We start from the raw sequence: 72,089 nt of genomic DNA, 5'->3' as shown, positions 1-72,089 counted from the left end.
CTCCATTCGATGGTTAAGCCTTGAAAGCTGTGTAACCCGCATTCTGAGGCTATATGACCCTCTGGCCAGCTACTTAAAATCTGCAAGTATGCCCTCGCATATATCCATCTCATCATGCAGCTACCAACAAATGTCACAGCATTGTTAACTGTATACTTGTGATACGGACAGTCTTGTTTGCTTTCACTGATAGATGAGAAACAACTGCGGTTCAGGAGACTCAAGGAGGTATTCTCTGACCCCATGACAGAGGTGCATCTCCTGTTTTTCCAGGCCACCATGCCAGTGTTCACCACTTTCAACCTCCTCCTCCAGAGAGAGCAGTCATGTGTGTTCTTATTATATGATGAGGTATAAAGGGAGCGGTGGGATATGTTTCTGCTGTTGAGGATTATTATTTTCATATTGCAGTAGATATGATTTTCTGAATTTCTGTCTTGTAGATGATCAACTTCATCCGCAAGCTGTGTGCAAGGTTCATGGTGCCTGCAGCACTCCAACGCCACCAAGAGCCTCTTAACATCGCCTTTAAAGACAAGGCAAACCATTTACCAGGTCAGTGTTTGATCATTTGTCTAATAGAGAATAAAGGGATGTAGTGAAGTGGTACCTGTAATTCATCAATACTATGTCATATAAGTGTGATTAGACTACAGAGTAACCTCATGACCTGTTGATGAGCATATGATTCAGGCTATATTTCTGTTGACTTGACTTGTATCTCTAAAGGTAAATTGTCAGAAGACAAAAAGTGGCCGCACACACCGTTATAACCAAAGTGCAAATTTATTATAGGACGCAGAGTACAAAGTTACCAACAAATACCCTGAAGAAGCACAAATGACTTCTTCAGGGTATATTGTATCTCTAACAGGAAGAAAGTTGAATGTTGGGTTCACCACCAGGGGAAAGCTCAACAAGGTCTTCGATGAGGGAGACATCACACCACATCAAATGGAGAAATGCCATGAAGCTGCCGTGGCGTTTCTCATTGGAGCTGTGGAGTATGCCATAAAAAAATTACCCCTGCAAGAGCCACTTCTGAAGCACGCCAAGTTTTGTAGTAAGTCAAAATAAAACATTTGGGAGATGAAAAATGAATTGTTTAACTCTGTCAAACCACATCGGGTTGAATATTTCAACATGTATGCCGTCCTATACTGTTTACGCTTGACACTACAAGCTCCACATTGTAAAAGCGATTTCATTTTTTAAGTTATTCTCACGAGTCATTCACACACACACACACACACACACACACACACACGGCTGCGCGCACGTGCATGTGTGGCGCTCATGTATGTGATGACACTAAAGTCTCACTCCTAGATTTTCCTGAAAGTTGGCATCCCTGCCGACAGAGAATCATCTGTCATCGCATTGTACAAGCAAAAGAGACCTAAATGGGCTGCAGAACTTTCCTGTGTGCTGGAAAGTAGCAATTTTTATTTTCAAATATAATATATGGGTTCATACGGTTACTGCTTCTGCAGACATTGTGTTGGTAATATGACAATGTAGTCCTCATATGCCATTTGCTCAGTTTGGAAAAACCACATGATTATTATTTTTTCTACTACACAGACATGCAGACGGCACGTGGTGTAATCGTTTGGGGAAAAGCATTCATTCAACAACATGCATTCATTAAAAATATCTATTTCAGTACACAGTTGCTAAATTCTCAGTTTGGTTATTTATGCCACTGATCATTTGCTAGTTATATTAGATTACATTGAGAACTGTATCACGCTAAAAATTTCAGTTGCAATTTGTTCTTTTCAATGCACATCACATGTATTTCAACAGATGGCAGCATAAATAGTCAGTGCTTCCTTCAGGTGCAAATAAAACACAGCTTCAAATAAATATTGGTGCTTTGTTGTCCAAATCAAATTCTATGCCACTAAAACCTTGATAAGAAAGTAACACAGTAACATGCACTAAACCCCAATGACAAGCCTTTGACAACTTTTAATTGTTGATTTAATTATTTATTGCCTTGGATGTGATTTGCTGATAAATTTCCTTTCTGCGATTAGTAAAGCATTTCTATTCTATTCTAAGTATGTTTATATCGTGTTATAGGGATGCATATCAAGTGTTACCGAAAGGTCATTTTACTTTAATGTGATATAGTTTGATAATATAATCATAATTACATGATGGTATATTGACTCATTTAAGGGCATCACTTTGATTACGGCACCAAAACAATAAAGTTCCTGCAATAAAATAAAAAGTGGGTAAAATGCATTTTTCCCCATGCAGGTTAATATAACAAAGTAAGTCCAAATAAAAACATTTGGGAGATGAAAAATGAATTGTTTAACTCTGTCAAACCACATCTGGTTGAATATTTCAACATGTATGCCGTCCTATACTGCTAGACACTACAAGCTCCACATTGTAAAAGCAATTTAATTTTTTAAGTTATTCTCACGAGTCATTCACACACACACACACACACACACACACACACACACACACACACACACACACACACACACACACACACACACCGTATTGTTGTCTTATTTGCATTTTAAATGTATCTGGCCGACCCACAGCACACATAATTCCACACACACTTTAGGTGTGTGTAGAATTGTGTGTAGAAATCACACATCACTGTGAACTGTGTGAATCATGTGTGTAGAAAACTCACACTTGGTGCTCTCAAGCAGCATGTCCTAAGAGCCCATATGCATGCAGGCCAGAGTGTGGAGTCAGGCACACGTTGCTCAGCAGGAGTTCCTTGACCCACTCAACAATGGCAAGGACGAGGATGGCCAGCTGAAACCAGTTACAACTGAGTGTCACTGTAAAGCAGACTGTTCTTCACATAGATGTTCCTGCAGATCAGGGGAGCTACCCTGTACGGAGCTATGTCTGCGTAGGGCTGACTTCCAACATGATGAGGCTGTCAAGATACATTTGCTAATGACAGCAATGATGATAAAAGGATGATGTATAGACTGGTCTACAGTTTGTGTTCTTGCTATTGCTACAGGTACAGCTTGTTTTTTCCAATTGCGGAAAAAAAAATCTCTGAAAGTGGTCAGGTCTGTCAGTGGGTTTTATAAATATTGAACAAACAAAAAAGTTTGAAATAGCCTGTGACTACATAATAACATTATATCCATTGGAACAGGTTATTTTTTACATTTTCTGAGAAGTAACTGCTTTGTACATACAAAGTTTCCACCCAACAGCAACGATAAACAGTTTTTACTTGGTAATTTTCAAACGTAACCAATTCAGTTTAATGTTGGGTAGGCATAGCCAGTTTTCTACAATAGAATGGAATATATTTCATATTTTCTATTATATGGAGATGTGTACTGTACACTGGTCTACAGCTTGTGTAAATAAATGACACAATCGTGTGTCAATGAGAGAAATCATCTCTCGGTCTCTTCAGATATTCATAATACATTTCTAGATTGTGACCTAAATATGTGCTATTGATCAGCTGTACTGATTTCTAATTAGAAACCTGCATTTTAATTAGCACCATTGGATTTCCAGAACATTTTTGATTAACCACTGGAATCATGATACTATGTAATCTAGAAGTCAAAATAGTGGAAAAACAAATATTTGTAATAATTTGTAAATATTTTAAATTAGTACCATTGGATTTCCTGGCCCTAAAAAAATTTGATTTAGCCACTAGAATTATGATCCTACGTAATCTAAAAGTCAAGATATTGAAAAATCGAATATTCAAAGGTTGCCATTTTTCAAAATCTATGATGGCCACCATTTTGGCTTTTGCGCCAATTGAATCATGGATGTTCTGATTTGTCATACTCTGAAGTTTCCAAATATGCATAGTTTTCCTAATCCCCGAACATTTGAACAAACATATTGAACTGGACTATATGACCTGGAGGGAATAATTCAAGATAATCATTTTTTTATTTTTTATTCCATAATGTTGAATCGAAAATAACATCCATACACAACATAAAATAAAAATCCAATCATAAGAAACTATTCATGTTTGTTTATTCAGTCATGTTGATATTGTCAGATTTTGTGATTCCTCTGCTTTAGTATCCTTGTCATTGTCATCCTGGATTAGACTGAATGATAATAGATGTGCCTGTGTGTGACTAATTTAAACTAAAGGCTCCCCCCGTATGATTCCTCATGTGTCTTTTTAGATTACCCATTTCAGCAAAGCCTCTACCACAAACTGCACACTGTGTGAGACGTTGTGTTTTTAGATCACTTTTGCAAACAAAGCCTCTCCCACAAACTGTTTAAGTAAAGGGCTTTTCCCCTATATGAGTCCTCATGTGTGATTTTAGTCTAACCATTTGACTAACGCCTTTACCACAAACTGCACAAGAAAAAGGATTTTCACCTGTATGAGTCCTCATGTGTATTTTTAGAGTACCCTTGTGAGAAAGCCTTTACTGCAAACAGAACAAGAAAGGGGCTTTTCACCTGCATGCATGTGTAATCATATGTCTTTTTAGAGAATGTTTCCGATTAAAGCTTTTACCACAAGCTGCACAAGAAAAGGGCTTTTCGCCTGTATGAGTCCGCATGTGTGTTTTTAGATCACCCTTCTGAGCACAGCCTTTATCACAAACTGTACAAGAAAAGGGCTTTTCACCTGTATGAGTCTTCATGTGTGTTTTTAGAGTACTTTTCAAAGCAAAGCTTTTACCACAAACTGCACAAGAAAATGGCTTTTCGCCTGTATGAGTCCTCATGTGTGTTTTAAGATGACCCTTGTGAAAACAGCCATGACCACAAACTGTACAAGAAAAGGGCTTTTCGCCTGTATGAGCCCTCATGTGTGTTTTTAGATCATCCTTGTAAGCACAGCTTTTACCACAAACTGCACAAGAAAAGGGCCTTTCCCCTGTATGAGTCATCATGTGTGTTTTTAGATTTCCCTTTCGATTAAACATTTTGCCACACTCTGTACAACTAAAACTTTTCTTCCCTGTGTGACTCCTCATGGAGTGAGTTTGTTTAGATGATTTCAGGTCCTGTCCTCCCACATTTTCTTTCTTGTGTGATTTCAGTGTTTTTAAAGCTGACTGATCTCCCCTAGTCTCCTCCCACTCATCACTGTCTTCGGTGTCCGATTCAGAACAGTGAGAAGAGAGGAGCTGGTCATCACTGGTTGGATGTGATGTTCCACAGTCCTCTACATCAGGTTGTGTTTTCGTGTGTTCAGTTGAGGTGCTGGCTACAGGCGCTGTCTCCCTGTTTTCATCATCATCTTCACTTTTCACTGCTAGAAATGTCAACGTTGACCCACCAGCCTCTTCTGGTCTTTGAAGTAGCTCCTCCTGTTCCTCTTTAATCTGTGGAGGTTGTGGTTCCTCCTGGACGACACTGGGGCTCCTCTCATGTTTTGGAGATTTTGATTCCTCCTGGACCAGACTGGAGCTCCACTCCTCTTCAGGGGAAACCTCCACTTTACACAAAGGGACGTGGAGGAAGACTAGGAAAAAGATACAATGAGACTCTATAAAAGGTTTGAACTTTACATGATTTCATGCAGTGTTCCCTCTGCTTTATGAAAAGCTGGTGCACACACATCCACTTCAATGCCCAAGTACAGTACAAACAAAAGTTCAACAAAAGAAAATAAAGTCTGCACACAGACTGGTTTAAAAAAGAGAAAGCTCAGTTTAAATTGCTTTATTGTCCTTTGTTTCCTGTTCTATATCTTTGGTATTTGGAAGAACTTCAGCTGTAAATACATTCTCCATTTCCAAACCATGAGTCAATCCTTATTTATCAAAGACACTTGTTATTGGCAGTAACCATTCTAGGCTGCCTGAAGAAGACCACACGGTTGGAATGTTCTTTTGTCTGCTGCAGTGAATGAAGTTGGAGCATCATAAGTGAGTTGCGAGCCCCCTTCTTTTCTTCATGATCCTGCTTTTTTCACCGTGGCTCAGCATTAAAGACGGAGGATGTGCGTTATTATTGTCTTTGACTACTTTGATATACAACCACAAACTGTAAAAAAAACAATATGGGCGAAGGGAGTGTGGCGTCACCCATTGGTTTCTACAGACCCGTTTTGAAGCCTGTAGTTAAGTAAATTCATATCCACCATCTTAGAAACCGCTGGAGTGGGGGGCACGGTGGCGCAGTCGGTAGCACTGTCGCCTCACAGCCAGATGGTCCTGGGTTCGATTCCCGCAGGGGATGCTGTGGGCGCTGGGGGCGTGTTCTCTCTTACGTGTCATCAGTGCCCATCAGGGTGGGGTTGGTGAAAGGGCCTCTCTGTGTGGAGTTTGCATGTTCTCCCCGTGTTCCCTAGGGTAGGTACCCTCACAAAAACATGCAGTATTCCTGGTCACTATACTGCCTCCCCCTGGCCAGCCGGGGTGCCTGATGGAGGGGAAAGGAACTGGTTGGAATAACGTGTTCCTTCCACGCGCTACGTCCAACCAGGGAAACTCTCCCTTGTCAGGTGACAAGAAGGTCAGTTGGCTCTCATGCATTGAAGGAGGCATGAGCTAGGCCCTGGCCTCCTTAGGTTGGCAGAGGGAAGGTAGTGCCCAGGATTACATAGACAATTGGCACTGGGTGTAAAAAAATGGGGTTACAAAATCGTGGGATAAAAAAGAAACCACTGGAGTGGAATTAGCACCACCTGCCAATAAGAGAACTGCAGTGTTTTCACATTACTTCCGCATTGGCTTCATTCAGAACAACACAACCATGTGTCTGTATACAACACTGACGGTGAAACGTTGTCCAATGTCTACTTGATATCGTGTACCTCCGCTGCAGCACCTCGGTGCACAACACCAACACACAAGTATAAAATCAGATATTAGACCTCGCATAGCTGTGGCAGGAAGAATTATCAACATATTCCTCTTCCCCCACATCTTCCAAAACTTGGATTTGACGTTGCGCTGACTGTGCTCTGTTCTAGTGTGGCCGTTATTTGATACAATGGAAGATGCGAGACAAGCTGAATGAGAGGCGGTCCTTATTATTATTTTCAAAGTATTGACTTGTAAATGTTAGATCAGTGAGCCTTCTGCAGCAGGTTAGTTATTACTGAAGTAGAATTAACTGCAAAGCTTCAGTGAACCCATTCATAATTTTACAACCGAACCACCGTCCGATTCATGGTACATTTAGATCAATGCAGGGGATGTTGTGACATTGTTAATGCTTAACTCGATAACCGATTAATATCGGTTCATCTTTACACCCTCAGTACCAGCCCACTCTCACCAATAAAATAAATAAAGACAGAGTGCTTGAAACTTACTGATATCTTCAGGTTCCTGTTTAAGGTGATCTTCAGGTTCCTGTTTAATAGAAACAGTCCTGGCTGGAGAACTGATCTTCACCTCCAGACTGGACTCCACACACTGATCTGGAATGAAAGAAAACAATACATACTAAGGACTGTAATAATAAGACTTGATGTGACATAAATAAGGACTTTAATAAATAGGATGGATTCTCAATCGTTGCGACAGATTTCCATCATTTGGATTCCATATAAAAAGTGTGTGTGTGGGGGTGGGGGAGTAAAACTCAGTCATCAAAACGGTGACTACTGGCTGGTGCTTGTCTATTGATCTACAAGCAATGATCCGTAAACAGATCTACAACCTAACAACACCTCACCATGCAAATGCTGTGTCATACCAGCAGTGTGTAGTTTGATGTTGTGTGTGTAACAGACATACCTGCAGTGTGTAGTTTGGTGTTGTGTGTGTAACAGACATGTACCTGCAGTGTGTAGTTTGGTGTTGTATGTGTAACAGACATACCTGCAGTGTGTAGATCGATGTCCATATCAAAATCAATGTGCAGCAGTTTGTTTTGTTTCTCCAGCAGAGTTTCTAGTGTCTCTATCTCTCTCTGGAAGAGGTTGCTCATGAACTCTGCAGCTAAACTGAGGCGCTCCAACACAAACACTCTGACAAGCTTCACACAACAAACATCAGCACCACGCTGCTGTTTGTCCAAAACACACAATATATCCTCTCCCACCGACGTCATGTGTTCATTTATCTTCAGCCGTACAGACTCCATTGTTTTTACCTCCTTTATGAGACGTTTTTCACCTCCTTTATGAGACGGGTTTCACCTCCTTTATGAGACGTTTTTCACTGCGATCACAACACGCAGTAACTTCCGGGTCAACGTGTTTCACACATGCGCATTGAAGGATCCTGGCACTGTTGCCTTCTTAGTGCCTTTCGCTCCCTGGTGGAAGAGGTGTGTAAGTGAAGATAGAGCCTCCTTTAGCTGTGGAAAGACAGTCTGCCCTCCCTCACTGTGAGTTGTGTGTTTGATCTGAACTGACGGTCAAGCTTTTATTGTCTCACATGGGGCTGCTAAGGGGGCGGAGCTTGACACACACACACACACACACACGCACACACACTAAACTATACCATATTGTTGTCTTATTTGCATTTTAAATGTGTCTTGCCGGCCCACTTGGCACAGCACAGATAATCTACACACACTTCATGTGTGTCATTGTCTCCAAGTATCCCCCAAGCCAATTTACACATTCGAGTATCTAGACTTGGTTTCTCGTTGATCAATATGGCAGATTAAGAACTAGAGACACCATATCGATATACTGATATCTGTTTAGTGCATCATTTGTTTGGTTGTTGAAGAAACTCAACATTTAAAAGAACTGAAACAATGTCATTCATTAGTAAACACTCCCCCACTCTGTGTGCAGTGCAAAGGGCCTTGATCAGCAAAATCCTGAAAAAGTCAGGAGAGGTATCCCCCAATTTACACATTCTAGTATCTAGACGTGGTTGTCGTTGATCTACATCTGTGATTCTCAAACTCTAATTTCAAGGACCCCACATTAGATTTGCATTAGACCACATAACTCCATTTGACAAGATGTTTATCTCTGGAACCCAAATATAAGGACATTTTTGTTATTAGGAATGATTCAGTCCAATATTGTCGGTCCATAATACCTTCACTGTACTGTAGGTATGAGATCACAGTGAAATTATGATCACATTGAAAATAGTTATCTTGTTACATTTATTTTAATATATTGGAATGATGAAGATGAACTATCAATCATTTGGCTGGGGACCCCCTGGAACCGTGCCAAGGACCCCTAGGTCCCCAAACCCTACTTTGAGATCCACTGATCTGGCAGATAAAGAACTAGAGACACCATGTATTCTCTATAGTTAGTGACTCTATTTATAGTGGCTCATAGGAATTAGACTACGTGACAACCAGGAATAGTTTGGTGACCACCGGAGAGACGGGTGACAGCCGGAATGTAGACGGCATACCGGGAGCAGTATGGGTTAGCGCCCCAGCCTGTGTCTTCCGTGAGGAAGAAGCCCAAGAAACCCACGGTGAGGCCTTTAGGAGGGCCATTCAAGCAAACCGCAAGTGGAGCTAATACCATTAGACAGCCCAATCTAGTGGTATCGGCCCAAGGAACCATCATGCCAGAAGGAAATGTTTGGATCAGGATTGGGTCCTGGACCTGGTGAGACGAAGGAGGAGCCCGGCCAGGAGGCCACCCACAGAGCCTAGTCCCTCCACGTGCCAGAGCCTCCCCCGAGTTCCGGCAGAGTAGTTCTGGAGAAGCGGACTGATTGGCCCTGTCTTTCCCTATAGGACTGACCGTGGGTAGCTACCTGGGACGTAAGTTGGGGCTTGATCAACCCCGGCTGGGTCACCTGGGCGAGGGTGTATGTTGCGAGACCCGAAACACCCTATGACCCCAGGCATAGGGTGGATCGGGATGGCTCCAACACTGATGATACATCCCAGGTGCATCCATGTGATGTATTCTTTATAGTTTATATGATTGATATACTGATGTCTGTTTAGTGCATCTCATGTGTTTGGTAGTTGAATAAACTCAACATTTAAAAGTACTGAAATATCATTCATTAGTAAACACTCCCCCATTCTGTGTGCAGTTTAAAGGGCCTTGATCAGCCAAATCCTAAAAAAGACAGGAGAGGAGATTTTAAAAACGTATTTTAAGCATTATCATCTCAACACCATAAAGAGTCTCCAAATCCCTGTCTGCAGATTTTCACTCTAATTAAAAAAAATAGGGATCCTTTAGTTTAGGGTGTTTCAGGGGGACCCTAGCTAACCACATGAACCCTAGCAACCCTATTCTGGGCATATCATAATAGGCAAAAAATCACAGAAAATAGGCAATCTACAAGCTCACAGTTTATTGCAATTCAACACTTTGTGAGCCTTTTCAGCTAATTTGGTCAAAGATTTGGTTAGGGGGGAAGGGGGGGGGCAGTCAACAAAGTGGTTAATATATCATCAAAATTATGACTTTTTTTACTTTTAGAAAATAACTATTTGAAAATAGCATAGCATTTACGGAAAAAAAATCTGAACATGTGTTTATTATTTGGGAATAATCTTGAAGAATGTCAACAACACAGATCACAGATCATCACTTTATTTTATTCACCAACAAAGTAGAATAACCTTTTTTATCATCTGAACTGACGGTCAAGCTTTTATTGTCTCACATGAGGCTGCTAAGGGAGCGGAGCTTGACACACACACACGCACGCACGCGCGCGCGCGCGCGCGCGCACACACACACACACACACACACACACACACACACACACACACACACACACACACACACACACACACACACACACACACACACACACACACACACACACACACTATACCTTATTGTTGTCTTATTTGCATTTTAAATGTGCCTGGCCGGCCCACTTGGCACAGCACAGACCGCAGGTGTCTCATTGTCTCCAAGTATCGCCCAATTTACACATTCTAGTATCTAGTCTTGGTTGTCGTTGATCTACATCTGTGATTCTCAAACTCTCTAATTTCAAGGACCGCACATTAGATTTGCATTAGACCACATAACTCCATTTGACAAGATGTTTATCTCTGGAACCCAAATCTCAGGATATGTTTGTTATTAGGAATGATTCAGTCCAAAATTGTCGGTCCATAATACCTTTAATAATAATAATAATAAACTTTATTTGTATAGCACCTTTCATGACATGAAATGCAGCTCAAAGTGCTTTACAGAGCAAGAATACAATTACAGTTACAACCAATTTAACAAAAAAGCAAGAAAAAAAGAAAAGCAAAAGCATAAAACAACATTAAAATAAGCAATACAGTGAGGACTTAAAAAATCAACCAAGGAATCAGCTAAAAGCAAGAGTGAAGAAATAGGTCTTGAGCTTTGCTTTAAAGCTATCGACAGAGGCTGCCTGTCTTAGGTGTAATGGGAGTTTATTCCACGCTGTCGGTCCGTAGAAGCAGAATGCTGCTTCACCGTATTTTTTACAAGTCATTGTAGGCACCTCGAGCAGGTCAGCACTTGAAGACCTGAGGGGCCGGTTTGGAACAAATCTCTCTAAGCAGTCATAGAGGTAGGAAGGTGCCAGACCATTTAGAGCTTTATAAACTATTGAAATCATTTTCAAATCAATCCTAAAAACAACCGGGAGCCAGTGTAGTGAAGCTAGAACTGGAGTGATATGTTCTCTCATCCTAGTTTTAGTTAAAATTCTGGCTGTACTGTCTATGTACTGTAGATATGGATATCACAGTGACATTCTTTATAAGCCAGGTAATACTCCTGTATAAAACTGAACCAAACTAAATTGTTTCACATTATGAACCAGAATGTTTTTGTTTTGTTTTTCATCAAAATAGTTCTCTTGTTGTATTTACTTGAATATATTGGAATGATGAATATTAGCTATCAATCACTCTGCTGGGCACCACCTGGAACCCTGTCAAGGACCCCTGGAGGTCCCCAAAATCCTACATTGAGATCCAATGATCTACAATATGGCAAATTAAGAACTAACTAGAGACACCATGATTGATATACTGATATCTGTTTGGTGCATCCCATGTGTTTGGTAGTAGAAACTCAACATTTAAAAGTACTGAAACAATGTCATTCATTAGTAAACACTCCCCCACGCTGTGTGCAGTGCAAAGTGCCTTGATCAGCCAAATCCTGAAAATAGACTGGAGAGGATATTATATTATATTAATGCTTAAAAAATTGTCTCAATACCCTAAAGAGTCTCCAAATCCCTGTCTGCAGATTTTCAGCCTTTGGTTTAGGGTGTTTCAGGGGGACCCCAGCAAAATGAGCTAACCACATGAACCCTAGCAACCCTATTCTGGGCATGTCATATTAGTCAAACATGCACAGAAAATAGGCAATCTACAAGCTCACAATGCATTGCAATTCAACACTTGAGTGGCAGTAGTTGTGCCGGGAGAGGGATAGTCTGGTTACCTAACGTGCAATCACGTTTCAGCATTTCCTAATTCCCCCATTAGATGGGAAAGCTACTCTCTCATTTGACTGCTGTTTTCAAATCACGCCTCCTCATTTCCATTTAACCCTCCTGCAGTGTTCCGATCAAATCTGTCCAATTTCCAACTTTTCTGAATCATAACTTTTGTGTTTTTCATGTGGGTGACTTGAAACCTTATGATTTCTTCCCCACTAGAAAGGTGAACATATAAAAATAGTGATGACCATTGTCATCATACAGTAATAGCTGTGATTGTTCCTGTATCGTTCACAGTAGTTATGGGGTACAACCAGGCCTGGAATTTCGTCATTTTAGGGGTTGTAATTTTTTGGAGGGCACAAAGGCCAAATGCCAGGGCAGGAAGGCCATCCAAAAAAAATGTTTTAAGTCCAAAAATGATTTTTAAGTCCACGGAAATGATGAATTTAACTTGAAGGTTAAGGATGATTTTATTTTAAAATAGTATAAGAATAGTATAACTATCTGTGAAATACAACCCATTTATTTCACAAAAAGAATGTGTTGGCGAATGACCAATATTTAGTTATGTAGGTCTCAATATGTCACATGCAGCCCTGGACTTCACTGACTGAAGTAGGGGTCACATAGTTTTAGCAGACTACGGGGAGAAAAACCCTGCCGTTTAGTTTGTTTATGTGCTGCTTGCTCCTCCTCTCTCACTGCGCCAGCGCGCTCTGCCTTTTTTTTTACGTTTTTTTTTTACACAGACGTAAAGGGTGTTCAATAGCGTTGATTTACTGAAAATGGAGTTAGCTGGTTCGTCCTGGACACCGACGATATGCTATTCTATTTAGGCACAGGGCAGATGCTTTAATGCCTTAATGATTTAAGCAAAAATACGTAATCACATGGACCCTAGATTCTTCCATTCGCAGAAAATAGCCAATCTAGCGTCGATAAAACGGGCCCCTGCCGTTCAGTTTTTCTCACTTGTACTGGTTTCTCACTTGTATTGTAACATTACTGTGATAGAACAGACCACTAGGACATTGGTTCTCAAACATTTTCAGCTGAAACCCAAAAGATACAGATGGTGTCTCAGACGTACACACACATCCATTATGAACCAACCATTTTAAAACACTATTTAATAGTGAACATTGAACATATCTACAAGCTCACAACACATCGTTGTGAGTTTTTATTGAATTTATTTATTTACTATTATTTCTATAATTGCTAAACATTTCTACAGAACCTGTGGATATCCTGTCATTCTGGGCATAAACAAGAAGTTGAATATTTGAGTGATATAGCACACACAGAGGAAAAAAATAAATAATAATAATTCCCAAGGGGTAAAAGCAGATCTGAGTTTATAAAAACACCTATAAAGACAACAATTCTGTATAATATAAGCAGGTAATAAAACTAAGTGATGATGTACACTATCTCCCTGGCATCTACCATATTATGTACTATGATATTGTAACAATCTAAATAACACACACGTCAACACACAGTGAACAGCTACACAAACCTAGCAGCTTGTCAGCACTTTACTGCACCATTATTTACTGCAAATCAATGAACATAATAATTATAGCATGAATATGAATGAATATGACTTGTTAAATCCTGACGAATGTGGACAGACACAGTGATGCTCATATTGTACTAGTGAATGAGCTGGAGGGAATAATGCTATAACGACAAATACGAAAAATAAAACAAATTAAAACAAATGAAATACCATCATGGCGAATAGAACATCAGATTATGTGATTCCTCTGCTTTAGTATCCTTCTCATTGTCCTCCAGGATTAGACTGAATGGTCATTATGTCTTAAACTAAAGGCATTCCCCCTGTATGAGTTCTCATGTGTCTTTTTGCTGTAGCCTTTTCAACAAAGCCTTTACCACAAACTGTACAAGAAAATGGCTTTTCACCTGTATGAGTCCTCATGTGTGTTTTTAGACTACCCGTCTGAGTAAAGCCTTTACCACAAACTTTACAAGAAAAGGGCTTTTCACCTGTATGAGTCCTCATGTGTGTTTTTAGATGACCCGTCTGAGTAAAGCCTTTACCACAAACTTTACAAGAAAAGGGCTTTTCACCTTTATGTGTCATCATGTGTTGTTTTAGATTACCCTTTTGAAGACAGCTTTTACCACAAACTTTACAAGAAAAGGGCTTTTCGCCTGTATGAGTCATCATGTGTGTTTTTAGATTACCCTTGTGAAGACAGCCTTTACCACAAACTGTACAAGAAAGGGGCTTTTCGCCTGTATGAGACCTCATGTGTGTTTTTAGAGTACTTTTCAAAGCAAAGCCTTTACCACATACTGTACAAGAAAAGGGCTTTTCACCTGTATGAGTCATCATGTGTTGTTTTAGATTACCCGTGTGAGCACAGCTTTTACCACAAACTGTACAGGCAAAGGGCTTTTCCCCTTTGTGAATCAGATGTACCTTTTGATTAAACATTTTGGCAAACACTGTTTGTGTCTTGTGTGATTTCAGTGCGTTTAAAGCTGACTGATCTCCCCTCCTCTCCTCCCACTCATCACTGTCTTCAGTGTCTGATTCAGAACAGTGTGAAGAGAGGAGCTGGTCATCACTAGGTGGTTGTGATGTTCCACAGTCCTCTACATCAGCTTGTGTTTTCATGTGTTCAGTTGAGGTGCTGGCTACAGGCTCTGTCTCTCTGTTTTCATCATCATCTTCACTTTTCACTAATAGTAATGTCAATGTTGACCCACCAGCCTCTTCTGGTCTTTGAAGTAGCTGCTCCTGTTCCTCTTTAATCTGTGGAATTTGTGGTTCCTCCTGGACCAGACTGGGGCTCCTCTCATATTTTGGAGATTTTGATTCTTCCTGGACCACACTGGAGCTCCACTCCTCTTCAGGGGAAACCTCCTCTTTACACACATGGGCGAGCAGGAAGTCTAGGAAATAAGATACAATGAGACTCTATAGAACTTTACATGATATCATGCAGTTCAACAAATAAAAAATAAAGTCTGCAGACTGGCTAAACAATCTCTGCTCTTTTAATTTCTTTATTTTCCTTTGTTTCCTGTTTTATGTCTTTAGTAGTTGGAAGATCTTCAGCTGTAAATAAAGTCTTCTGCGCTCTGTGCTGAAAATAATGTGGCCGTTGTTTGTTTACATTGCAGCTCTCATGAGAGAAGTTCCCTGAATGAGAGGCGGTCCCTATAATTTTTTGGGCGGTGAAACCGCCCCTATAAGTGAGATTTGGAAAAATGTACAAATATCTTGCGCTGTGATCTGGGCCCAGGAAATTTGTACAATTATCCTGCGCTGTGATTGGCCAATCACAGTCTATTCAGGACTGTGATTGGCCAGTGTCACATGACACATGTGCATAGCCCTATATAAGAAACCATAACTTGAAAAAAAACATAAATTGGTTTTTTTCAAGTTATGGTTCCGTCCATCATAAAGAGTGTTTCAATAAATGTATTTATTTTTTGTACATGATTGGTTGACTCCATTCAGTATTGTGATTAGCTAGCAAGACACCGCCCACTAATTTTTAATTACTTGTAAATGTTAGATCAGTCTTCTGATTAGTTAATACTAAAGTAGAATTAACTGCACAGCTTCAGTGAACCCATTAATACTTTTACAACCGAACCATCATACTGAGGTAAACCCTCAGTCGGACCGGACCACTTTCACCAATAAAATAAATAAAGAGTGCTTAAAACTTACTGAGGTCCAGGTGGTCTTCAGGTTCCTGTTCAAGGTGGTCTTCAGGTTCCTGTTTAATAGAAACGGTCCTGGCTGGAGAACTGATCTTCACCTGCAGACTGGACTCCACACATTGGTCTGGAATGAAGGAATACAGCACAAAATAATTAGAGCAAAACATAATAATAAGGACTTTGATGTGACATAAATAAGGACTAGTCACTAGACTATATATAGACTCTGGACTATAGATATGTATTACATATGTATACATTAAAAGTAGGTGTGTGAGAATATGTGTGTGGAGGGGGGAGTTAAACTCAGTCATCAAAACGGAGCCTAATGGTTGGTCTATTGATCTACAAGCAATGATCCACAGAAACAGATCTACAACCTGACAAAACTTCCCCATGCAAACACTGTGTCATACCTGCAGTGTGTAGTTTGACGTTATGTGTGTAACAGACATACCTACAGTGTGTAGTTTGATGTTGTGTGTGTAACAGACATACAGTGTGTAGTTTGATGTTGTGTTTGTAACAGACATACCTGCAGTGTGTAGATCGATGTCCATATCAAAATCAATGTCCAGCAGTTTGTTTTGTTTCTCCAGTAGAGTTTCTAGTGTCTCTATCTCTCTCTGGAAGAGGTTGCACATTAACTCTGCAGCTGCACTGAGGCGCTCCAACACAAACACTCTGACAAGCTTCACACAACAAACATCAGCACCACACTGCTGTTTGTCCAAAACACACAATATCTCCTCTCCCACCGACGTCATGTGTTCATTTATCTTCAGCCGTACAGACTCCATTTGACACGTTTTTACCTCCTTAATGACACGTTTTTCACCTTCTTGTGCGTTTCGTCCCCTGGTGGAAGAGGTGTGTAAGTGAAGATAGAGCCTCCTGTAGCTGTGGAAAGACAGTCTGTCCCTCACTGTGAGTTGTGTGTTTGGGCCGGGGTGTGTCCAGAGAGTTTAACTGTGGTGTGTCCTGGAGTCTGAGCAGGAGGACAGTGTGGAGATTTGGAGTGAAAACATCACCTTTTTATCTTGGAGAGATGGATCCAGGCACTGTTGCCTTATTAGTGTATTTCGCCCCCTGGTGGAAGAGGTGTGTACGTGAAGATAGATCCTCCTGTAGCTGTGGAAAGACAGTCTGTCCTCCCTCACTGTGAGTTGTGTTTGATCTGAACTGAAGGTCAAGGTTTTATTGTCTCTGGTGAGGCTGCTAAGGGGGCGGAGCTTGACACACACACACACACACGCACACACACACACACACACACACACACACTCTACTATACCGTATTGTTGTCTTATTTGCATTTTAAATGTGTCTGGCCGGCCCACTTGGCACAGCACAGATAATCTACACACACTTTAGGTGTGTCATTGTCTCCAAGTATCCCCCAATTTACACATTCTAGTATCTATACTTGGGTGTTGTTGATCTACATGATTCTCAAACTCTTGGAGTTATGTGGTCTTGCATTAGACCACATATCTCCAATGGACCCTTCGCTAAACCCCACCCCAAAAGCGATTGTCCAATGCCAGCTTAGCAACCGTTGTTAGCCTGGCACAGGTCTGGCAAGCTTTCGTCACCTGCCATAGCTGCCTGTCAATGTTATTTCGCCCGCACACACACACACACACACACACAATAATTTGCAACATAATAGCAAGAACAGGAATCATACCACGATAACGCAATGGTGATGAACCAGCAACAGATTCCACGTACCCAAAACCGTTGGATGGTTATTTTCCCAAGCTGAAATCTGCGTTTAAACTGCAAGGCTGCATGGCTGAGTTGTTGAACACATACACAGTTTAACGTCGGGAAAGTTACACGACTCACTCGCCCAGGTGGTGTCACTAATCACCGTAATCGTAACAAAATTCAGAATCACAGCGCTGCCTGTTTCGGATTCCGCACGTTAAAGTATATTCATTCATTTGTTCGTCTATTTATTAACTGTTACTGTAGTCTTACCCTGCGGTACATGAAAACTCCTGTTACAATCATGGATCAACTTCAACCTGGTGTTTGCACTTTCTCCATTTACGGTCCGTACATCTATATAAACGTTCAGATTTCAAATATAAATTGCTTACCCTATGGCCACGGATGTTAAAATGATGCACGGGACTCTCAAAAGTACCCGTATATTCTGTATTGTTCAATAAAAAGCATTTTAATCTGATCGGTGGCCATTTTCTCATAGAGTTATAATGTATCAGAGTGCAATACACCTACCAACCGATAGGGTCGCTTAGTTGAAAGCATATGGAGAAAATGGCCACCGATCAGATTAAAATGCTTTTTATTGAACAATACGGATGATACGGGTACTTTTGAGAGCCCGTACATAAATGTAACATCCATGGCCATGGGATAAGCACTTTATGTTTGAAATATGAACGTTTCTGTAGATGTACGGGCTATAAATGGAGAAAGTGCAAACACCAGGTTGAAATTCATCCATGACGGTCGAGACAGACGACCGTCGTGTATCCATGGCTATTACGCCCTCTAACATTTCCCGTGTTTTTAGTTTATTGAAATAATGTCATGCACATTTGTCCAGTGCATAGCCTACTGCAGTCCTTGTTGACTAGATTTAGAAGAGATTTTGAAGCTATTGCTGCTGAAATGATCGATTATTTTAAAGGGGAAAAGCCGTCATTTAACATGCAAGTCAATGGGTGAGAAGCAGAGATTGCCAGGCGCTGCCAGGCCTGGGTGTGACTAACTTCGCACCACCAGTCACAGAGTGGAGTGGGTGGGGCTTAGCGAAGGGTCCATTGACAAGATGTTTATCTCTGGAACCCAAATCTAAGGATATTTATGTTTTTAGGAATGATTCAGTCCAATATTGTCAGTCCATAATACCTTTACTGTCTATGTACTGTAGGTATGGAGATCAAAATAGTTATCTCGTTATATTTCGTTGAATGTATTGGAATGGAATGATCAAGATGAACTATCAATCATTTAGCTGGGGACCCCCTGGAACCCTGTCAATGACTCCTGGAGGTCCCCAAACCTTACAATGAGATCCACTGATCTACAATATGGCAAATTAAGAACTAACTAGAGACACCATGATATACTTATATCTGTTTGGTGAATCGCATGTGTTTGGTGGTAGTTGGAGAAATTCAACATTTAAAAGAACTGAAACAATGTCATTCATTAGTAAACACTCCCCCACTCTGTGTGCAAAGGGCCTTGATCAGCCAAATCCTGATTATATAAATTATATCAAGCATTATCGTCTCAACACCCTAAAGAATCTCTGTCTGCAGATTTTCACTCTAATTAAAAAATAGATACATAAAAAACTGGGTTCCTTTAGTTCAGAGTGTTTCAGGGGGACCCCAGCAAAATTAGCAAACCCCATGAACCCTAGCAACCCTATTCTGGGCATGTCATAAAATGCAAACATTCACAGAAAATTGGCAAATTAAAAGCTCTCAATGCGTTGCAATTCAACACTTTGTGAGCTTTTACATCAGCTAAGTTGGTCAAGATGTTGTGAAAAGGGGGAAAGAGGGGGGGGGGGGGCAGTCAACAAAGTTGTTCATATAGCATCAAATCCAGACTATTTTAACCTGTTTTATACTTAAGATATCTGAAAATAGCGTGGTGCATTGTGAGCTTGTGGATCAGCTATTTACAAACAATGCGTTTGATTTGGGAATAATCTTGAAGAAGCGTCAAATGACGTTTTCCGCAGGTTCTCACCTCATGTCCGCACTACATGACTGCAGGTGACTACAGCTGTAGTTCAAATCCAAACCAACCCCCATGGCTCAAAGGACTGGCCCCTGAGGGTGTCTCCCTAACATTTCGTACACCCTTCTTTCCCCACTCGGCCACTCCCATTAGCTACCTCACATGCACAATCATGGCGTCTCCAAACATATGAAAGTCCGACCAATCTATGGAGGAAGATGACTATTTTTACGTTATCTCAGAGTCAGAAATACAGCAGGGTTACTTATTTGAACCCGAGTACACCGAAGAACAACCGCAGCGCAGGGACGAGGCGGGCAGCAGTAGCTGCTGTGGCGGACGAGGAGCAGCAACGCGTCGGGATGATTCTTGGTGGAACTCACACAGTAGCCTGTCCTATCCTATACATGAGGGACACAACGTGAGTGCTGGCATCAATCTTTTATTATTGGATTTGTGGAGCCGTGGCGTGCATACGGAAAGTTAGTTATCGTTTACTTTGACTGTAGCCCTGAAACATGACGGTCATGGCGGAACTTCAACCTGGTTTTGGCACTTTTTCCATTTACAGCCCGTTCATCTACATAAACGGTCAGATTTCAAATATAAAGTTCTTACCCCGTTGCCACGGATGTTACAATTGCAATCGGGTGGGTCTAAGTACCCGTATATCTTCCGTATTGTTCAATAGAAAAACATTAAATCCGAACGGTGGCCATTTTCTCATAGATGTATAATGTATCAGAGTGCAATACACTTCCCAACCGATAAGGTCGCGTAATTGAAAGCATGAGGAGAAAATGGCCACCGATTGGATTAAAATGCTTTTTATTAAACAATACGTAAGATACTGGTACTTAGACCCACCCGATTCAAATTGTAACATCCGTGGCATGAGGTCAGCACTTTATATTTGAAATCTGAACGTTTATGTAGATGTACGGTCTGTACATGTAGAAAGTGCAAACACCAGGTTGAAGCTCCGCCATGACTGACATATTTCAGAGCTACTGAGTACATGACGACGTCAGGTCCCGAAAATAGCAGATCAACAAGCTCACAACGCGTCGCGGACTCGACACTTTGTGAGCTTGTAGGTCTGCTATTTTCGGTGCGCATGCAACCGAATATAGGTTTGGTAGTTGAAGAAACTCAACATTTAAAAGTACTGAAATATCATTCATTAGTAAACACTCCCCCATTCTGTGTGCGGTTTAAAGGGCCTTGATCAGCCAAATCCTGAAAAAGACAGGAGAGGAGATTTTAAAAACGTATTTTAAGCATTATCGTCTCAACACCATAAAGAGTCTCCAAATCCCTATCTGCAGATTCTCACTCTAATTAAAAACACACACACACACACACACACACACACACACACACACACACACTCACACACACTATACCTTATTGTTGTCTTATTTGCATTTTAAATGTGCCTGGCCGGCACACTTGGCACAGCACAGACTGCAGGTGCCTCATTGTCTCCAAGTATCGCCCAATTTACACATTCTAGTATCTAGTCTTGGTTGTCGTTGATCTACATCTGTGATTCTCAAACTCTCTAATTTCAAGGACCGCACATTAGATTTGCATTAGACCACATAACTCCATTTGACAAGATGTTTATCTCTGGAACCCAAATCTCAGGATATGTTTGTTATTAGGAATGATTCAGTCCAAAATTGTCGGTCCATAATACCTTTAATAATAATAATAATAATAAACTTTATTTGTATAGCACCTTTCATGACATGAAATGCAGCTCAAAGTGCTTTACAGAGCAAGAATACAATTACAGTTACAACCAATTTAACAAAAAAGCAAGAAAAAAAGAAAAGCAAAAGCATAAAACAACATTAAAATAAGCAATACAGTGAGGACTTAAAAAATCAACCAAGGAATCAGCTAAAAGCAAGAGTGAAGAAATAGGTCTTGAGCTGTGCTTTAAAGCTATCGACAGAGGCTGCCTGTCTTAGGTGTAATGGGAGTTTATTCCACGCTGTCAGTCCGTAGAAGCAGAATGCTGCTTCACCGTATTTTTACAAGTCATTGTAGGCACCTCGAGCAGGTCAGCACTTGAAGACCTGAGGGGCCGGTTTGGAACATATCTCTCTAAGCAGTCATAGAGGTAGGAAGGTGCCAGACAATTTAGAGCCTTATAAACTATTAAAATAATTTTAAAATCAATCCTAAAAACAACCGGGAGCCAGTGTAGTGAAGCTAGAACTGGAGTGATATGTTCTCTCATCCTAGTTTTAGTTAAAATTCTGGCTGTACTGTCTATGTACTGTAGATATGGAGATCACAGTGACATTCTTTATAAGCCACGTAATACTCCTGTATAAAACTGAACCAAACTAAATTGTTTCACATTATGAACCAGAATGTTTTTGTTTTATTTTTCATCAAAATAGTTCTCTTGTTGTATTTACTTGAATATATTTGAATGATGAATATTAACTATCAATCACTCTGCTGGGCACCACCTGGAACCCTGTCAAGGACCCCTGGAGGTCCCCAAAATCCTACATTGAGATCCAATGATCTACAATATGGCAAATTAAGAACTAACTACAGACACCATGATTGATATACTGATATCTGTTTGGTGCATCCCATGTGTTTGGTAGTAGAAATTCAACATTTAAAAGTACTGAAACAATGTCATTCATTAGTAAACACTCCCCCACGCTGTGTGCAGTGCAAAGTGCCTTGATCAGCCAAATCCTGAAAATAGACAGGAGAGGAGATTATATTATATTAATGCTTAAAACATTATATGAAGCATTATCGTCTCAATACCCTAAAGAGTCTCCAAATCCCTGTCTGCAGATTTGTATTTAAAAAATAATAATAAAAAAAAACAGGGGTCCTTTGGTTTAGGGTGTTTCAGGGGGACCCCAGCAAAATGAGCTAACCACATGAACCCTAGCAAACCTATTCTGGGCATGTCATATTAGGCAAACATTCACAGAAAATAGGCAATCTACAAGCTCACAATGCATTGCAATTCAACACTTGAGTGGCAGTAGCTGTGCCGGGAGAGGGATAGTCTGGTTACCTAACGTGCAATCATGTTTCAGCATTTCCTAATTCCCCCATTAGATGGGAAAGCTACACTCTCATTTGACTGCTGTTTTCAAATCATGCCTCCTCATTTCCATTTAACCCTCCTGCAGTGTTCCGATCACATCTGTCCAATGTCCAACTTTTATGAATCATAACTTTTGTGTTTTTCATGTGGGTGACTTGAAACCTTATGATTTCTTCCCCACTAGGCAGGTGAACATATAAAAATAGTGATGACCATTTTCATCATACAGTCATAGTTTAAGCACAAGATAGCAGGCTATATAATGAAGCCGTGATTGTTCCTGTATCGTTCACAGTAGTTATGGGGTACAACCAGGCCTGGAATTTCGTCATTTTAGGGGCAAGGCCAATTGACCTTTGGTGTTGTAATTTTTTGGAGGGCACAAAGGTCAAATGCCAGGGCAGGAAGGCCATAAAACAAAACGTTTTACGTCTCTCCCTGGCAACACCGAGTTGCCAGGTTCTGGGAGAGAAACAAGCAACCAGTGTTAGCTCGTTCTGCATTAGCGTTAGCTCGTCTGAGACTTTCAGTGCCTGTTTGAGTATCATGAGACTCCACAATGAGCAGTAGTAGAGAAAAAACTAACTTTGCATCGGTTATAATAGACGAATTTCACTCTTACACGGGCTCCCATTATGCCAACGGAGGGGGTCGAAAGACTGCAGGACCCGGTACTCTCTGGAATAAGTCAACGTCCATTTCAATGATGGTGAGTGATTAGCGACACTTCAAAGATAACACTTAAAGTGTCCGGATGTCTCCTTTAAGTAGGGGTCACATAGTTTTAGCTGACTACGGGGAGAAAAACCCTGCCGTTTAGTTTGTTTATGTGCTGCTTGCTCCTCCTCTCTCACTGCGCCGGCGTGCTCTGACTGTAGGAGAGGAGAGCGGGGGAGTTGCGTGGTGTTGACGGACAGTTTGAGGATCCAATGGAGTTGTTAGGTTTTGTCAGAGACACTTTTTAATACTTTTCATTGGTTCAAACGTTTTTTTTTTACACAGACGTTAAAGGAGAATTCCGGACATTTTAAGTGTTATCTTTGATGTGTAGTTACTCACTCACCGAGTTATGAAGTGGCGATGAGTTTTTCGAGCGATTCCCCTGTCTGTGAGTCTGGTCGACCCCCAACATTGGTATAGTGGGAGGCGCGTGTCTTAGTGAAAATCGCCTAATTCCACAGCTCCAAACTTCTTTTTTTTCCCACAAATCCTCCTCATGGTGTCTCCTGATACTTTCACATGCACTGTTTATCACTCACGAGCTGGCGTTCATGGTCAGCGACGTGAATGTTTTCCTCTCGCGTGAAATCTCGCGTCTCGCGAGATTTCACGAGGAGCGCAGTGAGCCGAGGACAGGCGCCTCCCACTATGCCAATGTTGGGGGTCGACCAGACTCACAGACAAGGGAATCGCTCGAAAAACTCATCGCCACTTCATAACTCGGTGAGTGAGTAACTACACATCAAAGATAACACTTAAAATGTCCGGAATTCTCCTTTAAGGGTGTTCAATAGTGTTGATTTACTGAAAATGGAGTTAGCTGGACGATATGCTTTAAAGGAGAATTCCGGACATTTTAAGTGTTATCTTTGATGTGTCGTTACTCACCTACCGACGTAAACAGTGGCATTGTTTATTTCAAGAGATTCCCCTGTCGTCATATTTTCAACACCCTCCGTTGTCATAATGGGAGCGCGTGTCATAGGTAAATTCGTCTATTATAACCGATGCAAAGTTATTTTTTTCTCTACTACTACTCATTGTGGTGTCTCATGATAGTAAAACATGCAGTGAAAGTTCCTGAGAGGCTACCGCTAATGACGAACGAGCTAACGCTAGTTGCTTGTTTCTCTCCCAGAACCTGGCAACTTGGTGTTGCCATGTTGAGAAACAAGCAACTAGCGTTAGCTCGTTCGTCATTAGCGGTAGCCTCTCAGGAACTTTCACTGCATGTTTTACTATCATGAGACACCACAATGAGTAGTAGTAGAGAAAAAAATAACTTTGCATCGGTTATAATAGACGAATTTACCTATGACACGCGCTCCCATTATGACAACGGAGGGTGTTGAAAATATGACGACAGGGAAATCTCTGGGAATAAACAATGCCACTGTTTACGTCGGTAGGTGAGTAACGACACATCAAAGATAACACTTAAAATGTCCGGAATTCTCCTTTAATGCCTTAATGATTTAAGCAAAAATACGTAACCACATGGACCCTAGATTCCTCCATTCACAGAAAATAGTCAATCTAGCGTCGATAAAACAGGCGCCTGCCGTTCAGTTTTTCTCACTTGTACTGGGTTCTCACTTGTATTGTAACATTACTGTGATAGAACAGACCACTAGGACATTGGTTCTCAAACATTTTCAGCTGAAACCCAAAAGATACAGATGGTGTCTCAGACGTACACACACATCCATTATGAACAAACAATTTTAAAACACAATTTAATAGTGAACATTGAAAATATCTACAAGCTCACAACACATCGTTGTGAGTTTTTATTTAATTTATTTATTTACTATTATTTCTATAATTGCTACACATTTCTACAGAACCTGTGGATATCCTGTCATTCTGGGCATAAACAAGAAGTTGAATATTTTAATGATATAGCACACCTAGAGGAACTGTGGTGGTGAAACCTTTATTAAACAAAACAAAACAAAACAAAACAAAACAAAACAAAACAAAACAAATCATATTTTTTCCCAAGGGATACAAGCAGATCTGAGTTTATAAAAACACCTATAAAGACAAAAATTCTGTATAATATAAGCAGGTAATAAAACTAAGTGATGATGTACACTATCTCCCTGGCATCTACCATATTATGTACTATGATAACAATCTAAATAACACACACGTCAACACACATTGAACAGCTACACAAACCTAGCAGCTTGTCAGCACTTTACTGCACCATTATTTACTGCAAATAAATGAACATAATAATCATAGCATGAATATGAATGAATATGACTTGTTAAATCCTGACGAATGTGGACAGACACAGTGATGCTCATATTGTACTAGTGAATGAGCTGGAGGGAATAATGCTATAACGACAAATACGAAAAATACAACACTTTAAAAAAAAAAATACCATCATGTTGAATAGAAAATAAGATCCATACACAAGATAAAACAAAAATTCATCACAAGAAACCATTAATTTGTATTTTATTCAGTCATGTTGATATTGTCAGATTAGGTGATTCCTCTGCTATAGTATCCTTCTCATTGTCATCCAGGATTAGACTGAATGGATTATGTCTTAAACTAAAGGCATTCCCCCTGTATGAGTGCTCATGTGTCTTTTTGCTTTAGCCTTTTCAACAAAGCCTTTACCACATACTGTACAAGAAAAGGGCTTTTCAACTGTATGAGTCCTCATGTGTTTTGTTAGACTACCCGCCTGAGTAAAGCCTTTACCACAAACTTTACAAGAAAAGGGCTTTTCACCTGTATGAGTCCTCATGTGTATTTTTAGATTACCCCTTTCAGCAAAGCTTTTACCACAAACTGCACAAGAAAATGGTTTTTCACCTGTATGAATCATCATGTGTATTTTTAGATGAGCCTTTGTAGCAAAGCCTTTACCACAAACTGAACAAGAAAAGGGCTTTTCGCCTGTATGAGTCCTCATGTGATAGTTTAGATCACCCTTGTGAACACAGCCTTTACCACAAACTGTACAAGAAAAGGGCTTTTCACCTGTATGAGTCATCATGTGTATTTTTAGATTACCCCTTTCAGCAAAGCTTTTACCACAAACTGCACAAGAAAAGGGCTTTTCACCTGTATGAGTCCTCATGTGTGTTTTTAGATCACCCTTCTGAGCACAGCCTTTACCACAAACTGTACAAGAAAAGGGCTTTTCACCTGTATGAGTCCTCATGTGTATTCTTAGATTACCCTTGTTAACACAGCATTTACCACAAACTGTACAAGAAAAGGGCTTTTCACCTGTATGAGTCATCATGTGTTTTTTTAGATTACCCTTGTGAGCACAGCGTTTACCACATACTGTACAGGCAAAGGGCTTTTCCCCTGTGTGAATCAGATGTACCTTTTGATCAAACATTTTGGCAAACACTGTTTGTGTCTTGTGTGATTTCAGTGCGTTTAAAGCTGACTGATCTCCCCTACTCTCCTCCCACTCATCACTGTCTTCAGTGTCTGATTCAGAACAGTGTGAAGAGAGGAGCTGGTCATCACTAGGTGGTTGTGATGTTCCACAGTCCACTACATCAGCTTGTGTTTTCATGTGTTCAGTTGAGGTGCTGGCTACAGGCTCTGTCTCTCTGTTTTCATCACCATCTTCACTTTTCACTGCTAGTAATGTCAATGTTGACCCACCAGCCTCTTCTGGTCTTTGAAGTACCTGCACCTGTTCTTCTTTAATCTGTGGAATTTGTGGTTCCTCCTGGACCAGACTGGGGCTCCTCTCATATTTTGGAGATTTTGATTCTTCCTGGACCACACTGGAGCTCCACTCCTCTTCAGGGGAAACTTCCTCTTTACACACATGGGCGAGCAGGAAGTCTAGGAAAAAAGATACAATGAGACTCTATAGAACTTTACATGATATCATGCAGTGTTCCCTCTGCTTTATGAAAAGCTGGTGCACATACATCCACTTCCAGGTGCAGGAAACACACAACAAATACAAATAAAGTCTGCAAACTGGCTAAAAAAGCTCAGCTGTTTTAATTTATTTATTTTCCTTTGTTTTCTGTTTTATGTCTTTAGTAGTTGGAAGAACTTCAGCTGTAAATAAACTCTTCTGCGCTCTGTGCTGAAAATAATGTGGCCGTTGTTTGTTTACATTGCAGCTCTCATGAGAGGCGGTCCCTGAATGAGAGGCGGTCCCTATACTTTTTCTGATTAGTTAATACTGAAGTAGAATTAACTGCACAGCTTCAGTGAACCCATTAATACTTTTCAAACCGAACCATCGTACTGAGGTAAACCCTCAGTACCGGACCACTGTCACCAATAAAATACATAAAGAGTGCTTAAAACTTACTGAGGTCCAGGTGGTCTTCAGGTTCCTGTTCAAGGTGGTCTTCAGGTTCCTGTTTAATAGAAACGGTCCTGGCTGGAGAACTGATCTTCACCTGCAGACTGGACTCCACACACTGGTCTGGAATGAAGGAATACAGCACAAAATAATTAGAGCAAAACATAATAATAAGGACTTTGATGTGACATAAATAAGGACTAGTCACTAGACTATATATAGACTCTGGACTATAGATATGTATTACATATGTATACATTAAACTTTAAAAGTAGGTGTGTGAGAATATGTGTGTGGAGGGGGGAGTTAAACTCAGTCACCAAAACGGAGCCTAAGGATAATTAACGATAATTCTTTTTAACAGGACGTTCATGAAAGTCCTTGCAGGCTTGTTTCCAATGAGGGCATGTGGGTAATTAGGGGTTAAGAGTCTTGCTCAGGGACAAATTTCATTTCATCGACACATAATGCTGGCGTGGCCTGGAATCGTACCTGGGGCAACCAGGGCCTCTGGCTCCCTAGGCGGGCTCATTAACCACTCAGCTATGGCCGCCCCTTAATGGTTGGTCTATTGATCTACAAGCAATGATCCACAGAAACAGATCTACAACCTGACAAAACTTCCCCATGCAAACACTGTGTCATGCCTGCAGTGTGTAGTTTGACGTTATGTGTGTAACAGACATACCTACAGTGTGTAGTTTGATGTTGTGTGTGTAACAGACATACATGCAGTGTGTAGATTGATGTTGTGTTTGTAACAGACATACCTGCAGTGTGTAGATCGATGTCCATATCAAAATCAATGTCCAGCAGTTTGTTTTGTTTCTCCAGCAGAGTTTCTAGTGTCTCTATCTCTCTCTGGAAGAGGTTGCACATGAACTCTGCCGCCGCACTGAGGCGCTCCAACACAAACACTCTGACAAGCTTCACACAACAAACATCAGCACCACGCTGCTGTTTGTCCAAAACACACAATATCTCCTCTCCCACCGACGTCATGTGTTCATTTATCTTCAGCCGTACAGACTCCATTTGACACGTTTTACCTCCTTCAAGACACGTTTTTCACCTTCTTGTGCGTTTCGTCCCCTGGTGGAAGAGGTGTGTAAGTGAAGATAGAGCCTCCTGTAGCTGTGGAAAGACAGTCTGTCCTCCCTCACTGCGAGTTGTGTGTTTGGGCCAGGGTGTGTCCAGAGAGTTTAACTGTGGTGTGTCCTGGAGTCTGAGCAGGAGGACAGTGTGGAGATTTGGAGTGAAAACACCACCTTTTTATCTTGGAGAGGAGAAACAGCTCCTCCCATCTCCTCACATTCTTCCAGTTAACTGCAGTCAGGGTCAATTTCAATGTGAAAGGCTCATAACAAAAGACAGTGTAATGATGGGCCATCATCAGAGACACATTTACATAGATGCAAGTTTCAATGTATTTTCCTTCATCAACATGTTGACTGTTTTTCTTTGCCAAAGAAAGCAAACCCATGACACATTCACTCTTTTCACTTCTTTACACCTGTAAACCTGTGATGAGGCAAAATTGAATTCTGATTCTGTCAAATGTTCATTTCGAGGTTTTGCTATTGATCAAGTTCTGTGGAATTGTCTGTTTAGATAAAAAAAATGTAACTTTTCTGTGAACTTTTTCTGTGAATAAAAAATGTGTTTGTTGGACATTACAATGATACGCCGTAATGCCACCCTTTTTCGCTTTTGAAAATGTATTGAATTCTGGGTTTTATCAGCACTGCACACAGAGTGGGGAGTGTTTACTAATAAATGACATTGTTTCAGTGATTTTTTTTACATAGCATATGAATGAGTTTAATTCTTGAACTACCAAACATTTCTTCACTTTCATTTCAATACCCAGTTGTGCAGATGTTATAAATCTGCATACTATAATGTTAGCAGGTATATCTCAGATAATATACTGTATGTCCATATTTAGTTTATTTAGCCGTTACATGCCATATTGTATTTGTGTTGATGATCAGTGCCCCCCTCGCCCAGGGGTCCATGGGAGGGGGGGGGGGGGGGTCCAGGGGGTCTCCATAGATAAATAGATAGATAGATGTACCTACAGCACATACACCGTAAAGGAATTCTGGACCAAATGACAGAACTGTGTATAATATACTGTATATATTTATTGTGTATAAATGGGTGTACATTAGGCTACTAGTCTGGACATTGATGTGACAAATAAAAGTGATTCTGATTAACTGTGTAGATTAACTGTGCTGTGACGGCTGGTCAACACAATTTAAAATGCAAATAAGACACCAATAAGGTCAGCCGGTCTCTCACCTCCTGAGTGTGTGTGTGTGTGTGTGTGTGTGTGTGTGTGTGTGTGTGTGTGTGTGTGTGTGTGTGTGTGTGTGTGTGTGTGTGTGTGTGTGTGTGTGTGTGTGTGTGTGTGTGTGTGTGTGTGCGCGCGCACGCGCGTGTGTGTGTGTTGAAGAAAACACCTTGATCAGCCAAATCCTGGAAAAGACGAGGAGAGGAGATGAGAGGAGAGGAGAGGTGTTGAAATGATATTAAGCAGTATCGTTTCAGCCCCATATAAAGAGTCTCCAAATCAGTGTCTGCACATTTTCACTCTAATCCCCAAAAATACCACTGAAAACAAACTGTTTTCAATCAATGAAAATCAATCAGATGACTGCAGTGTATTCAGAATGCTGCTGTTGGAGTCCTTACTAATACCAAGAGCATTTCACTCCAGTTATTAAATCAAATAATTTATGTCAAAATACTACTGTTGGTCTATAAAGCTTTGAATGGTTTAGGGCCAAAATAAGTTTCTGATCTTGTGCAATACCATCTAGATTTCTCAGTTCATCTGGGAAAGGTCTGTTTTCTATAAAAATTGCCTTTTTCTGATTTTGGAATTATAAAACATATTAACGACACAGATCATAACTTTATTTTATTCACATACCAGTTGATGAAACTGACTATATGTATTTCACATAACATCTAGAAGTTTCATTTCTTTGGCAAAGAAAAGCAATCAATGAAGCAAAATGCATTGAAACTTGTGTGTATGTAAATGTTTCTCTGACCATGGCCCATCATCACCGTCATGGCCCATCATCATCTAGGTGGCTTTTGTTATGAGCCTTTCACATTGAAATGGACCCTGACTGCAGTTAACTGGAGGAGAGCTGGGAGGAGGTGGGAGGAGGGGTTTCTCCACTCCAAGACAAAAGGGAGGTGTTATACCACTTACTCCTACATTAACACAGTGTCCTGCTCAGACGGTCAGACCCCAGAACATAGATAAGCGACCATTATCACTTCAGTTCAACTTTCAGACTGCACTCTTCTTTAAAGTGACCTTATGAGAAAACACACTGGTGTAAGATATCTGAAGTTACAGGTAAGGACTATCGTTGGATGATAATAAACCTTATCCTCTGAAGTTGTCTGCTATTCTGCTAAGGTAATGAGTAAGAAAGGAGCCCATTTAAGTTTGAGTAATTGTTACAATGTGATTATTGAGTAATTGTTACAATGTGATTGTACTATTGTAAAGTACAAAAGTATTGACATCAAAATATACTTACAAGTAAAAGTACCAACATTTCCCTACATTTTTTAACCTTTTCAGAAATAGCCCATCTAGAAGCCCACAACATGTTATACATTGTGACGTGTTGTGAGCTTGTAGCTTGTAGTTTTGATCCTAAAACAACTAATATTGTAGTTTTGACTCCACTACATTTCTATAGAAGAAACTGTAAATTATGAATTAACAACTTCAGTTGCATCCCAACTTCCAAGTAATGTAAAGTTACACTCGGTAGTGAAGCCGCATTGGGCACAACTACCGCACCTGTAGTTCCCATCGGGAATGTCATCCAAAAGGGTGCTTTTCTTCTGTTCGGGTGTATAAGATCTCACCAACTGGTCCATCAAATTGGGAGGGCGTTTAAAGACCACAGCTGGGGCTTCTTTAAAAACAGTGTTGAGTCTTGGGTCTGATTGAATTATATGTCAGTGTTCAGATTTTTTTTATTATTCAAACCCCATGGGTGAATACCTGAGGACACTTGATTGATTGAATACTTCATTCATACTTCATGCAAACAATTGTTGCTCTCTGACCATTTATTCCAGCTCCTCCTGTTGCATAGAGGAGACATGACTTGTGCTCATGGAGAAGACACATCCCTACAAGATGTTGGAGAGCCTAAACAGACTGCTCAAAAATGAATACTGTGATGTGATTCTGTGCTACGGAGGAACAGAGTTCCCCTGTCATTAACTCCATTTTGTCCAACAGCTCTGCTTAACAAGGGTATCATTTTATTTGGTCCAGGTCCTGCTAGCAACAGCACACTTGTTAAATGTCACAGCTGTTCAAGAGGCCTGCTGTCGTTACATGGAGAGTCTCATGCATGAAAATAACTGTGTAGGGATTCACTGCTTGGCTGATACCTACTCCTGTAAGATGCTGGTGCAACCTATCTGCCAGTCTTATCATCTAATATTGTGGCAGATCTATTTAATTTGGCCACCGACTCTGTTTTCAGATGAGGAGCCAGAGCAAAGAAATCTTTGTAATTTTTTTATTCAAGCAGACTGTGTCTGTAGGCTGTCTTGTCAATTGTTAATGTCATTTTAATGTGTGGTCTACAGTGCAAAAGTTCAGCCAACAAATAGATTTAATTCTATGAAGAAACAAAAAAAGATTTATCGGACAGATCCATGTTGATCACATGACTATCAGCACTGCTGGCTGAACAGACCGATGTGAAAACATTGGGCAACTGGTTCAGCTCTTAATCTGGCCTCCAGTTTCACGTTGATCGGGCCAACTGTGCCAGAGATTAGCTGTTCACAGACAGACGGACACACACACACACACACACACACAAGGACACACGGACGGACAGGGGCAAAAGCATTGTCTCGGCCTGGGGGAGACATTAATTATAACAACAACTAGGTATGCAGACTGTAACATGAATACTTACTTTAATCATGTATTCTGTAGTAATAATTTAAGCACAAGATATGCAGGCTGTAAAATGAAGCAGTGATTGTTCCTGTATTGATCACAGTAGTTATGGGTACAACACATTTTCTGATATCGTTTATGTAATGATAAAGCAAACAGAGAGGACCTGTAGAGGAGAAACCTTTATTAGACGAAACAAATACAAACATTATCAATGCCCCCCCCCCCCCCCTGGTGTATAAACATGGTTTGTTAAGTTTACAAAACACCTAAAGACACACAACTATGTAGAAGTAATGAAAATCAAATCACCACAACATCCGTGGTGTTGAGCAGGGACTGTTCCACTGCGCCATCCGAGCGCCTCGTCAGTCATGTTGATATTGTCAGATTGTGTGATTCCTCTGCTTTGATATTTTCATCCTGGATTGATGAATGAATGATCACATATGTGTCTATGTGACTGACTTCCACTAAAAGGCTTTCACCCCTGTATGAGTCCTCATGTGTATTTTTAGATTACCCTTTCTAGCAAAGCTGTTACCACAAACTGTACAAGAAAAGGGCTTTTCGCCTGTATGAGTCATCATGTGTAATTTTAGATGAGTCTTTGTAGCAAATCCTTTACCACAGACTGTACAAGAAAGGGGCTTTTCACCTGTATGAGTCCTCATGTGTGTTTTTAGAGTACTTTTCACAGCAAAGCTTTTACCACAAACTGCACAAGAAAATGGCTTTTCACCTGTATGAGTCCTCATGTGTCTTTTTGCTGTACCCTTTTCAACAAATTCTTTACCACAAACTGTACAAGAAAAGGGCTTTTCACCTGTATGAGTCCTCATGTGTGTTTTTAGATGACCCGTCTGAGTAAAGCCTTTACCACATACTTTACAAGAAAAGGGCTTTTCACCTGTATGAGTCCTCATGTGTCTTGTTAGATCACCCCTGTTAAGACAGCCTTTACCACATACTTTACAAGAAAGGGGCTTTTCACCTGTATGAGTCATCATGTGTGCTTTTAGATGACTCTTGTGAGCACAGCCTTTACCACATACTGTATAAGCAAAGGGCTTTTCCCCTGTGTGAATCATTGTGTGTCTCTTCAGATGTGACTTACGAGTAAATATTTTGTCACACTCTGTACAACTAAAACTTTTCCTCTCTCCGTGACTCCTCATGGAGAGAGGAGACGATTTCAGGTCCTGGGACAGCTTGTGCTGTCCTCCCATATTTTGTTTCTTGTGTGATTTCAGTGTTTTTAAAGCTGACTGATCTCCCCTAGTCTCCTCCCACTCATCACTGTCTTCGGTGTCCGATTCAGAACAGTGAGAAGAGAGGAGCTGGTCATCACTGGTTGCTTGTGATGTTCCACAGTCCTCTACATCAGGTTGTGTTTTCATGTGTTCAGTTGAGGTGCTGGCTACAGGCTCTGTCTCTCTGTTTTCATCATCATCTTCACTTTTCACTGCTAGTAATGTCAACGTTGACCCACCAGCCTCTTCTGGTCTTTGAAGTAGCTGCTCCTGTTCTTCTTTAATATGTGGAATTTGTGGTTCCTCCTGGACCAGACTGGGGCTCCTCTCATATTTTGGAGATTTTGATTCTTCCTGGACCACACTGGAGCTCCACTCCTCTTCAGGGGAAACCTCCTCTTTACACACATGGGCGAGCAGGAAGTCTAGGAAAAAAGATACAATGAGACTCTATAGAACTTTACATGATATCATGCAGTGTTCCCTCTGCTTTGTGAAAAACTGGTGCACATATATCCACAAAAACACAAGTTCAACAAATAAAAAATAAAGACTGCAGACTCACTCAAAAATCTCAGCTGTTTTAATTGCTTTATTTTCCTTTGTTTCTTGTTTTTTGTCTTTAGTAGTTGGAAGAACTTCAGCTGTAAATAAACTCTTCTGTGCTCTGTGCTGAAAATAATGTGGCCGTTGTTTGTTTACATTGCAGCTCTCATGAGAGGCGGTCCCTGAATAAGAGGTGGTCCCTATAATTTTTTTAAGTAATTACTTGTAAATGTTAGATCAGTGAGTCTTCTGATTAGTTAATACTGAAGTAGAATTAACTGCACAGCTTCAGTGAACCCATTAATACTTTTACAACCGAACCATCGTACTGAGGTAAACCCTCTGTACCGGATCACTGTCACCAATAAAATAAATAAAGAGTGCTTAAAACTTACTGGGGTCCAGGTGGTCTTCAGGTTCCTGTTCAAGGTGGTCTTCAGGTTCCTGTTTAATAGAAACGGTCCTGGCTGGAGAACTGATCTTCACCTGCAGACTGGACTCCACACACTGGTCTGGAATGAAGGAATACAGCACAAAATAATTAGAGCAAAACTAATAAGGACTTTGATGTGACATAAATAAGGACTAGTCACTAGACTATATATAGACTCTGGACTATAGATATATATTATGTATATAAAAGTAGGTGTGTGAGAATATGTGTGTGGAGGGGGGAGTTAAACTCAGTCATCAAAACGGAACCTAATGGTTGGTCTATTGATTTACAAGCAATGATGCACAGAAACAGATCTACAACCTGACAAAACTTCCCCATGCAAACACTGTGTCATACCTGCAGTGTGTAGTTTGACGTTTTGTGTGTAACAGACATACCTACAGTGTGTAGTTTGATGTTGTGTGTGTAACAGATATACTTGCAGTGTGTAGTTTGATGTTGTGTGTGTAACAGACATACCTGCAGTGTGTAGTTTGATGTTGTGTGTGACAGACATACAGTGTGTAGATTGATGTTGTGTTTGTAACAGACATACCTGCAGTGTGTAGATCGATGTCCATATCAAAATGGACATGTGTGTAACAGACATACAGTGTGTAGATTGATGTTGTGTTTGTAACAGACATACCTGCAGTGTGTAGATCGATGTCCATATCAAAATCAATGTCCAGCAGTTTGTTTTGTTTCTCCAGCAGAGTTTCTAGTGTCTCTATCTCTCTCTGGAAGAGGTTGCACATGAACTCTGCAGCCGCACTGAGGCGCTCCAACACAAACACTCTGACAAGCTTCACACAACAAACATCAGCACCACACTGCTGTTTGTCCAAAACACACAATATCTCCTCTCCCACCGACGTCATGTGTTCATTTATCTTCAGCCGTACAGAATCCATTTGACACGTTTTTACCTCCTTCAAGACACGTTTTTCACCTTCTTGTGCGTTTCGTCCCCTGGTGGAAGAGGTGTGTAAGTGAAGATAGAGCCTCCTGTAGCTGTGGAAAGACAGTCTGTCCTCCCTCACTGTGAGTTGTCGTGTGTTTGGGCCGGGGTGTGTCCAGAGAGTTTAACTGTGGTGTGTCCTGGAGTCTGAGCAGGAGGACAGTGTGGAGATTTGGAGTGAAAACACCACCTTTTTATCTTGGAGAGGATAAACAGCTCCTCCCATCTCCTCACATTCTTCCAGTTAACTGCAGTCAGGGTCAATTTCAATGTGAAAGGCTCATAACAAAAGAGAGTGTAATGATGGGCCATCATCAGAGACACATTTACATAGATGCAAGTTTCAATGTCTTTTGAACATGTTGACTGTTTTTCTTTGCCAAAGAAAGCAAACCCAGACACATTCACTCTTTTCACTTCTTTACACCTGTAAACCTGTGATGAGGCAAACGTGAATTCTGATTCTGTCAAATGTTCATTTCGAGGTTTTGCTATTGATCAAGTTCTTCTGTGGAATTGTCCGTTTAGGTAACAAAATGTTACTTCTCTGTGAATAAAATAGCTTAAAAAAAACTAAAAACAAGTGTGTGGACATTACAATGATACGCCGTCATGCCACCCTTTTTCACTTTTGAAAATGTGCTGAATTCTGGGTTTTATCAGCACTGCACACAGAGTGGGGAGTGTTTACTAATAAATGACATTGTTTCAGTGTTTTTTTGTATTGTTTTACATAGCATGTGAATAAGTAAAACAATCTAAATTCTTGAACTACCAAACATATCTTTACTTTCATTTCAATCCCCAGTGCAACATGTTGTGCATATGTTATACATCTACATACTATACTGTTAGCAGGTATATCTCAGATATACTGTATGTCCATATTTAGTATCTGTATTTAGCTGTTACTTTGCCATATTGTATTTGTGTTGAAGATCAGTGCCCCCTCCCCCCCAGGGGTCCTTGGGAGGGGGGTCCAGGGGGACTAGATAGATAGATAGATAGATAGATAGATAGATAGATAGATAGATAGATAGATAGATAGATAGATAGATAGATAGATAGATAGATAGATAGATAGTTGAATAATTCCAGTTTTCATGTGCAGGTTACCTGTTGTAGCAAACAAATGCATGTCAACCAAGTTTTTGTTCTTTTATTATTCTTCCCTAAAAGTGTCTGGCTGTCAGAAAAAGTGAAGTTGGTTACAAACCTCGGCAGATTATATTATGTATGTACGTATAGGCCACTTTATTTTGTCACAAAGTAAGAACTTGCTATTACTTAAGGCGCGGCCATAGCTGAGTGGTTAGTGAGCCCGCCTAGGGAGCCAGAGGCCCTGGTTGCCCCAGGTACGATTCCAGGCCACGCCAGCATATGTGTCGATGAAATGAAATGTGTCCCTGAGCAAGACTCTTAACCCCTAATTGCTCACAGGACCTCATTGGAAACAAGCCCGCAAGGACTTTCATGAACGTCCTGTTAAAAGGAATTATCCTTATCCACTTGATTTGACCAGCAGATGGCTCTATAAGAATTTGTCAGGTTTTCATCTGTCTGTTTTTTTGTGCTTTGTTTACTGAGACCTAATCCAGGGTCTTCAACAGGGGGTCCGGGACCCCTAGGGGGTCCTCAGAGTTACTACAGGGGGTCCGCCAAATCTTTGTTATGATTATTATTATAATGTTTTTACCTTAACCACTTGAAACCTAATATCCCTTTTCTGAGGAGAACTTAAGCCAAAATAGCCGATCTACAAGCTCACAACGCAGCGCGAGGCGTTGTGAGCTGTAGATCGGCTATTTTCGGCAAAGAGGTGTAGAGGGGAAAAAAGAGCAGACCAAGAGAACAAAAAAAGTGTAATCTGAAACACAATTTTATACAATATAGAGGGGGTCCTTGCTTCATCTCTCTATCTCAGCTAGGGGGTCCTTGGCCTGAAAACGTTGAAGACCCTTGACCTAATCAATATGTTCCCAGAATATTTGCAGTTTGTTAAAAAAATAATAATTGCAGTTTGTCTAAGGCACCCGTCCAACGCGTCAATTGCTACTTAATCCACCCACGCGTTAGACGCGTTGGACGCGCGTTCATTGTTTAATCTCTGATTGCGCTATGCTGCTTAATATTCAATCTTATTTTCGAGTTCCACTTACTTCACCCACATCTGCATCCGGTTTCATGACCTGGGTTCCGTTTCCGGTTTTGATTTTTTTTTTTTCATTTTCGTCCATAATAGGTAAACACACGGTTTTTCACACGGTATAACAAACGAACGGACAGGTTCTCTTCTATAATCTATGGTCTGGGTGACGATCAGTCATCGCCGTCGTGTATCACATCGTAATTTTGGCCGATCGGACAATCTGAGACCACGTCACATCCGTTTTCATGTATTTCACTGTTTAATCTCTCAAGAAGGGTGCCAGTGAGCCAACGAGCTGATCAAGCTGTCATGTGCTGCTCTCTAGTGGCGGATTTGTGCTGTGTCTTTAAAAAACACAAAAATTTCAAAATATAAAAATAAAAAAACACGAAAATTGCTGGCACTGGGGGAGTACTTTATGAAAATACTCTGGCAGTTAAAGAGTTAAAGGTGAATGTTGGACTAAGGTTTCCTTACCTTTTCTATGACATTATGATATCTTAGGATGAATCGTACAGTAGAAAAATGTCATAACTCCATCCTAAGATATCATAACGTCATAGAAAAGGTAAGAAAACATTAGTCCAAAATTCTCCTAAGTTTGAGATGTTTTTTTAAGAAATGTCAATTAAAATTGATTGTATAAAGCTTTCGTATGGTTTTCATTGTTTAAATGTGAAATAAAAATGTCTTGCTATTGAAATTAAACTGACAGTTGTAGAATGCTGAAGGGAACTAGGAACACTGTAGTAAAATGTAATTAAATGATCAGGACATCGTGTCTACATTACCATTTGCAATAAGGTAAGCATTTCAATGCAACATGGTCTGCTTTTAGTTTTGCAGGCTTTAAATTTTTCAGAAATTGGGTTTCATGTGAAAAGTTTTATACATTTTAAAGGTAGAACATGCTTATAGTCGGCATTTAGACGTTATTCAAACGTCTATATTTTTTTATATATATATTTTTTAATCTAGACGTTTAAATGACATCCTTTAGACGTCTAGATTTAATTATATCTAGTGATCATTGTGAGCCTATATATAGATTAATCTAGACGTCTAAATGATGTCTGCATTTCAACCTTTAAATTAAAAACAAAGTCTAAAATGGAGTTCAATTTCAACGTTTGCCTGACGTCTAAAACAATACTTGACGTTTAATAGCCGTTATTTAAACGTCTTGATATAAACGTATAGCCGTTCACTAGACGTTGAAACAACGTCTAGGCTATGTTTAGACGTTGAAAAAACGTTCAAATCTAGACCACTCATAGACCGGATTTAGCCTAGACGGCTAGGTGCCATTTAGACGTCATTTAGACGTCTAATAGCCCGAAAAATGCTCAGTGGGATATGAATGAGTTTAATTCTTGAACTACCAAACATTTCTTCACTTTCATTTCAATACCCAGTATGTTGTGCAGATGTTATAAATATGCATACTATAATGTTAGCAGGTATATCTCAGATAATATACTGTATGTCCATATTTAGTTTATTTAGCCGTTACATGCCATATTGTATTTGTGTTGATGATCAGTGCCCCCCTCCCCCCAGGGGTCCATGGGAGGAGGGGGGGGGGGGTCCAGGGGGTCTCCATAGATAGATAGATAGATAGATAGATAGATAGATAGATAGATAGATAGATAGATAGATAGATAGATAGATAGATAGATGTGTATGTGTAACTGTGTATAATATACTGTATATATTTACTGTGTATAAATGGGTGTACATTACTAGACTGGACATTGATGTGACAAATAAAAGTTATTCAGACATACCTGCAGTGTGTATATCGAAGTCCATATCCAAATCGATGTCCGGCAGTTGGTTTTGTCTCTCCAGCAGAGTTTCTAGTGTCTCTATCTCTCTCTGGAAGAGGTTGCACATGAACTCTGCAGGCACTGAGGCGCTCCAACACAAACACTCTGACAAGCTTCACACAACAAACATCAGCACCACGCTTTTGTTTGTTCAAAACACACAATCTCCTCTCCCACCGACGTCATGTGTTCATTTATCTTCAGCCGTACAGACTCCATTTGACACGTTTTTCACCAAGATCAGAAAACGCACTTACTTCCGGCTCAACGTGTTTCACACATGCGCATTGAAGGATCCAGGCACTGTTGCCTTCTTAGTGTATTTTCGCCCCCTGGTGGACGAGGTGTGTAAGTGAAGATAGAGCCTCTAGCTGTGGAAAGCTGTCCTCCCTCACTGAGAGTTGTGTTTGATCTGACACACACACACACACACACACACACACACACACACACACACACACACACACACACACACACACACACACACACACACACACACACACACACACACACACACACACACACACACACACACACACACACACACACACACTCTACTATACCGTATTGCTATTTGCATTTTAAATGTGTCTGGCCGGCCCACTTGGCACAGCACAGATAATTTACACACACTAGGTGTGTCATTGTCTCCAAGTATCCCCCAATTTACACATTCTAGTGTCTAGACTTGGGTGTTGTTGATCTACATGATTCTCAAACTCTCTAATTTCAAGGACCCCACATTAGATTTGCATTAGACCACATTTAACTCCAATTGACAAGATGTTTATCTCTGGAACCCAAATCTAAGGCTATTTATGTTATTAGGAATGATTCAGTCCAATATTGTCAGTCCATAATACCTTTACTGTCTATGTACTGTAGGTATGGAGATCAAAATAGTTATCTCGTTATATTTAGTTGAATATATTGGAATGGAATGATCAAGATGAACTATCAATCATTTAACTGGGGACCCCCTGGAACCCTGTCAAGGACTCCTGGAGGTCCCCAAACCTTACAATGAGATCCACTGATCTACAATATGGCAAATTAAGAACTAACTAGAGACACCATGATATACTTATATCTGTTTGGTGAATCGCATGTGTTTGGTGGTAGTTGGAGAAATTCAACATTTAAAAGAACTGAAACAATGTCATTCATTAGTAAACACTCCCCCACTCTGTGTGCAGTGCAAAGGGCCTTGATCAGCCAAATCCTGATTATATAAATTATATTAAGCATTATCGTCTCAACACCCTAAAGAATCTCTGTCTGCAGATTTTCACTCTAATTAAAAAATAGATACATAAAAAAATGGGTTCCTTTAGTTCAGAGTGTTTCAGGGGGACCCCAGCAAAATTAGCAAACCACATGAACCCTAGCAACCCTATTCTGGGCATGTCATAAAATGCAAACATTCACAGAAAATTGGCAAATTAAAAGCTCTCAATGCGTTGCAATTCAACACTTTGTGAACTTTTACATCAGCTAAGTTGGTCAAGATGTTGTGAAAAGGGGGAAAGAGGGGGGGGGGCAGTCAACAAAGTTGTTCATAGCATCAAATCCAGACTATTTTAACCTGTTTTATACTTAAGATATCTGAAAATAGCGTGGTGCATTGTGAGCTTGTGGATCAGCTATTTACAAACAATGCGTTTGATTTGGGAATAATCTTGAAGAATGTTAACAACACACAATATCACTTTATTTTATTCACATACCAGTATACTAACCCTTTTCATCATCTAAACTGACCATTTATTGCACACCCAAAAAATCCCATTGGAAATGAACTATTAACTATGTGAACATCTCTGGGTTTTCTTTCTTTGGGGAAGACAAAACAGTCAGCATGTTGATGAGGACATTGAAACTTGTGTCTATGTAAATATCTCTGATGATGATCATCATCATCATGGTGTCTTTTGTTATGAGCCTTTCACATTGAGGGTCCATTACCCTGACTGCATTTAACTGGAGGAGAGCTGGGAGGAGGTGTTTCTCCACTCCAAGACAAAAGGGAGATGTTACTTAAAGGGACACTTCGCAGATTTTGAGAAAAACGCTCCCCATAGCGTCAAATGACGTTTTCCGCAGGTTCTCACCTCATGTCCGCACTACATGACTGCAGGTGACTACAGCTGTAGTTCAAATCCAAACCAACCCCCATGGCTCAAAGGACTGGCCCCTGAGGGTGTCTCCCTAACATTTCGTACACCCTTCTTTCCCCACTCGGCCACTCCCATTAGCTACCTCACATGCACAATCATGGCGTCTCCAAACATATGAAAGTCCGACCAATCTATGGAGGAAGATGACTATTTTTACGTTATCTCGGAGTCAGAAATACAGCAGGGTTACTTATTTGAACCCGAGTACACCGAAGAACAACCGCAGCGCAGGGACGAGGCGGGCAGCAGTAGCTGCTGTGGCGGACGAGGAGCAGCAACGCGTCGGGATGATTCTTGGTGGAACTCACACAGTAGCCTGTCCTATCCTATACATGAGGGACACAACGTGAGTGCTGGCATCAATCTTTTATTATTGGATTTGTGGAGCCGTGGCGTGCATACGGAAAGTTAGTTATCGTTTACTTTGACTGTAGCCCTGAAACATGACGGTCATGGCGGAACTTCAACCTGGTTTTGGCACTTTTTCCATTTACAGCCCGTTCATCTACATAAACGGTCAGATTTCAAATATAAAGTTCTTACCCCGTTGCCACGGATGTTACAATTGCAATCGGGTGGGTCTAAGTACCCGTATATCTTCCGTATTGTTCAATAGAAAAACATTAAATCCGAACGGTGGCCATTTTCTCATAGATGTATAATGTATCAGAGTGCAATACACTTCCCAACCGATAAGGTCGCGTAATTGAAAGCATGAGGAGAAAATGGCCACGATTGGATTAAAATGCTTTTTATTAAACAATACGTAAGATACTGGTACTTAGACCCACCCGATTCAAATTGTAACATCCGTGGCATGAGGTCAGCACTTTATATTTGAAATCTGAACGTTTATGTAGATGTACGGTCTGTACATGTAGAAAGTGCAAACACCAGGTTGAAGCTCCGCCATGACTGACATATTTCAGAGCTACTGAGTACACGACGTCAGGTCCTGAAAATAGCAGATCTACAAGCTCACAACGCGTCGCGGACTCGACACTTTGTGAGCTTGTAGGTCTGCTATTTTCGGTGCGCATGCAACTAAGAATAAATTAGGTATCACGTCGGGTGATATCCATGTAAACTACAAGTCTAATCTAATGTGTTCTTTCCAATGACAGGACAGAAATTGGTGTCGTCAGCCTGCCAAAATGAAGGAACTGCTGATGAAGACCTTTGACTACATACATTTTTCTAAATAAAACGGTTACATTTACACACTGCTTGCTCTACTCATTGGTATATTCTACATTGTGTAAGCATTTATAATTATAATGACAAAATGTATGAACACCCAATTCTATAAGGGTTCTTTTGAACTGTTTCATGATATAGGAGATGGTCTTTCATTTGGCAGAATGGTACATAATTACATGACTGTAAGCATTACAGATATAATAGTGAAAAAGTCTTGTTCATTCTGTTAGTAGCCTATTTACTTCTACATGTAATCATTATTTTTCTGGGGACCCCAGCACATTGGATTCAACTTTACTGGTACTGATACTTTTCATTGAATAATTTACACATTCTAGTATCTAGACGTGGTTGTCGTTGATCTACATCTGTGATTCTCAAACTCTAATTTCAAGGACCCCACATTAGATTTGCATTAGACCACATAACTCCATTTGACAAGATGTTTATCTCTGGAACCCAAATATAAGGACATTTTTGTTATTAGGAATGATTCAGTCCAATATTGTCGGTCCATAATACCTTCACTGTACTGTAGGTATGAGATCACAGTGAAATTATGATCACATTAAAAATAGTTTTCTTGTTACATTTATTTTAATATATTGGAATGATGAAGATTAACTATCAATCATTTGGCTGGGGACCCCCTGGAACTGTGCCAAGGACCCCTAGGTCCCCAAACCCTACATTGAGATCCACTGATCTGGCAGATAAAGAACTAGAGACACCATTTATTCTTTATAGTTAGTGACTCGATTTATAGTGGCTCATAGGAATTAGACTACGTGACAACCAGGAATAGTTTGGTGACCACCGGAGAGACGTGTGACAGCCGGAATGTAGACGGCATACCGGGAGCAGTATGGGTTAGTGCCCCTGCCTGTGTCTTCCGTGAGGAAGAAGCCCAACAAACCCACTGTGAGGCCTTTAGGAGGGCCATTCAAGCAAACCGCAAGTGGAGATAATACCATTTGACGGCCCAATCTAGTGGTATCGGCCCAAGGAACCATCATGCCAGAAGGAAATGTTTGGATCGGGATGGTGCAGAGGATCTGGTACAGCGCTCAGGTCCTGGACCTGGTGAGACGAAGGAGGAGCCCGGCCAGGAGGCCACCCACAGAGCCTAGTCCCTCCACGTGCCAGAGCCTCCCCCGAGTTCCGGCAGAGTAGTTCTGGAGAAGCGGACTGATTGGCCCTGTCTTTCCCTATAGGACTGACCGTGGGACGTAAGTTGGGGCTTGATCAACCCCGGCTGGGTCACCTGGGCGAGGGTGTATGTTGCGAGACCCGAAACACTCTATGACCCCAGGCATAGGGTGGATCGGGATGGCTCCAACACTGATGATACATCCCAGGTGCATCCATGTGATGTATTCTTTATAGTTTATATGATTGATATAATGATGTCTGTTTAGTGCATCTCATGTGTTTGGTAGTTGAAGAAACTCAACATTTAAAAGTACTGAAATATCATTCATTAGTAAACACTCCCCCATTCTGTGTGCGGTTTAAAGGGCCTTGATCAGCCAAATCCTGAAAAAGACAGGAGACGAGATTTTACAAACGTATTTTAAGCATTATCATCTCAACACCATAAAGAGTCTCCAAATCCCTATCTGCAGATTTTCACTCTAATTTAAAAAAATAGGGATCCTTTAGTTTAGGGTGTTTCAGGGGGACCCTAGCTAACCACATGAACGCAACCCTATTCTGGGCATGTCATAATAGGCAAAAAAGTTAACAAAGTGGTTAATATATCATCAAAATTATGACTTTTTTTACTTTTGGAAAATAACTATTTGAAAATAGCATAGCATTTACGAAAAAAATCTGAACATGTGTTAACAACACAGATCACAGATCATCACTTTATTTTATTCACCAACAAAGTAGAATCACCTTTTTTATCATCTAAACTGTCCATTATATTACACAAAATATTTTGTATCACTTTAGAAATGAACCATTAACATCTTGAGGTTTGCTTTCTTTGGTGAAGACAAAACAGTCAGAATGTTGATGAAGACATTGAAACTTGTGTCTATGTAAATATCTCTGATGATGGCCCATCATCACCATGGTGTCTTTTGTTATGCGCCTTTCACATTGAAATAGCCCTGACTGCAGTTAACTGGAGGAGAGCTGAGAGCAGGTGGGAGGAAGTGTTTCTCCACTCACAGACAAAGGGGAGGTGTTACTGTATAGTCCCACATCAACACACTGTCTAGTTTTTTACAAATGCACTATATGCGCAGAAGGACTACGTTCAGTGAGAGACAGGTCAACACACAGTGAACAGCTACACAAACCCAGCAGCTTGTCAGCACTATACTGCACCATTATTTACTGCATATCAATGAACATAATAATTATTAGATGAATATTAATGAATATGAGTTGTCAAATCCTGACAAATGTGGACAGACACAGTGAGCTCATATTGTACTACCAGTAACTGATTAAGTAAATGAGCTGGAGGGAATACTGCTAAACAAATAATAATAAAAATAAAATAAAAATTCCATATCCATCACAAGAAACTATTAATGTTTATTTTATTCAGTCATGTTGATATTGTCAGATTATGTTATCCGTTGCTTTAGTATCCTTGTCATAATGGATTAAGGTCCTTACACACCGGGGCGATTTTTTTGATGCGAATAATACGTTTTTTTTAAAAAACCTTATAAAGTCAATGCAAGCTTCCAAACCAGTTTCGTGGAGCGAAAAAAGCGTCTTTTAATTATTCGGAACGAGTCCGAATTTTGCGTATATTCGCATATTCGCCGGTGTGTAACCGCCTTTAGACTGAATGATCATGTTTTATAGTAAGGCATCCCCCCTATATGAGTCCTCATGTGTATTTTTAGATTAATTTTCTGAGCAAAGCCTTTACCACATACTGTTCAAGCAAAGGTCTTTTCGCCTGTATGAGTCCTCATGTGTTTTGTTAGACTACCCGTCTGAGTAAAGCCTTTACCACAAACTTTACAAGAAAAGGGCTTTTCACCTGTATGAGTCCTCATGTGTCTTGTTAGATCACCCTTGTTAAGACAGCCTTTACCACATACTTTACAAGAAAGGGGCTTTTCACCTGTATGAGTCCTCATGTGTGTTTTTAGACTACCCGTCTGAGTAAAGCCTTTACCACAAACTTGACAAGAAAAGGGCTTTTCACCTGTATGAGTCCTCATGTGTGTTTTTAGATCACCCGTCTGAGTACAGCCTTTACCACAAACTTTACAAGAAAAGGGCTTTTCACCTGTAAGAGTCCTCATGTGTGTTTTAACTTGTCCCATCTGAGTAAAGCCCTTACCACAAACTGTACAAGCAAAGGGCTTTTCCCCTGTATGAGTCCTCATGTGTGCTTTTAGATAACTCTTTTGAGCACAGCCTTTACCACATACTGTACAAGAAAGGGGCTTTTCACCTGTATGAGTCCTCATGTGTGTTTTTAGATCACCCTTGTGAGCACAGCCTTTACCACATACTGTACAAGAAAAGGGCTTTTCACCTGTATGAGTCCTCATGTGTCTTGTTAGATGACCCTTGTGAAGACAGCCTTTACCACATACTTTACAAGAAAGGGGCTTTTCACCTGTATGAGTCCTCATGTGTGTTTTAACTTGTCCCATCTGAATAAAGCCCTTACCACAAACTGTACAAGCAAAAGCCTTTTCCCTTGTATGAGTCCTCATGTGTGCTTTTAGATCACTCTTTTGAGCACAGCCTTTACCACATACTGTACAAGAAAGGGACTTTTCACCTGTATGAGTCCTCATGTGTGTTTTTAGATCACTCTTTTGAGCCCAGCCTTTACCACATACTGTACAAGCAAAGGGCTTTTCCCCTGTGTGAATCATTGTGTGTCTCTTCAGATGTGACTTAAAATTAAATATTTTGTCACACTCTGTACAACTAAAACTTTTCCTCTCTCCGTGACTCCTCATGGAGTGAGTTTGTTTCGACGATTTCAAATCCTGGGACAGCTTGTGCTGTCCTCCCACATTTTGTGTCTTGTGTGATTTCAATGTTTTTAAAGCTGACTGATCTCCCCTAGTCTCCTCCCACTCATCACTGTCTTCAGTGTCCGATTCAGAACAGTGTGAAGAGAGGAGCTGGTCATCACTAGTTGGTTGTGATGTTCCACAGTCCTCTAGATCAGCTTGTGTTTTCATGTGTTCAGTTGAGGTGCTGGCTACAGGCTCTGTCTCTCTGTTTTCATCATCATCTTCACTTTTCACTGCTAGTAATGTCAACGTTGACCCACCAGCCTCTTCTGGTCTTTGAAGTAACTCCTCCTGTTCCTCTTTAATCTGTGGAAGGTGTGGTTCCTCCTGGACCAGACTGAAACTCCACTCCTCTTCAGGTAAAACCTCCTCTTTACACACAGGGGCGTGCAGGAAGTCTAGGAAAAACATACAAAAAGACTCTATAAAAGGTTTGAATCCATTATCTCTTGACTGCACTCTGTGCTGTAAATAGTGTGGCCGTAGTTTGTTTACATTGCAGCTCTCAGAGAATATGCGAGACGAGCTGAATGAGATGCGGTCCCTATTATTTTGAAAGTAATAACTTGCTTATATTAGATCAGTGAGTCTTTTGCAGCAGGTTAGTTAATACTGAAGTAGAATTAACTGCACAGCTTCAGTGAACCCATTCATAATTTTACAACCGAACCATCGTCCAATTCATGGTACATTTAGATAGATGCAGGGGTCCATGCATCAATGTAGTCACATTGTAAATGCTTAAATCAATATTCATATCGGTTCATCTTTACACCCTCAGTACCGGCCCACTTTCACCAAAAAATGTAATAAAGAAAGAATGAATGCTTGAAACTTACTGAGATCCAGGTGGTCTTCAGGTTCCTGTTTAATGTGGTCTTCAGGTTCCTGTTTAATAGAAACAGTCCTGGCTGGAGAACTGATCTTCACCTGCAGACTGGACTCCACACACTGGTCTGGAATGAAGGAGTACCGTACACACTTTAAGAATAAGGACTTTAATAATAAGGACGTTGATGTGACATTAATAAGGATTAGACTATGTAGAAACTATAAGATATTCATCATATTACATTTTATAAACAGCCTAAAGCTCCTGTATAAAACTGAACCAGAATTGATTCATATTATAAACCAGAATGTTTAATAATAAAAAAAACAATTATAAATCTAAACTCAAAATAAAATCTAGCAAGCAGTATTTTTTTATTTCATATTTGAAACAACCAATCAGTTTGATAACAGATTTATGATCCTGAAATAGAAGTAGGTAAAATATTGTTGCCGGCAGGTGGAAACCTCTTATTTTCAAAACTGTTACTTTTCAGAATTCTAATTCAAATAGTAGCAAAAATAGCAGATCAAAAGCTTGTAAATCTGCTATCTTGGCTACTTTTGTTTGACACTGTAGTATGATAAATTAGGGTATTAATGTAAATAAAAACCCAAAAAAAACCCAACGATCTGTAAAAAAATAAAATAAACAGTGAGAATCACGTAGATCTCAGGATTCACATGGGAACCAATGATGATCTCTGACTCCATGTGATCACATGGATTAAACTCCATCGTGGCAACGGATTTCAATCAATTGGATTCCATAACTCTGTGTGTGTGTGTGTGTGTGTGTGTGTGTGTGTGTGTGTGTGTGTGTGTGTGTTACAGAAATGATCACAGCAATATGTGAGCAGGGCTGATGATTTGGGCATCAACTCGGATCAACTCAAACAGTAGAAAACAGCAAATTAAATGCGATTTTTTTTTCTTGTGTTTTTCGTTTTTTTTCCTTCATATTAACACAGTTCGAATGTTGAAGAAGGTTTGTATCCCAAAAGATAGTCATTTTAGAATCATTAAATGGTTAAATTTGTATGGCAAAGTAGGCTGCTTTATTGCGAGTCTGTGTGTTATTTTGGGGGGTGGAGAGACACTTGGCCGAGATTTGCATCGTGGTTTCGATTGGTCATGGCTAGGCATTGTTCTCCGGTTTTACTCTGAGCACCGCCTATCTTCCCACGATGAGCCAGCGTTGCCAGGTATTTTCATTATAAGTTAAACCCCCAAGATTTTGAAATAGCAGATCTACAAGCTCACAACGCGTCACTTGCGATGCGACGCGTTGTGAGCTTGTAGATCTGCTATTTTCAAATAGCCGATGTATACAGTAGGTTTAAAGTGCTCATGTGGCCCACTGTCGCTTCTTTTGGGCTCGTTTTCCTAGACCTGGTTGCTTATTTCTCTCACAGAACTGGCAACTGGAACAGGCAACTGGTGTTGCTAAACTTGCTGCGCACAGCGAAAGTCGCTGTGATCTGCTCAGCAGAAAGGATTATTCATTCATTTTCAATGTTACAAAAACACCCCAAACCAAAGAAATTACGTTGCTCACATGTTGCAAACACAGCAGCTATAGGTGAGGGCGGCCCCAGCTAAACAACAGGCCGCTCGACGTTCGTTTGTATGGAAGAATTTCACTGAAGATTGGACAAAAACAATGGTGGTCGTGGAGTAACAAGGCTAGTAGCTTAATAAGCATTGTTAGCTTGTCGTCAAGCGTCATGGTTGAACTTACACCTGGTGTTTGCATTTCTCCATTTACAACACGTACATCTACATAAACGTTCAGATTTCAAATATAAAGTGCTTATCTCATGGCCACAGGTATTATAATTATGTACGGGTCCTCATAAGTACCCGTATCTTCCGTATCGTTCAATAAAAGGCATTTTGATCCGATTGGTGGCCATTGTCTCAGTTTTTTTCAACTACGTGGCCGTAGCGGTTGGGGGGTGTATTGCACTCTGATACATTTTAACTCTATGCGAAAATGGCCGCGGATCGGATTGAAATGCTTTTCATTGAACAATACGGAAGATACGAGTACTTATGAGGGCCCGTACATAATTATAACACCTGTGGCCATGAGATAAGCACTTTATATTTGAAATCTGAACGTTTATGTAGATGTATGAGTTGTAAATGGAGAAATGCAAACACCAGGTATTATTAATAGGTAAACCTCGACTATAGTTGACTACCAGTGGGTCAAATTTAGTGGTGGAAGAAGCACTCGGTGGTAGCAATACCACAATATATAAAAATACTCTGTTACAAGTAAAAGGCCTGTGCTCAAAATGTTACTTGAGTTCAATCAAAGTAAAAGTACTAAAATGTTTGAAAATAGCTGATCTACAAGCTCACAACGCGTCACAATGCGCATTGTGAGCTTGTAGATCGGCTATTTTCAAATAGCCTATGTATAAAATACCTAAAAAAAACAAACTAGTTCAATTCTCCTCTCTTTTTTATTCTTATGATTTTTTCCCCCAGATGATCTACTGGCTTAAAAATGTCAGAGTTCTTCTAGGTTACTTTATTCTTCCCTTTGGGAATTTTGTCCTGGTTTATGTCCAGCTGCCACATAAAGATACATACAATCGTACTGTTTCACTGTACATTTAGAAATTTAAAAGAAGGTCTGTCTTGTCTAGTGTTGACAGCTAACCTAGTGTTAGCTGTCACCTCTGTAGGGGAGTGGTTATGGGTGGGGGAGTGATTAGGGGTGGGATTAGGGGTGGAGTTGAGTACCTATAGAGCACCGAAGTCTGATGTAATTTACTCATCCTATCTAGGTTGCGGTTTATTTCCCCCATTCAGAATTCCCATAGACTTGTTTAATATCGCGTCAAATAAGAACTGTGTTCCAAAAATAAACAAATGACCCCGGCGGTTTGACTCATATGGATATGAAGCATCAACTGACGGTGAGAAAACGCTAATGTTACTGTGGCCAAATTAGTTACATTTTCGCCAGAAATAGACTTTATCAAATATGAGTGACTGACTATCATAAACGATACAGCGACACCTCCCTGACAATATCGCCGGGACAGTTTGTTTATTTTTGGACCACAATTCTTATATGAGACGATTCTAAGATGACCCAATGTTATTCTCCACTAGACCATACCCGGTGAAGTGCGCAGTCGAAAGTAGTTGCAAACGTGGGGTTATTGCACGTCCTGTGGCGCGTCCCCCGCGCGCCCCGTCGCCTTCTTTTCATAGACCTTGTTGCTTGTAGGGCTCGCTTCGTTTGGGCTCGTTTTCATACACCTTGCTGCTTGTTTCTGGCGCGAAACCTGGCAACCCTGCTCTCCCATTGTTTGACACATAAACGCTAATAATAAGCTGAGATTTGATTAAATTGGAAAAAGGGCAGTTAAGTTCAGATGGTAATGGTCAATGGCTGTATGCAAATTCAGATCAATTGCTCCAGGCAGTGAGGATAATCGGGCACACAGTTTTGCTGACACGAAGACACGATGGGCAGAGAGGTTAAAATTATAGGAGGATAGAGAAATTACTCCCGCAACCCAGGGGATGAACGAGTGACGTCAGGACTTCAGTACTCTATTGTCCCTCCCATTGTCACACCCATTTCTGGGCCACTGAGGTGTTGAACACTTTGGGATCTTTGCAAAGCAATTTCTCTGCTTTGGGATTTAAGGTTCAACAAGATTCAATCTTTTTCAAATATGTTCCAATTTCAACGAATGTTACATCATATGAAAGCTTATATTCTGTAAACATGGAAAATGCCCCCTTGCTGCCTAAAGCATTGTACCCGCTCACATATAGGATGAGGACTTAAACCCAGTCATCAAAACAGAGCATACTGGCTGGTCTATTGACCTGCAAGCAATGATCAAACACTGTGTCATACCTGCAGTGTGTAGTTTGATGTTGTGTTTGTAACACACATACCTGCAGTGTGTAGTTTGATGTTGTGTGTGTAACAGATATACTTGCAGTGTGTAGTTTAATGTTGTGTATGTAACAGACATACCTGCAGTGTGTAGTTTGATGCTGTGTACTAGTGATGAGCGGGCCGACCCGTAACCCACGGGACCTGCGGGTCAACCCACGGCGCGGGTGGGTCGAGTCAGGATTTCAGAGGCAATTATGCGGGCTGCGGGTGAGTGGGTCAGCCGCTCTCACACGCAAAAAAAAAATAAAAAAATCACATGCTCTTGTTTTGTCTTTATTCCTAATAAGAATAAGAATAATAACAATAAAACAGTTTGAATACACTTGGGGTGTATACCTGAAGATTATTTTCCTTCATGATTTTACCGATTTTTTTTTTTACCGCGGGTCGCGGTGCGGGTTGAGCCATAGATTTATATATGGGTTCGCGGGGCGGGTTGAGGCGGGTTGCGTTCCGTGGCGGGGCGGGTCATGAAAAAACCCGACCCGCACATCACTATTGTGTACGTAACAGATATACTTGCAGTGTGTAGTTGTATGTTGTGTGTGTAACAGACATACCTGCAGTGTGTAGGGACGGGCGGTCCCTATTATTTTGAAAGTAATAACTTGCTTATGTTAGATCAGTGAGTCTTCTGCAGCAGGTTAGTTAATACTGAAGTAGAATTAACTGCACAGCTTCAGTGAACCCATTCATAATTTGACAACCGAACCATCGTCCAATTCATGCTAAATTTAGATAGATGCAGGGGTCCATGCATCAATGTAGTCACATTGTAAATGCTTAAATCAATATTCATATCGGTTCATCTTTACACCCTCAGTACCGGCCCACTTTCACCAAAAAAATAAAGAAAGAAAGAATGCTTGAAACTTACTGAGATCCAGGTGGTCTTCAGGTTCCTGTTTAATGTGGTCTTCAGGTTCCTGTTTAATAGAAACAGTCCTGGCTGGAGAACTGATCTTCATCTGCAGACTGGACTCCACACACTGGTCTGGAATGAAGGAAGAGAATAAACACTTTGATGTAAAATGAACAAGGACTTTAATAGTAAGGACATGAATAAGATGGAATATGAAAGAGGGAACAGAGGTTGTAAAGAAGTGTTCTTTTTTTGTTGAAGCTTCTGATTCTAAAAACGATCTTAATTTGAAGCTTCAACGACGGGCCTGGATGGGGGAATAATGAGCGGCACGCACGAGCTACCGCATACGTGGTCTGTGGAACAGAGTCAAACTAAATGTAATGCCTCAACTGCTACAATTCCAAGTGCTTGTCAGGGTGGGGGATCCCCAGTTCAAATATGACTATTTTGGAGAGTCACAGCTTAAAAAGGTTGAGAACTACTGGCCTAGATGACCATGTAAACAGTTCAGATAATAACAGTACTTGGTACCTTCATGTTGATGAACCCCAATGTCTTTTTTTAAACAATTATAAATCTAATCTAAAAATATAAGAACATCTAGCAAGCAGTAATTTGTATTTGCATATTTGATATTTGTTGAACAGATTTATGATCCTGAAATAGATAACACAAGTAGGTATAATATTGTTGCTGTCAGGTGGAAACCTCTTATGTCCAAAACTGTTACTTTTCAGAATTATATATATATTCAGCCCCTCAAACTGGGACCCTAAAATAATTGAATTCAGACACGCAATGCATGTGTTCTTGGTTGACAAATTTGTAGGGAATGTTGAAAACCGGGACATATTAGTGTTTTAGATTATAATGTTTTGGGGACTCGGGACACACAGCTTGAACACGGGACAATCCCGGCCAAACCGGGATGTCTGGTTACCCTGATGGCTCCGTCAGGCTCTGTCTCTCTGTTTTCATCATTATCTTCACGTTTAAATGCTAATGTCAACGTTGACCCACCAGCCTCTTCTGGTCTTTGAAGTAGATCCTCCTGTTCCTCTTTAATCTGTGGAGGTTGTGGTTCCTCCTGGACCAAACTGGGGCTCCACTCCTCTTCAGGTGAAACCTCTTTACACACAGGGACGTGCAGGAAGTCTAGGAAAAATATATAATGAGACTCTATAAAAGGTTTGAATCTTGTTACTCCGAGTCAACAGATTACTCTTTGCCCACATCTTCCAAACATTGTATTCGATGGTGCACTAACTGTGCTCTGTGCTGTAAATAGTGTGGCAGTTGTTTATTTACATTGCAGCGCCCTCATAGAACAGTGGTTCTCCAACCATCGTTCTCAACCTTTTCAGGCCATGGCCCCCCAAAATAATCATGTTTGAGCTGGGGACCCCCCACCCTGACAAGCACTAGGAATGTAGGAGTTGCAGCATTACATTTAGTTTGACTCGGTTCTACAGAGTCAAACGCGAGGCGTTGTGAGCTTGTAGATCGGCTATTTTCACAATGTTTTGCCTCTTTCTTTAATTATTTGACGATTTGGCCAATGTTTGACCAGTTTTTATTAGAGCCCGACCGATATATCGGTACCCGATATGGCCTTATTTGGTTATATCGGATCATATCGTATCAGTGAAATTTCTCACCGATATGAAAAAAAAAGACCGATATGAAAGGAAAAAAAAAGGTTTGCTCAAAAAGCACTTTGCTGGTGTAATGATATATTTTGTCCAGCAGAGCGCACTGGGCTTGTAGATCTGATACTTTCAGTAGGCCTACCATACTCTACTACTCTACACAACAGCAAACTAAACAAACATTGTCGACCAAAGCAGCTTCAACCAGCGGATACTTTTCCCAGATGCGACGGTAAATTTGTTCAATCTGATGACTGGTTCAGCCCAAAACATGCCAGTCCAAATAATTGTGGATTGTCCTATAATAATAATAACGATAGGCTGAGGTGAGGCTATACTCACTTCTATTTTAGCGTCGTCATTTTGGCTTAGTTTGTTACGCCTCAAACAAAAACAACACCACCACAGCTGTGTTAATTAATTGTCTACAGCAGGTTTGCGTATTAAGTAAAAGTATCAATACTGTAATATAGAAATAATCTGTTAAAAAAAAATCAGTAAAAGTAAAAGAACAAAAGTTTTGGTATCAAAATGTACTTAAAGCAGAGTCCTGCACGGGTCCAATGTTGAGAACCCGCGCTGCCCGTCAATAATCAGATCTGCAGAGTAGACCCACCCGTCACCCGTGGCCGTGATTATTTCAAAATACGAACCAGAATCGCCCGCGGCCGCCCGTCAAATAATGGACCTGTTGTCCGCCCGTTTATCCGTGATTATTTGCAGAGTAAAATGGAAATAGCCTACAGACAGTCACTCAATTAAGGTGTGTTGAAATGTGTTGAAAGGGATAGCATAGCAGCCTTCAACAATAGAGCTACATTCAGTGGTCAGGTTCGTTCAGAAATCAAGTGAAGACGGAGGAGCGAGCTTTGGCCACACGCGCGAACGCGCACATAGTATACGCACTACGCATGTGTCATTGTTTACATTGTCATGTCAGATGGTTTTAATTTGAAGGTTTAACAGGATGTTCAATGTGTTTTTGAGAGTTAAGATTACTGACCGGCGTGCTCCATGCTGTTGTGCTGTGTTAAGTTACACAAGTGACGTTGTTTGGGCGGAGACAGTGCTCTCTGATTTTCACAATAAAATGTTACCTACCCGCGTTTAGTTCAGAACCGCCCGTCAGTATATTTTACACCAGTTTTCACCCGTTAAACGATTGCAGGACTCTGACTTAAAGTACAAAGTAGAAAGTACTACTCATTATGCAGAATGTCCTGTTTAACAAGTTTTCAAATGTATAAAAATCTTTGGAAAATAGCAGATCTACAAGCTTGTAAATCTGCTATTTTCAAATGGCAGAAATGTATATAGGGCTGAAGTGGGTGTTTTGTTTATAATATTCTAGATCTTAATCTACAAAGTAACTAGTAACTAAAGTTTTCAAATAATTGTAGTGGAGTAAAAGTATAATATTTGCCTCTGAGATGTAGTGGAGTAGAAGTAAAAGTGTTGAAAATTGGAAATACTCCATTGAAGTAAAAAAAATACCTCAACATTTTACTTAAAATTTTCCTAAGTACAGTACTTGAGTAAATGTAAAAAAAACAAAAACAGAAAAGGCCTATTTTCATTCCAGCAAATTTTATTAGCTGGAATGAAAATAGGCCTTTTCTGTTTTTTTTTACAATATCGGTTGCATATCGGTTATCGGTGACCGATATAATCCAAACCTCTCTAAAATCGGTTATCGGTATCGGTCACAAAAATCCATATGGTCGGGCTCTAGTTTTTATAGTATAGTTGAGGGTTCGAGGCCTATCAGGCGCGAAACCTCTTTGAAACTGCCCCGTTTCTTCCGCCGTTTTTGCAGTTCTGGCCTAACCGTGTGGTCACTTTTTACGAAACTCGGCAATATGGTAGAGGGCTATGCCAAACGGCCACGGCCCGAAACACATCACAACCATTGGCCAAAGGGTGGCGCTGTAGCACTCAATTGAAAATGCCAACTTTGAACAGGTACAACTCATGCCCTGTTTGACCTACAGTCATGAAACTTTTGACCTCTGACGTTTAGATCTCCCACCATTTTGAATTATATGAAAAGCAGTTAAAATGAAACTCCTCCTGGGATTTTTGAGCAATCTGCACGAAACGTTTTACACATGAACTTTGGACCTATACCAACAGATTTATGGGAGTGGGTTTTTTCTAAGTGAAAACGTTAAGCTTTTATGAGCCAAATAATATTGCAGTTTTATGACAATTATTCATCTGCCCCTAACACATACATGCAGACTCACATTTGTTTGAAACTTTGCAGTAATGTAGAGGGTCATTCCAAATATCACTGAAACCAATCTTACTCCAATTGGTCAAAGGGGGGCGCTATAGCAATTTGTTTTAAATGCAAACTTTAAACAGGCAAAAGTCATGCCTTGTTTGGCCGACAGCCGTGAAACTTACTTACACATGTGCCTTGACTCATGAGGAACACATCTATCACTTTGACCAGTAAGCTCCGCCCTTAGATTTTCCGCCATATTGAGCAGTTTGAAAAACATTTAAACCCAGGATTTCTGAGCAATTTGCGTGAAACTGTGTCATCTGTGTGAACTACTTTTTCACCAGTTCAGGTCTGTTGGTCCAATGGCTGATTGGTAAACCATATGCCTTGCAACCACAGGGTCGCCGGTTCGAGTCTCACCTCATGCAGACTTCATCTCAATTGCATTGCACACAACATGACTGTATCAATGAATAAATGTGCAATTGTTAAATATAACATGAAACGCTTATTTGAGGGTAGTTATTTTCAATGTATGACATACTTCATTCCCCCTTTTGTTTTGTTTTGTTGGATTCTCCTATCTCACTGATTAAGGCTGTGGATTGAATAGAAAATGTTAGCCTCTTGTTCCGAAGGTCCCCGGTTCAAACCCCACTCATTACAGTTTACATTTAAATTGCATTGTACAAAACATGACCCTGTTAATTCAGTGCAATTTTTTTTAAATAACATGAAATGCTTTTTTGAGAGTAGTTGTTTTTTATGTATGACAAACTTTCTTGTGAAAATAGCCGATCTACAATCTCACAACTTTTCAGATAGCAACGCGTTGTGAGCTTGTAGATCGACAATTTTCACTAGTTTCCATTCCGAGGGGACAAAACAAATCTTTATTGGTAAATGTTTTGTGAACCAGTGATCTAGAGTAGTTAGCGAAACAGAGGCTTGGTTCATAGCGGACGGAAAAACCTATAGATATCAACAGACACCATCAGGGAGGCCATATCTCTAGCTCAATGAGAAGAGAGGCAGCCTACGAATCCATAGGTCGCTGGTTCGATCCCTGTCCCCAACAATGCGTTGAGATGATCATCATATGGAATTCTTAGTTTTACAAATAGTGTTTCTTGAGGTTAGGTCGTTGTTTTACTGTGGTTAAGGTTAGTGAGGGTGGGTGTAGAAAAGAGTCATCTAGTCAGCAACCTTCCCCCTATTCCCATGGATTGGATCCACCCCTCTCACCTGCTCTCACTCATCACCAATCACACCTGTCTTCACTCACAACTCATGAGTGGCCTGGTGGCTTTTTCTTTGAAATAATGTGTAGTTTTTCAAATATTTAACTTTAAGCGCCCAATGCCACGTTATTGGCCATGGCCATTTAAAGGGTAGCAACATTAACAAACAAATGAGTCTATACCTGTAACAATGCTCTATACACCAGGGAACTAGATTACTCATATGCTGTGTTGCTTTTGCCAGGATTCAATCCCATGACCTTGCGGTTCAGAGTCAAGAGCTCTTCCAACTGAGCTACCCAGACACAAGACACGATATACATTGACATTTGATGAACGTGCAACTTTTGCACTACAGATCTTTTTTACATCACTCTCCGATTTAATCAAAAAAAATCTAAGGTGTGTGATATATACATTTTGAGTTAAGACCATTAATATCAACCCATGTCCCTCTGCACTCTAGCAATCAGTGCACCTGGTGATACCTAGCCTGTCAGTCATTGGCTCCTCAATGGTGCTGAAAAGTGTACATGTACATTTACTCAAGTACCAATACAAGTGCTTACAATGCACAATACAATTTTGAGGTACTTTTACTTTACTTTCCATTTTTGTTACTTCTACTCTACTACAATTACAGCATATGACAGCTTAAGTTACTTGTTACTTTGCAGATGTACTTGTTACTTTGCAGATGTAATTATTAATACAACACCTACAGTAACCACATACAGCTGATCTACAATGTGAAGCGTTATGAGCTTGTATGTATATAATAAGCAATCCATGCTGTATGATAACTTACCACACATGAAATCCAATTGTCTATCCAATGGCTTGAGTCAGTACACTGTCTACCTGCAAGTCTGTAGGTCCCTCGTTCAAACCCCAATTTAACTACCGTAATTTTCGCACTATAAGGCGCACCTGAGTATAAGCCGCAGCAGCTAAATTGACTGATTGGTACATATATAAGCCGCACCGGACTATAAGCCGCGGGTGTTTTAATGTTTAATTACCATATGTAAGGGTTCGTGCACAGAGGGGATTGTCGGGAAAGAAATGACTGTTTGGGGAAGCTCCCATTTATTAACATTTCAACAAACAAGTTGCATATTTGCATAGTATTCAAGTGTTACCATTTAGTGCAATAGTAGCTACAGAACATGTGCTGTGTAAACTGTACTGTATGTATCACATAGCGTTTCAGACACACAAACTTTTCAACTTTCAAACTTAAACGGTGCGCTCCCAGCGCACGTACCTGCAGTGATCTACAGCAGTGGTTTTCAACCCGTGGTACGGGGACCACCAGTGGTCCTTGAGGGAGTGCTAGGGGTTCCCCAGCAAAATTTGTTAATAGCGTCACAATCATTTAACCACTTAGCTTTGGCTATTCAAAAATAGCAGATCTACAAGCTCATAGCCCAGCACCGAGTGCCTTGCTATGAGCTTGTAGATCTGCTATTTCTGAAGCTCATACATAGAAAGCTCAACATTTTAAATTGGGGGTTTTAAAACCGCGTTTTAAAAAACATTTTAAAACCGCGGACAAATGTGTATCAATTTAGGGGTCCTTGGCATGAAAAAGGTTGAAAACCACTGATCTACTGTACATTATAGCCTACAGTAGTACCATAACAAAAAACAAAAGCTTACAGCGCTTGATGAGGCAATATCAATGGCTAAATTAAAGTGTTTTTTTTTTTAGTGCAAAAAAAAGTGACTGTAACACCTAAAGCCTAAAGGTGCAGTAAGTAACACGGCTGGCTAAAATATATCGTAATCAGCCAGCCTACCAGAAAAGTCATTACCGGTAATCCTCGTCCATTAATCCTTTTAGGCCACGGTGCAGTAACACAGGTGTAACCAGAAAAGTCAAGTACCGTAATTAATCCTCATCTTCGTCTTCATCCTGAGTACTAAAACCAGCAAAGTCCTCATCTTCAGTGTCGGAAACGAACAGGCTCAGGATGGCTTCGTCAGCCACTCTCCTCTCGAGTTCGTTGTCCCTCTCAAAACCAACGAACTCCTCTTCATCACTGTCGGAATCGAACAGCCTCTGAAGGGCCTCAGCTGTGGCGGCGTCCTCCTCCTCATCACGCAGCGGTAGCAGTCCAGCCTTTCGGAACCCGTTGGAGATCGTGGATGTTTTGACACTCCTCCACGCTGTCAGGACCCACTCGCAGACTTGAGCGAAAGTTGCTTTTCGCATGCGACCAGTTTTGGTGAAGGATTTATCGCCGCTAGTCATCCACGCCTCCCACTGAACGCGTAGTGCCACTTTGAATGCACGATTCACACTGATGTCGAGTGGCTGCAGATGCTTCGTTGTGCCCCCGGGAATCACAGCTGGAATTGAATTTGTGCTCTTGATGGCTGCTTTCACAGAATCTGTTATATGGGCCCTCATGCTGTCCAAAACGAGCAACGCTTTTTTTTGGCGAAAGAATCCTCCAGGGCGCTTGACGTAGCACTCATTCAGCCACTCCTTCATGACGCTTTCCATCATCCACCCTTTCTTGTTGACTTTAAAGCAGATGCCGTTCGGGATTTTTTCTTTTGGCATAGTGATCCGCTTAAAGATCACCATTGGCGGAAGCTTTAATCCAGATGCTGTGCAGCCCAAGACACAAGTGAAATTCGTCCTCTCGTGGCCAGTGGTTCTCAACGTGATGGACGATTCACCTTTCTTGTTAACCGTCCTAGTGAGAGGCAGGTCAAACGTCAAAGGCACTTCATCCATATTTATGATCTGGTCCGGTCCGATGGAATATTCTCGAATCTTTCTTTGTGTGAATTCGCCGAAGTTTGTTATTTTTTCCTGGTAGTCGGGAGGGAGTTGCTGACACACAGTCGTCCGCGCCCTGACGGACAGTCCCTTTCGTCTCATAAATCTAAAGCACCAGGATGGTCCACCTCTAAAGTTTTCAATCTTCATTTCGGTGGCGACTGTTTTAGCTTTCAGTCGGATCTGCACGGTGGAAACACCTCGGCCGTCTGCTCTCTGTGTGTTCAGCCAATCTTCAAGAAAGTCTTCAAGTTCGGGCCATCTGCTTTTATTACCTCTGAAAGCTTTCTTCGTCTTTTTGCATTGAGACAGTTCTTCACTCTGGCGTCTCCAACGTCTCACCATTGACTCATTGACGTCAAGGGTACGTGCAGCAGCTCTATTTCCTTCTTTTACTGCCAGATTGACTGCCTTTAACTTAAACGCTGCATCATATGCAATTCTACGTTTGCTTTCCATGACGGTTTGTGCATGAAAAGTTCCTTTGCCACAAACTGTCTCGCTCTGTAAAGTCTGTCTTGCTCTCGTTCTGTCTCTTACCACTCTCGGTTCCTTTGATTGTCCTTGTTTTTGTTGTTGTTGGCGCTGCCTGTCTCACACCTTCCGGGGCTTAACCTACCGGGGCCAGTGTTGCCATGTCCGCGTATTATAAGCGACTTTGGGCTTGTTTTTCTGTAAAGTTTTCTTGTAAAATGTTGGTCGTTGTGGGTTGCGTTTTTTTGGGGCTTGTTTCTAAAGTGTACTTGCTTAGGCTTGCTTCAAAAAATAGCATAGGCTTTAAGTGCTCATGTGGCCTAAGTTGCTTCTTTTGGGCTTGTTTTCATAGAACTGGTTGCTTATTTCTCTCGCAAAATCTGGCAACACCGGCTGGTGAATGAAATCACAGAAGACTCGTCCCTAAACACACTCGCCCCGGGTCTAATCCGGCAGCCTCTGTCCGCGAAATGAATGGGGGCCAGTATGTTTTGGGGCGAGCGTTCCAGTTACCACCGGAACGCTCGCCCAGAATCGTTTTTACTCTCTCGCTTTTGAGCCCTGAGCAGCACAGTGCACGTTAACGCCAGTCAGTCAGCGCCGTCAGCGCCATCTTCATAATAGATAAATACACATTCAGACAAAATAGAATTTAGAAATATATTATAAAAAAAAAAAAAAAAAAAAAAAAAATTTTAAGTTTTTTTTCCAAAAAAAATCCATAGATAAGCCGCACCGTTATATAAGCCGCAGGGTCGAAAAATGGGAAAAAAGTCGCGGCTTATAGTCCGAAATTTACGGTAGTCCAAATATAATTTACTGAACAAAAATCATGACTGTTAATTAATGCATGTTCACTTTTTAAAGACAAGATGAAATGGCATTTTGACAGCATTTGTTTGTCTATTTTCTGACATATGTTATTCTAGAAAAGTCTCTCTCTCTCTCTCTCTCTCTCTCTCTCTCTCTGCAGCTCTGATTACTTTTGATGCAGTAATTGTACTTTTAATTTCTTTGAGGTATTAATACAGTCTTAAAAGTCCTTAAATTGTCACTTCACTGTTATCTGGGAACCCCCTCAAAATCATGTGGGGACCCCCCTGGGGGTCCCGAACCGCAGGTTGAGAACCACTGTCATAGGCTGAGAGAGGTGAATGAGAGGCGGTCCCTATTATTTTGAAAGTAATGACTTGTAAATGTTAGATCAGTGAGTCTTCTGCAGCAGGTTAGTTAATACTGAAGTAGAATTAACTGCAAAGCTTCAGTGAACCCATTAATAATTTTACAACCGAACCATCATCTGATTCATGGTACATTTAGATCGATGCAGGGATCCATGCATCGATGTAGTCACATTGTTAATGCTTAAATCAATAACCGATTCATATCGGTTCATCTTTACACCCTCAATACCAGCCCACTTTCTCCAATAAGATAAATAAAGACAGAGTGCTTGAAACTTACTGAGATCCAGGTGGTCTTCAGGTTCCTGTTTAAGGTGGTCTTCAGGTTCCTGTTTAATATAAACAGTCCTGCCTGGAGAACTGATCTTCACCTGCAGACTGGACTCCACACACTGGTCTGGGATGAAGGAATACAATAAATACCTTTTAACAATTATTAATCTAATCTCAAAATTAAAGAAAATCTAGCAAGCAGTATTTTTTCATTTCTTATTTGAAACAGCCAATCAGTTCAATACCATATTTATGATCCTGAAATAGATAACACAAGTAGGTATAATATTGTTGCCGTCAGGTGGAAACCTCATGTCCAAAACTGTTTCTTTTCAGAATGCTAATTCAAAAAGTAGCAAAAATAGCAGATCAAAAGCTTGTAGATCGGCTATTTTTGCTGCTTTTGTGTGACACTGTAGTGTGATGAATTGGGGCATTAATTTACAAAAGAGAAAAAACATAGAAGGTTACAATATGGAGATACAAGGTTTCTGCCCGACAGCAACGATACGTAAAAAAGAGATAACACAGCTGCTATAATAGAATAGTGAAAATCATGTAGATCTCAGGATTCACATGGGAACGGTTCGTCTTTATACTACACCCTCAACAGACATACATGCAGTGTGTAGTTTGGTGTTGTGTGTGTAACAGACATACCTGCAGTGTGTAGATCGATGTCCATATCAAAATCAATGTCCAGCAGTTTGTTTTGTTTCTCCAGCAGAGTTTCTAGTGTCTCTATCTCTCTCTGGAAGAGGTTGCACATGAACTCTGCAGCCGCACTGAGGCGCTCCAACACAAACACTCTGACAAGCTTCACACAACAAACATCAGCACCACGCTGCTGTTTGTCCAAAACACACAATATCTCCTCTCCCACCGACATCATGTGTTCATTTATCTTCAGCCGTACAGACTCCATTTGACACGTTTTTACCTCCTTTATGACACGTTTTTCACTGTCACGAGATAGGAGTTATAATTAAAATATATCGGTTATGACCACGCTGACCAACTTGTTGTTGCTAGCGAAACGGAGCTATTATGGTGCGTCATGATACGCACTTAATACTTCCGGGGCAACATGTTTCACACATGCGCACATTACATGGTCAAGGAACTGTTGCCATAATGCCTTTCGCCACCTGGTGGAGGGGGTGTGTAACTGTCACTGAAAAAAGAAAGAAAGACGTCCACTCCTGGGGACTTGTTTCCATTGTGGTCCTATGTATTCAATTCATCAACAGAGGAAGACAAAGGGAAAAAGGTGGCAGTGTATGAGCCCTCATTTCAATTTGGGAATTAATATCTAACTCCTAAGATAGATAGATACAGTAGAAAGATAGATACAGTAAGTAAAGTGTGTGTGTGTGTATCAAGCCTGTCTCACGTCATAAACCCTTCAATCACATACGCCCACGATCTTAATGGAACAACTAAGCGGCCTATTTAAGCAGACTGACAGTCATTCTACATGCTCAACAAGGTCACCAGAGATTTCGACCCAGGACGATTCGACCCGGACCATTCGACCCGCTTTCGACCCGCTTGGACCTGACATTTCGACCCGGACCGCGAGAGAGAGAGAAGGAGAGAGAGAGAGAGAGAGACAGAGACGTAATAATAATAATATGTACATTGATTTACCAAACAATTATTATTTGTCTGTCAGGGTGAAACAAGCCCAAAGGCTTTCAAGCACAGCCATTGAGATAAAGTATAGTTTTGGACCATGACGGAGGCGCACCGAATCAGCAGACCTTGAGGCCAAGGAGTCGCGCCCGAGCGCCTCCAGGCGCGAGTGCCCGCGACGACCGGCCGATGGTCTGCTATTCGACTAAGCGCCGTCCGAGTTATGTACCGATAGGCACAGAATCGTAAATAATATTGGTGGGGACTGCGTTACACAAACGCAGCACACTCCCAAAGCTGGCGCCGCCGGCAGCTCCGCGGAGCTGTAAGGCATACATTATTATTTCATTTAGAAAAGAAGGTTTACAAAAAAACTTATTTAAAAAAAAGTATGCAACTGGGGGAGCATGCTTACAATATTTACTCTTAAATATACTCAGGACCTCACCGTCACCTTGTACCTTCAGGACCTCACCACCGTCACCTTGTACTCTACTACCCTCTAGGGGTTACACAGATAATTCGACCCGGTACATTTGGGTCGAGCTGACTCAAATTCGCGGCTGGGCGAATTGTCCTGGGTCGAAATCTCTGGTGACCCTCAACAACATACTCTCTCCACTACCACTACTGCCAGCTCATCAGTGACCAAACTCCCACCACCTTCCCAGCCATCGGTACAACAACCTAGTCTGATCCTCTTTTTTTTTTCACGGAACGCTCGGCCCCAGCGGTTCGTGTATTCCTGTATTCATTTTACTGAGGTTAGGAATAAGTCTAGGGTTAGGCATAGTTTTACTGAGGTTAAGGTTAGGAATAAGTCTAGGGTTAGGCATAGTTTTACTGAGGTTAAGATTAGGAATAAGTCTAGGGTTAGGCATAGTTTTACTGAGGTTAAAGGGATATTTCACTTTCAAAAAAACGTTGGGTCATTTTATCGTCTACTCAGGCTTTTGTCAGCCCCCCAGACCGTTTTTAAGTTGCTTGATTCAGTATTTAGATATTTGATATTCATTTTATCAGACACGCCCCCTTCCTATACAAACCCATTATAACTTCAAACTCCATTTTAACCATGTTAGATTAATCAAAAACACCCTTCCTTGGTTCTGGTGACTCACCCTGCCCTCCTAATATGCGAGGGGTGTTTTTTCGATAACTTTTTTCATTTTTAAAACATTTTCTTTTTTGAAAATGAAAAAAAATTAAATACAAAAAAAAGAAAAAGGCCTTGTTCCATCCAGGCGCTGCCGGGCTCAATGATCATCCTAACTTCAATCCCGCGTTTTACCAAATTCACTATCTCCATGCCCGGAATGTTACCGATCATGATGGCTACAATGCCGGTAGCGTCAGAATGTGCCATGTTAGTTGTGCTGTTCCCACTCCGGTCATCATTGTACAGCACCACGGCAGCCGCTCCCTGCCGCTTGCCGGCATTTATTTTCTCACTGTAGGCGCAGTTTCCCCTCTTGATCAGAGCGATCCATGGTGGTGAGCTGGCATTGCGGTTGTTGAAAGGGTCTTGGAAAATCTCGGCAATGTCACAATGCCCGTGGCTGCCTCCAGGGGAGAGTTACCACCATACCGTCCACATTCACAGGATCTGTTCACAGTCTGATTGATCAGGTAAAAGCTGATATCCACCAAGGCATTCCAGGACAACAAGGCTGTTGAACGCTGAACAAGCCCCAAAAAACACACCACCACCAGAAGATATAGCTCTGTCTTCTTAGCCATGGCAGTGCTCTCTTCCTCAGAACAACAACATGAAGCAGTCTATTGGGGTTTATTTGGCTTGCAGGAGTAGTTCCTGTTTGTCTGCTCCACACTCTACCTGCTGTCAACGGTAATCTGATAAGAGCTTTTGGTAACATAACACAGACTTTGCGTCAGCCACTCACCTGTCCTTATCTGCCTGAACCTTGAACACTGAGCACTCCTCCAGGGTGCTGGAATTTAACAAAACACACAACGTTCCCGACAGCCAAAGGCAAAGCAAACAGCAAACAATAAGGGACAATGTTCCTCCCATACTGACCCCCCCCCCCCCCCCCCCTCCACACACACACACACACACACACACACACACACAAACACACACACACACACACTATTACCAAATCAATTCGCTGGTTTGGGAGGGCTCAGGGTAGAAGGTTAAGCAAATATCAATGGGAATGGCATTTAAGATACTCAGAGGATCAGTATCCATGTAGACCGGCTTCGAATGTTATCAATGCAGGTGCCAGACACCTGTCTAACTTCTTCTCCAGAGTGACTGACACCCACGGGCACAACACCAGATGGAGTGATCTGGTATACCCCCCAAATTTAGCACAAACATGCATTTTACTAAATGTGGAATGCCCTGACATCATCCATTAAACCATGTGATGACAGGTGAAACATTAAAATGCCAATGATCTCCTGCAGTTTCCCAGGAATAGGCTGCCTTTATGCTTATGCTTTACTCCACTTTAGTTACACTTTACTTTACTTATACATACAAGACATGCATTAAACCCTTAAGCCTTGTAATGCCTGCTATTTGAAAATAGCTGATCTAGAAGCTCACAAGTTAACATGTCGCTAAAGACTGACAAATTGACAAATGTTAATACTTTTGTGCTGCGAGTATATTTGATGACAATACTTAAAATGTTGAATACAGGCGCATTTTTTCAAGCTGGTTGATATTTCACCGAAGGGCCGGGACTCTCGACACTGACTTGACCATTACTCTTTGTATGTGGTGTACTAGTTTAAAGCAGCCACAATTTATAATAATAATACTAATAATATTAATATAATGTAAAATGAATAAATGAATACTTACTCATGTACCCTGTAGTAATAGCTTAAGTACAAGCCTACACGGTATACAGGCTGTAAAATGACTGTATTTTTCACAGTAGTTATGGACAGTCACGATTATTAAATTTTTTATAATCGTGATTACCGTCAATTATCCAATGTTTTAATTTTTTAAAAATTGTCATTTAATTCTATTGTATCATATGTATTTTGATATGGATATGGTGGAATCACAAATAAAATAAACTTCACCGGTTGACCCTTGGCTGGTTATTCATTTTAAAGTATTTTAATCATGATGGCAGCTACAAAACCACCGTTCTAAATCCTAAGAGTTTTTTCTGAAAAACGGCTGTTAAAATCTAAAATGACACAGATGCTTTCCTGGTTTTAATGGGAGAATCCAACAATATATTTCTGTTGGTAATCGTTTTTGTTTTGATCGACCTGCCAGCAGAAACCTGCTGACAGGTGAGTGCACAGGTGTGTGAGTGGCAACTGAGCATGGATGGGGTCTTGTTCCTTTGTTGAGTTTGTGTTGATGCTCCAAGCAGCAACACTGCTCCCATGGAAAGATAACATGTGTCCCTTCAGGATAAGGCCCACGGTGCAACAGGGCAAGTGGAAGCTGGTGTTCCGTTACGCAGAGTGGCAGCAAATAATAACCAAATATAAACCCTTCAAACACACTTTATATTACTTTTTAACAGAGGCAAAGTGGAGCAGGGAGTTTTGTATTGAAGTCAATGAGAGCAGGGTGGATAAGCTTATTAATAACTCATATCTTTAATGAATGCGACCATTGTCAGATAATAATTTCAGGAACATAACAGAAGACATATCACACGTTGTTCTCGACTGTGTTGTTTTATTGATGTGCACACTATATAATTGTATTGAGATATCTACATAGCACAGAGAATTGGTTGACAGTCTGTCAATAATTAACAGTCTGGTGATTACAGCCCATAAACAACGGCTCAGTCACAAACACACTTTGTTCCCTTTAGAATCTGATTCCTTAGTACAATTAAATATCAGCTCTATAAACTCACAACACGTTGCACCAAGTAAGTAAGTACAATTAAATCGCAGCTCTATAAACTCACAACACGTTGCACCAAGTAAGTAAGTAAGCTAAGTGTCACATAAAACAAGTTTTCCCAAAGTGGCCATCGGTGTAAAACTACAAACATTACAAACACATGGAAATAAATAACTCTAATGTAAAAGCTAAAAATGAAAAACTGTTTAATAAAAATAAAAATAGCCAATCAACAATATCACAACGCTTTGCACACGACACGTTGTGATATTGTAGATCGGTTATTTAGTGGAGGTGCTAAGACACATTTAACTTCAAGTCATGATGCAAAGGTGCCCTTTGGTATGGAAGTACCTTAGGGCCATAGGAAAATAATTATCCAAAGAGACGAGTTAGATCACCCTTAATTTTTTTTAATAGACGTTTTAAAAAAATGGCTGCCGACAATTAACCACTATTACACCAGACCCCATATCTTTGCTTCTGTTAGAACTATAATAATGATATTGGTGTCAAAGTGTACATTTTTGGGGTTGAGGAATCCAATTAAATAGGTTTCAAGGCAAAAAAAACAAATACTTCATTAATTACCATGACAGTGGGGGGTAAAATATGCAAATGTCATTAAAAAAAAAACGTTTTAACAGGGTAACTTACCCCCCCCCCCCTCTAAAACTTGTATTTACTTTCCCCTTTGTCATGGAAGTACCTTAGGTCCATAGGAAAAAAAATATCCAAAGAGACAAGTTAGATCACCCTTCATTTTGTTTATTATACGTTTTATAAAAAAGGCTGATGACAATTAACCACTATTATACCAGACCCCATATCTTTGCTTCTGTTAGAGCTATAGTAATAATATTGGTGTCAAATTGTACATTTTTGGGGTTGAGGAATTCAATTAAATAGGTTTCAATGCAACAAACCCAAGTCTTCACTAATTGCCATGACAGCGGGGGGTAAAATATGTACATTTCATTTGAAAAATATGTTTTAACAGGGTAACTTACCTCCCCTCCTCTAAAACTTTGATTTACTTTTCCCTTTGGTATGGAAGTACCTTAGGGCACTAAGAAAGAAATGATCCAAAGAGACAAATAAGATCACTCTTCATTTCTGAAATATATGCGTTTTTAAAAATGGCCGCCACCATTTGAAGTAATACAGCAGAACCCATATTTACTTCTGTTAAAGCTATAATGGTAAAAATTGTTTTAGGGTCAAGGAATCCAATTAATTTGGTTTCAAGGCAAAACCAATCCCCAATAGTTTTCTTACTACCATGACAATGAGGTTGTCGTGGTAATTTGAGTCTTGCACTTGCAAATAACCAGTTCTGGCAAGTCCCTTGAAATAATTGAAATTTAAGCCATTCATTAAAGGACACAAGGAAGAGGGGGCTCCACTCATCATTTACAGTTGTTGCCTTTTCCAAATATCGCTCATAAGCCTTCATCATGAGTACATACAGAGCAGCTACAGACACCTGTTGCATGTACCGGGTTCTACAGATGTGGTGAACACCAATGAAAGACTGAGCTTTGCCACTAGTTGAAATACCACTATTGGTAAGAGCTGTAGTCCATCCACTGCCATCCATCCAGCCAGTCTCCAGACACACTCCAGAGCATCTTCTTTGTATGAATTGCCCCCAATGTAACTAGGAATGAGTCCTCACCAAGCTCTGTCTGGGGGAACTTCCACTGAAGTTTTTTGGCAAGTGTGAATAGGGGTTGATCAGCTACCATGACTGGTGTCTGACCTGGATTTAGGTAGTTGATTGCTTGAAGGAGGACATTCATTGCATGCCAAGCCAAGCCATATGGGACTGGTAGGAGACTCTATGAACAGTGGCAGTATGTATGATCTGGATGGGGGGGGGGGGGGGGGCTGAACAACGCTCTGCAATGCTTACATAATATGCAGCCCATGAGATCCATTCTTCACCCTCAAGGTTGTCTTTCCCCACAAGGTGTCTGACTCTCTCCAACCACTGGGAGCCTTCTTCAAGTATGTTGCTGAGAGGACAAGAGGTTGGCTTAGGATGACTGTTTGTATTAAGGGCAGGAACATCAGTTTGGAGTGAAACATCCAGATCCATTGTTGTGTAGAAAGCTGGCAAGGATTGTACAGGTTCTTCCCCATATTAGCTGGAACTAGGATGTTACTGAATGCTAATGCATGTCACGTGGAGGGCTGATTTTGCTGTTGTTGATGATGGGTTGTGGTCAATGTTGTCAAAACCACCATTGGTGAAGACACCCTTAACTGCCTGAGGTGGGACCACCACACCAATCTGCTCCCACTGATTGATCACTGTACTCAATGTTTTCAAGCAATCATATGATACACACTGTTATATCGTGACTGTGAATAACCACACAGGTGTTGTGAAATAATCCTTTCTACTCAAGTAAACTTCAGCATGATACAATCACAACATTCCGCTGGTAGCATGCAACTGAACGAAAACATCACATCCGGGGTACTAGTCTACGTCATGCCCAAGACAACCCCCAGCCCCCAGACAGTGTGTGAATGCCCCTTGCTGGACTGGCTGCTTTCCCAAATTAGCAGTAGTAATAGTAAACTTCACTATATAACATACACATACCTCGCTTATGCATGGTATCCACCTGGTGTTTACTGCCAGTATCCAGGTGCAGATTCATTGCCAGATACAGTGAAGCTGATGTTTCCCTTTCTCTTATGTGACAACTAACACTACTGCCACATTTCTTGGATCTGCATTTCACAGAGTTGTAAATGATTTGCTGCCCAATTGATGTATCAACCTGGCACTTCTCTGGTTCAGGGGCTGGCTGGTCAATACCTTATTCATCCAGAAGCATCTTTAGGAACAATCGCAGCAGGGGAGGGATTGAATCAGGAGGCTGTGAAGGAACCTGTAAATTATTGTTTCATCGGAAGATATTCTTCCCGGAGGATTTTAGCTGCTCTGAAGATGATGGAGACCTCAGTAGATGTGTTGCTTTTCATGCCAGGTCATCATCAAACAACATAACAGGGACCAGCAACGATCTAGTCGCACAGATCTGATGTCAATATCCTCACAAGGCGCGTGGTGTTACATTTAATAATAATTGATTGACTCAAACAATTCATTGAGGACATGTGCTCTGATGACCTGTGTTGCCTTATTTTCTGTCGTGTCACAACGGCGGTTTCTGCTTTTCTATAGAGCCTAGTCAGGCATGCACAATGATGCACTGCCTCCATAGCTACCATGTCACCAGCAGCACCTGAGCACATTATTTCACTTTTCGATCCAATCCCAGGTTGGAAGCCCTCCTTAGTTCCTTTCTGTTGCCAACTTCACCACAGTGGTTTGTTCACATGAGGATGATGATGAGCATGAGAGTATAACCTGGGCAGTGAACTTGCCACCACTATTCATGCACTGTGTTTTTACTGGGCTCACAGACTCTTCATGTTTTCTTCTTGCTCTGTCCACTTTTTGATCTTTAATGGCACAGCTCACATAAAACATTTTCTGTATTCAAAGAGAAAGTAATACAAACCTCAAATTGAACCTCAAAGTGTCTCAGATTTTCTGTCACCTCTGATTTAATCAAATTGTCGCAGTCCCTGGTGCAGAATTTATGTTTTGTGGCAGCAACAGGTGTAACTCTCAGGTGATGGCAGTCAGACATATACACATACAGTCAGACAGA

The 72,089-nt window shown here is 40.8% G+C and overlaps 1 protein-coding gene across 1 annotated transcript; it reads right to left on the bottom strand.

Annotated features, from left to right (window-relative positions):
- Nucleotides 1-30,362: 30,362 nt before the first annotated feature.
- LOC308081455 (uncharacterized protein) lies at nucleotides 30,363-65,207 on the bottom strand (the record flags this gene model as incomplete). The annotated part of the gene is made up of 5 exons (XM_080457824.1): nucleotides 30,363-30,373; nucleotides 47,680-47,817; nucleotides 48,259-48,375; nucleotides 63,558-63,682; nucleotides 65,182-65,207. 5 exons carry the CDS (start codon nucleotides 65,205-65,207, stop codon nucleotides 30,363-30,365), a joined length of 417 nt encoding a protein of 138 aa, XP_080313950.1.
- Between the last annotated feature and the right edge of the window lie 6,882 nt (nucleotides 65,208-72,089).

This window comes from Gymnoscopelus braueri (assembly GCF_963280865.1).
Source record: "Gymnoscopelus braueri genome assembly, contig: SCAFFOLD_101, whole genome shotgun sequence".
In the NCBI taxonomy this organism is placed as follows: Eukaryota; Metazoa; Chordata; class Actinopteri; order Myctophiformes; family Myctophidae; genus Gymnoscopelus; species Gymnoscopelus braueri.
Note: the sequence above shows the minus strand (reverse complement) of the source record. Positions and strands in the feature narration are given on the sequence as shown.